General features: G+C 42.5%; 2 long non-coding RNA genes across 2 annotated transcripts; both read right to left on the bottom strand.

Annotated features, from left to right (window-relative positions):
- Window positions 1-2,243: 2,243 nt before the first annotated feature.
- On the bottom strand, window positions 2,244-2,956 carry LOC112847095 (uncharacterized). The gene is made up of 2 exons (XR_003220422.1): window positions 2,491-2,956; window positions 2,244-2,359 (listed from the first exon to the last, which is right to left on the bottom strand). It is a non-coding gene; the product is annotated as an uncharacterized LOC112847095 (long non-coding RNA).
- Window positions 2,957-6,059: 3,103 nt separating this feature from the next.
- LOC106097385 (uncharacterized) lies at window positions 6,060-21,010 on the bottom strand. Its single transcript, XR_002062570.2, has 3 exons — window positions 20,973-21,010; window positions 6,691-6,864; window positions 6,060-6,116 (listed from the first exon to the last, which is right to left on the bottom strand). It is a non-coding gene; the product is annotated as an uncharacterized LOC106097385 (long non-coding RNA).
- Window positions 21,011-60,595: the final 39,585 nt, after the last annotated feature.

Raw genomic sequence — 60,595 nt, 5'->3', positions numbered from 1 at the left:
GCTGGGGTGAAGCATTTTGAGTTTTTTGCCACATGAGATGTGTCAAAAAAGAGAGGGATTTAAGGTTTACTTTGTTTAATTTGAAATGGGTTTTAGGATCATTGAATAACTATCGGGGTGGTTTGATAATTTAGATATGGTAAAACTGGGGCAGAGATTGTTATTTTTAAAGAAAGGATTAAAATGAACTGAATTCGGTTTAGAAGATAAAATGCTGTGTTGATAAGAAGTTGTACACCAAACTTAAAGGGAAACTGTGGGAATAATAATAATGGGGAAGATTAGGGAAGATTTTATGAGTAGAAAATGTGTGATCTCTTTTTGACTTTTAGAATAAGTTGTTATAATGTAGGCTTTAGAAACAGATTTATTTCTAGGGTAGAGGAGAGCTTTTTATGAGGATGATTTCATACACATTGCATTCTGTGCCTTTAACGGAGTTGTGGCTCAGAGAGTCGTCTCTTGAGGGTCACAAACTTTTGGTTAACGTTAGGATTAGCCAATCTACTGTGAGAATGACCTGAGTTATTGAAGGATTGCACACGCTTACAGACATATAGAGTTCAGCAACACACATGACAGTATTGATTCCAGGCAAAAGGCCTGAAATCCATTTAGCATTTAACTGAATAGGAGTTTCGCTTGTAACTAAACTGGGTGACATGGAACATATTGAGATAACACATGCAGCTCTAAATTAGTCTTATTATATTAAATGCAGTTACAGAATAACAAATGCTTGTTGAAGGGACCAAGTTTTTGTTTAAAACAGAAGCAAAGGGAGAAGCTTATATATATATTGGTCGAGTCTGATAAAGTATAAATTAGAATGTATCATAACATTAAGAGCAGCAAAAATGAAATAAAATGATATATTAAAACAGGTTATAACACAGGAAATGTGAGTTCTAAAATATAGTTAGAGTTCAGCTTTTAGCTATGATGAAATTTATCTAGAAGCAATTAACTATGTGCTTACACTTAGTGATTAAAGTGTTTTTTTTTTCTTTGATCCTTTAGTAGAATAAGTGTTTATGATGATTTTTATTGTGAAAGGTGACGTTAAGGGAGAGCTCCGTGCAGCAGCGACAGTTTTGTGCACAGGAGCAACAGGAAGCACATGCAGAGACGTGCTTCCTTTGATCCTCTTAAAGACAGCGCTTTCAGAGGTTTACAAATGCTGAGTACGGTTGAATAAGATATAAAAATAAAAGTCAAAAACCAAATACGAAATTAGGTTCATGTTTTGAGTAATATTAGGTTGAATCAGGTTTGAATAAAGAGAACAACTGAGGAACAGAGTAAGTTAGAGCCGTAGGAGGGGAAGCTGTTTTGTTTCCTTTGCAGGCGGCCTGATTTCCACTAGAGAGGGACCCATTAAAGGGACAGACCACTGGAGATTCACAAGTGTAGGGGGTCTCTCACCGGGTATGATTGGGTTCAGGGGTGAGGGAGGAGTGCTGATTGAGCTCTGCTCGCACTCTTATTCTCTCCTGCCGTTGATAAACTTTAGGCTCACTGATACTTTGGTGTGATTAACCTCAAGCATGAGTGTTCTCAAGTGGGAGCGGGCCTTTCATTATTAAGACCACCTAGATGACATGGGGTTGTCTGGTTCGCTAAGTCACAGGATGCCTAGAGAGGGTCAGTGATCCTAATGTCCATGACGTCAGGGGTGGACAGGGAGGCAGCTGAATGGGCCAAGGAGTGACCCAACATAATGTATGGCGACCTCTGGTGTGCCAGAGGTCGAGAGAGGGAGTGTCAAGAGGAGAAATATTTACTGCTATTACTTGCTATTTTTTATAATCATCATTACCATTTCATTATTAATAGTGATGTTGCATTCAGTTGCATTCAGATGTTCAAATATATTGGTATTATATAAGTCTTTATTACAAGTCCAGAAGAACCACTTTAAATTGTTGAGTTGAATCTATAATTTTAAAGGCTTTTGAATGTTTTTATATTCTTATACTGAAGTCTTCAGTGGGTGAAGCACTCAAAGAGCAGGGACAGGAAACACTTCTGCAAGGCATGCTCTTGCAGAAGTGAAACCGAAAGCAGAGCCTGCGTGTATGTACAGACATGCACCCTGTAAGGAAGAGGACTCCCTTACTATATTTATTTATATTATATTCTCTGTATAGTACTTTAGAGCACACTTTTCACTTTATTAAAAGCACCTTATCAAGCACTTTATTTAGCATTGCACTTTAGGCATGGATTTGCACAGTAAAACATTTGCACACAAGAAGTTTAAATATTTATTGATTATTTATTGGGAATTTTAAAATCAGTTGGTAGCCTTGTTTCAGATCCTGCACAGCTGCTCCTCATCAAGGAATGTGGTGGTTGTCTGTCAGGAGAGAAGAATGGTGATTGAGATTATGATTAAGGTTTACCAGTAAGGAAAACTAATGCAAGTGTGTGTGAAATCTAGGAAGAAAAGTGGCGCAAATAAGTGTTTGTAAGATAATGATTACTCACCTTTCTTGCCTGTGTCCTCTTCAGGGTGTTTGGGCAAATGTTTCCCCGGGGTCCAGACACCATTTAAAGGTTCCGGGAGAGACCATTGGTAAAGAGAGTGTGGTGAATCTTTTTGTGCTTGGGTTTCTGGGTTTTTATAATATTGGGTTTGGTGTAACATTAAAGTGTGAACTATTTATTAATATGAAAATGTGAAATGTATTTATGTATTTATTTATTCTAATTGATATATTGTATACTGTGGTGGAAGGTTGGGATTTAAGAATTTACCTAAGAGTGGAATAATGGTTTGGTCTGTGACAGCTGAACATATTTAAGGCTGCTGGTTGTCATTAGAGGAGGATATTTTGTGCTGTGAAGAAGCTCAAGGAGTTAATTGTTGTGAGGAGAGCTGTATAGCAAATAAATACTTTGTTCCACTGCACTTGCCTTCGTCCAACTCACTGTGTTTCCAGCCGCTAAGGGCTGCCCTACTACACACCCATACACACACATACAGACACATATAGTGAGAGAGGTTATGACACGTACGCAGTACACAGCATGCACGCGCCCCAGCACATGCACGCACACACATATTAGAGAGACTCAGTTAGGTAGGTAAGAGTTTAAGTATGTTTTGCTATGGCTGCAAAGTCGGGGCGTACGTGGTAGTCTGTTCCAGGAAGTACACCAGATGTCCCAGAGATAAGCGACAGCGAAGACGAGCTGGGGGAAGCACCTGGCTTCGACGCGAAGATGATGTTCGTTTTAAACTATGTTAAAAGTCATTGTGGTTTTGAGTTGACGTATGCTGTATTAAATCTGCCTAGCAACAGAAGAGGGGGCGGTACAATTCTCGCCTCTATAAAACCGTTGTCTGACTATTGTAAGACAGTTCAATACTGATTGGGCTGTTGAACTCACACATGTGTTCATTAAAATGTCGTCTAATTTGCACCCGGCTGGATCTGTGGTTATTTTTGGATTTCCCCTCAATATTTGAACCTTAACACTAGGCAGCGCCTGCACCACCTAAGACAACTGAGGAAGTTCAGGGTCTCTCCAAAGATCCTCAGGATTTTCTATACAGGCGCTGTGGGGAGCATTCTCACACAGAACATGACATCGTGGTTTGGGAACAGCTGTGTTAAGGACCAAAAAGCTCTCCAGAGAGTGATCCGTACAGCAGAACGCTGCTGCAGGATTGCTCTCCCCCCGCTTCAGGACACCTACACCAGGAGATGCCAGACTAGAGCAGCGCAGATAATGAAGGACCCGTCCCATCCTGGCAACAAACTGTTCCAACTTCTACAATCCGGTAGAAAGTTCCGCATCATCCGGGCAAGGACAGAGAGACTCAAGAGGAGCTTCTATCCCCAAGCCATCCGGGCCCTAACCCCCCCCACACACACACACCCGCCCTCTCACATCATCTATAATTGACTGAGACAGGACTCTCTTCCAGACACTCTAAACCCACTGGCACAATGTACATTTCAAATTCCTTTAATTTTAAATATGTTTATATTGTCTATTCTGTAAAATAGTCAGATTGTCTATTCTTATTTAATTCACTTAGTGTACAGAATTCACCTGCTTGCTGCTACTACTGCACATTCACTATATACTATATATATATAATGTTCTTCCTCTACACCCCCCCCCAATTTTGCACATGTCGAGGAGCGTGTCAGGCTACATTTCACTGTGTGTTATACTTGTATAACTATGCATGTGACAAATAAAGAACCTTGAACCTTGAACCTTGAGGAAGGATGAAATGAAGTAAAGTGCTATACTAATACAGACCATTTACCATTCCTCTTCTTCCTCCCTTTGTGTGTTTCTGTGCTACTTTTACTGTGTTGGTCGTGCTCAGTCATCTGTATTCCCTAAATGCAGTAAAAAGTCTTGTTCTGTACTCTAAGTACGTTAAAGCTGCTGTGCTGGGTGACTAATGTGAGGCGGACGGCAGAAGCTGGAGGTCTGGATCGGATCGACATGAGAGAAAAGCAGGAACAGATTCAGTCCAAGTCATTCCTTTGATTCCAATCAGCACATTTATTGATCATTAGTATCCACATTAAACATTAAGCACTGATTGATCCACTGAGGCTCAAAGTGCACACATACATGAAAACTAGGGGTGCAAAGATACACAAAATTCACGGTTCGGTTCGGTTCGATACTTTGGTGTCACGGTTTGATATTTTTTCAACACAAAAAAATGTCCATGTCTTTTTAATTTGTCATTTATTAAAATTATAAATATATATTTTAACTCAAAAGTACAGTTTTTAAAAGTAATGTTGCTGAAACAAAAAAACAATTAAAAAATGAAATAAATCTATTTGATCGAGAGATCACTCATCTTTGGAAAAGAGAGTTTATTACAGAGAAATGGCTCTTTCCAAAATAAAAGCTATACTATACACTTCTTCTGGGCTATATTCTCAGCAGCATATTAAACATATCAGGTCCCCATAAGGAGAATCATGTGCTAACGTCTGTCTAAATGACTCGGGTAAAGTTTGTAGCATGCGTGCTTGTTGTTTTTGTCTGCTTCCACTTGTCTTTGCACTAGGATGATGTCGGGATAAATGTGCAGTCATATTCATTGTGTTCCCACTAGTGCTGTCAGCGTTAATCTCGTTAAAATGACATTAACGCCATAACGCGGCAAATCTCCGTTAATGAGTTACCGCGGATCGCCCCGTGCGTGGGGCTGGACGGCGTCAACACGTTAACAAGCTAACTGCGCTAACGCGCTAGTTCCCACCAATTGAGCATTTCGTGGCACATCTGACATACTGTTTTACTTTTGTCCATGACGCGCTTACCATCAGGGTCATACTTCACATGAAAACCAAGATAGTTCCAAAGGCCAGATCTGAATGAGGGTGGGGGAGGTTCAGTTTCGGGTAGCATTGAGGCAGTTGCCATGTTGCAATGAGCTTAGCTTCTGTCTTGCTAGCTTGCGCTAAGCTCAGTGGATCTGCACTCGACAGTGCAGCGTAAGAGGAGTGGTCAAACGCAGATCCACTGAGCGCTCAACACAGACAGCATCGTCAGACAAAAAGTTGATAAAATAAATAAAAAAATTTGTATTGTTCGATACATATGCGTACCGAACCGAAAGCAGTGTATCGAACGGTTCACTATTGATACGAGTATTGTTGCACCCCTAATGAAAACATGATATTTATCTTATAAAAACATGATGTTTATTATTCAAAGGTGTTTGAAAGCCTTTCCAGGTGAGTTTGATCCAGGAGGGTCTGAAGCCAGTGTTAGACAGAGACTGTGCAGAGACTGTAGAAGGACAGAGCAGCAGCAGAGCAGTCCAGATACACTGATGATCCTCTGTCAGATCCAGAGGGACACACAGGGATGATGCTGGACTCTACATTGTGTCTGACAGTGGAGATGTTCTCAGAGCAGTTCACTCTGCAGCACTGACAGTCATCTGCACTTCATTCCTCTGTCAGTCACTGCTGGATGAAGCTCTCCTCTCCACCTCCCAGTAACATGGCCCAGTCAGAGCGTCTCTACACACAAGCTGCTGCTGCTTCAACCTCTCTGAATCATCAGGACACAGCTCCTCCTCTCTCAGCACACACCGTCCTGTTTACCACCATCTCCACCTGCAGAGAGAAGAAGGAAGAGCAGAGGAGATAAACGAGTGTTTCCAGAGACTCTTCATCAGCTGTCAGTCAGTGATGCAGCACATCCAGTATAAAGAGCAGCAGGGACTTCAGTGCTGGGACTGTACTAGGACTCATTGTTGGTTCACTTTTTCTAATCTTTGGATTTTTATTGAAGTTGATGAAAATGTTTTTCCCTCCTAGTTTGAGTTTGGACTTTCATTCATTAGAATAACATTGGTCTGTCCACTCTGAGCTCTGTAGGAACCCCAACAACGACCCCAACAATCCAGATGGTTCCAGCTGTTAACTGGAGGAATTCCATCCAAACATCTGCTCTCACTAAATTCTTCCTCACCTACAGACTGTGTTCTTCACTGCTTTAAACTTGGAAATGAATGCAGTCATTGGTCTGTGTGCTGCATTGTTCAGAGAGCTGATTGGCTGTTCTCCTCTCACAGCTTCACTGAGAAGCTGCAGCTTTACAGGAAACACTGGATCTTTGTTTCATACTGACTGTGTTTAGTACAATACTGCTGACAGCACCACCCACTCACTCCATCACTCTACTGACCTCAGAGTCTCCAGTCTGCAGTCTGGACTCTCCTTAAGATCAGACAGCTGCTTCACATCTGGATCCTGCAGGTTGTTTCCCCACAGGTACAGCTCTCTCAGATGGGAGGGGTTGGACTTCAGCGCTGCTGCCAGATAATCACAGCTGATCTTTGACAAATCACAGGTCTCCAATCTGTATAAATAATGAAAGATGGAAGTTTATTAGACAAAGTGTGAGCTTGAAATCATTCAGTGTTTCATAATCTGTTCAGAGCTGAAGAAGGTTCAGAAGTTTAGAAAATGGAAACTCCAAACAGCTGAAGCCAACATGAAGCAGCTTCAAACAGGAAACTGTGCAGAGTTTTCAGACTATATGCTCTGATGCAGCCAGTTGGATTTTGGAGATTTGAATCTCAATTCTGTCCTTGAATCATTTCTTCCAGTTTGTCCAACAAGACAGACTAAGTATTGGACATGTGTTGTGGCTCCATTAGGGAAGCTTGTAAATGTGATGTGATGGCCCCTCTGGGTCTGTCAGGTCACAGCACTGAAGAGAGCTCAAACTGGGCACACAGTTGTTCCAGTCTGGACCAAAGACTCTATACAGGAACTGGGGGACAGCTTTGACTGCACCCACTGAGCACCCACCCCTAGATTAGTAAATCACTCGAAGAGGCACGTGCAGAGGAGGGGAGGTGGGAGGGGCTTGAGCACCCGCCCCTTTCCTGATGGGTGCCCAAAGTGCCCTTTTGTTCAGGCTTGTTTTTTTTTTTTATTTTAATTTTATTTTATTTTTTTAAATGTGTATGTACTTGCAGAGTCCTGTCTTTGCCCCTCAAAAATAATATTTAACTATTAATCACAGTTTTGCTAAATAAAAGGATCTGGCTTGCATCAGTCACATGATCACCATTGATCAATGATCACCCTTGACGGCAGAACGCGCTGGTTATGTGCCGGGAATGAGTTCACAAAGAGCACGCGCATTTTTTGGAGCTGTCGGACAAGCACAATTAACTCCAAGACTAGCTTATTATGTACACTTTGGTAAGTTGTCTTGTGGCAAGTGACGAACGGAAACAAATGAGCGTGCTGTGTGTGTAACAGCGCGACAAACATTACCTGAGTTTTTATTGACTGCACAAGTGTGCTGGTCATTTCTGCTGGCTACCTGTGTGAGGCTATCATGGGTCTGTAGCTCTGTCCACCGTTTTAGGGAACATATTTAGTTTTAAAGTAAGTTACAGGGCTTTTCCTGCCTTTCTGGAGGGATTATATTTCACTAAAAACTATCTAATATGCATGTCCACATGGATTATTATAATTATAATATTTAAAAAATACATTTTGTATTTTAAAGATCATACATTAAGAAACAGATTATATATTTATAGTTTTAAAAAGACAAAATGCTGATTTTACAGCAGTAAAATTGTATCTCTGCAGTTTAAAAAAGTAATAAGCTTTCTCCCTGCACAGAGTGGATAGTGAAACAAATGAAATCATCATAAATTATTTTGATGATTATAATTGATTGAATGATTTCATATTTATTACTTTTTTCCTTCATTGCTTTATTATTGTAGCTTTAGTAATAAATAATAAGGGAAGGATTCTGGATCAGCACCATGATGCCCATAGTATATACAGTATTCTGAGAAAGGTCTAAAATGTCACTGTCTGTGTGCGTGCATGTGTGTGTTTTATGTATATGGATTTTTTAAATTATTACTCATAATATAACATTGTCCAGACATGGCTGGTAAGGACATCTCCACATCTCCTCAGACCTGACATGGTCTGCCCACATTCAGGTCCAGACCAAAAAGGCTAGACAGCGCCTGTACCACCTAAGACAACTGAGGAAGTTCAGGGTCTCTCCAAAGATCCTCAGGATTTTCTATACAGGCGCTGTGGAGAGCATTCTCACACAGAACATGACATCGTGGTTTGGGAACAGCTGTGTTAAGGACCAAAAAGCTCTCCAGAGAGTGATCCGTACAGCAGAACGCTGCTGCAGGATTGCTCTCCCCCCGCTTCAGGACACCTACACCAGGAGATGCCAGACTAGAGCAGCGCAGATAATGAAGGACCCGTCCCATCCTGGCAACAAACTGTTCCAACTTCTACAATCCGGTAGAAAGTTCCGCATCATCCGGGCAAGGACAGAGAGACTCAAGAGGAGCTTCTATCCCCAAGCCATCCGGGCCCTAACCCCCCCCCCCCCCCCACACACACACACACACACACACACCCGCCCTCTCACATCATCTATAATTGACTGAGACAGGACTCTCTTCCAGACACTCTAAACCCACCGGCACAATGTACATTTCAAGTTCCTTTAATTTTAAATGTGTTTACATTGTCTATTCTGTAAAATAGTCAGATTGTCTATTCTTATTTAATTCATTTAACGTACACAATTCACCTGCTTGCTGCTACTACTGCACATTCACCTAATGTATATACTATATATATATATATTGTTCTACCCCCCCCCATTTTTGCACATGTCGAGGAGCGTGTCAGGCTACATTTCACTGTGTGTTATACTTGTATAACTATGCATGTGACAAATAAAGAACCTTGAACCTTGAACCTTGACATAAGGAGGAAACAGTAGGAGCTGTGTGAGGCTGCTAAAGGCAGTGAATCTCTCAGCAGCTGGATTACAAAGAGCACAGGTAACATTAATGTTATCTCAATCTGTATAAAGAATGAAAGATGTAAGTTTATTAGACGAAGTGTGTGCTTGAAATCATTCAGTGTTTCATAATGTGTTCAGAGCTGAAGAAGGTTCAGAATGTAGAAGTTTAGAAAATGGAAACTCCGTACAGCTGTAGCCAACAGGAAGCAGCTTCAAACAAACACAACAAGAGAAAAAACTCTGAATGTTTCACATCAAGGTCGTACATTTCTAACAAGAGTATTTTAAAGACAGGGTCATCTTCTGCTCAGTAAAACTTTGAGTCTGCACGTGTGAATGTTAATGATGCTCATCACCAGTTTTGGGAAGATTACTTTTCAAATGTATTCCACTACAGATTACAGATTACATGCCCCAAAATGTATTTTGTAACATATTCCGTTACGTTACTCAATGAGCGCAACGTATTCTGAATACTTTGGATTACTTAATATATTATCATGCTTTTCACAAATACATGAATGTACTATTGCTGTGTGATTTATTACTATTACTGAAAGTTACTCGCCATACAAATACCGACTAGATTTTTAAATCTTAATATAAAATGAGTAACAGTAGGATGGACATTAGGTAAGGCTGCACTTTTTGCAGCGATCTCGTATAGAAAACTATTTCGCGAGTATACAAAACAGGTCGGCGGCTCCGAACCGTAGTAAAAGGACCTCTGGCTAATACGTCGGGTTCTGTGTCGGGCTCGTAGCTGAAAACTAGCTTTACTTTGCTGTCTGGGTCAACCTTGCTAGTGAGAGACAGAGAGAGGCGTTGAAAGGCTTCTCCAACGGAACTTATTTTTTCAGAGGAAAACACGAAAACAGCATACAGTCGAGTCTTAATAGCTTACTTACAGCTGGGCTCGTCAGGCACTCTTCTTGGCTGCTGTGGTTATTATTATATTTACATGCTTCCAGCTCCCGTTTCTGCTCGATGACAACTTGTACTTTTCCTTTTTCTCCCTCCCTCACTCACAGACACATAACTGGTATGGCAGTCCATTCTCCCTGCAGCACGGACTACACTGAATCAGGATGAAAGTCTCAGCCACCCTCTCCAGTGCTAAAGTCCCTCCGTCTAACCTCACATGACAAGAAAAGAAGGCCGTCGCTAGCCTGAGCAAAGACCACAACATAACTATATTACCAGCTGATAAGGGAAGGTGCACCGTGGTCCTAAACACAACAGATTACCACACAAAGATCACTACTCTCCTCAGTGACAACAACACCTACGAAGCTTTAAAGCGAGACCCCACAAGCAGCTACAAAAAGAAAATTATAGCTTGTCTTTAAGACCTTGAAAGGGACAAAATCATTGACCGCCTTACATATCACCGCCTTTACCCAGGGGATGGATACATCTTCTTGCTCTTGCTCTTGACGAAGGCGGTCGCACTTTTCTCCTCTCCTCTCCTCCCCTCCCTTAGCTTCCCTGCTTAGCCTCTTGTGTCCTTGTCTAGTCTCGTGTTTTTTGTATTACTTTTCCCTGGAACACTCTCTCACAGTCTGTTTTCTAAAACCTAAAAGAGAATTATGGATTTGATCAACTGGTCCCTGAATGCAATTGACACCCCTTTCTTAACAAGAAGTTTGGGCTTGGGTGAGCCTGAGTGCTGAAGATATCTACCTATTCGGAACCATGATAACAGGGTTCTTGCTGATCGGACCTGGCTTGGCCCTGGCTTATCGAAGAATTAAGGAAGTGGAACCGGCTGTTCATACCCCCACAAGGCTGCCCGCTGGGATTGAAACGATGGGACGAGGCGTGAGTTTCTCAAAATGGGCTCATTGAGTGCAGCATGGATAAGATCTTGGAGAAGCTTACGGCTGCCGTGAATACTCAGAATAAGACCTCTGAGTGCAAACTGAATTACATCTGGAGGGGCTCGCTCGGAATAACACCTCTGAGCGCAAATTGGATCACATCTTGGAGAAGCTCACTGTGGTCGTGAGTTCTCAGAATCGGCTCTTTGTGCACAAGAATGACGACATCACGGAGCGTAAGGTTGATAACATCATGGAGAAGCTCACGGCTCTCCAACAGGAGATTGAACCAGTGTCAAACTGTTAGAACAGCTTGAAATTCTCATGAGTTGTTCGCACTAAAGTAAAAATCCACCATCACTTATGCGGCTATCCCTTCGGCTCCAGCTGCGGTCTCAAGGCTGGAGCTGAACAACAACACCCTGATAACGACTGTGTTTAGACTGTTCTTCCCATTCTATGCAAGGCCACCTGGGTTGGCTGGAAGACTGTTTACTTAGCCTGGCAGGGCGAAGGACACTGTCTCAGCTGAACTCTGGACATACACACACACAGGCACACAGACATATATATACACACATGCAGATATACACTCATCCCCCCTCTCCCTCCAAACGCCTTCGACGCTTATTCCCCTCCGATGCTGACGGTGGATCAAGGAGACCAGCACATAGGCTGCAGGCCCGGATGTACTGTCTACATTGGCTGTCTCTCACCCTTTACCCACCCCTGTTACTTGTCATGTGTTTCTTTGGTGTAATAAGAGTTTTTTTCATGTGCTATGTGCAGAGGTGTTTTTTTTCTGTTCTCAAACTGATCTCCCTGTTGGAGCTCAGTCTGGGGGGAGTTATTTTTTTCTCCTTATCTTTCCTCATGTGGTGCATTTTCCATTGTTATACCTCCCTGACCTGTCTTCCCCATGTGATGTTTTTGTGTAATGTATGTATGGTCGGAGGGTAAGATGGCACCGCCATTGCGTGCAATAGGTCGGCAGCATTAACATGAAATTTACCCTTGTGGGACTAATAAAGGCATATCATTTACGGACTTCCTAAGATCCACAAAGAAGGTGTCCCACTCAGACCCATTGTCAGTAGAATAAACTCAGCCACTTACAACATTTCGAAACACCTTTCTACCATCCTAGCACCTCTTGTGGGGAACACCTCACATCACATCAAAAACTCCACCGACTTCACCGACAAGGTCCAGAAACTTACCCTGGATCCAGATGAAACCATGGTGTCCTTTGATGTAGTCTCTCTCTTCACTTGCATACCCACCACGGAAGCAGTGGAGACTGTCAGAAAACGACTACAAGAAGACAGCTCCTTGAAAGACAGGACCAACTTCACACCCGATCAGATTTGCACACTGTTAGACTTCTGCCTCACCACTACATATTTCAAATACAACGAGGGTTTCTACAGACAAAAACATGGCTGCGCCATGGGCTCCCCCGTGTCACCTATTATAGCCAACCTTTACATGGAGGAAGTGGAAAGAAAGGCTCTTGGCTCTTTTAAAGGAAGAGTACCCAGCCACTGGTACAGATATGTAGACGACACCTGGGTCAAAATCAAGACACAAGAAGTGGAATCCTTCACTGCGCACATTAACGCTGTGGATAAAAACATCAAGTTCACCAGGGAAGAGACAAAGCATAACTGTTTGCCTTTCCTGGACTGTGCTGTGCACATTGAAGAGAATGGCAACCTCAACACTGAGGTTTACCGGACGCCCACACACATGGACCAGTACCTCCTCTTTGACTCCCATCACCCTCTGGAACACAAACTTGGAGTAATTAGGACCCTACACCACCGGGCAGAACATGTTCCCTCTAAGCTTGAAGGGAAAAAGAAGGAACACACACATGTAAAGGAAGCACTCAAAATATGCGGTTATCCTCACTGGGCGTTTATAAAGTCAGCAAAGATGCACAGAAAAGAAGATCAGACACCAGCGAGGGAGGATAAGAAAGACAGACGCAACAACGTTGTCATCCCCTATGTAGCCGGTGTATCAGAGAAACTCAGGAGGGTTTTCTCCAAGCACGACAGTAGTAATACAATGGCACTAATTCAAAATGGCGGCCAACCAAGCCGGTTTGACAACCTGTTTGACCGGTTTCGTGCGTGTGCGCATGCGCGTTCAGGTGTGCTTGGGAGTATGCAAGTTCATGTGTGGAAACACACAGGGCGGCAGTGGGGTTATATGAGTTCATGTCTTCTTAACTGGTTTTTAATTTAATCAAACCATAGGGTTTCTTAATTAAACTATTTTTATCGCTTTGGCGTGTCTCAACATTCAGTTATGCAGACATATGTGTTCTTAAAAGCAATTCTTTATTTTAGCGTGGAGGGGTGGAAGCCGTTTTCGTTCACAGTGGTTCAAACCACTAGTTTTAATTTAACTAGTTTTTACGCATCTACTGGGGTTTCTTTCGCGGGTTGATGCGATCATTTTATTTAAAAATCGGGATTTCAGAATGTTGAACTAAGAGGGAGAGCCAGCTAGTTTTTTTTTAACACAGTAAATGGTCACAAATAACATTCAGCCCTTTAGAAAATAAAAGCTATTGGGCTACTTCTAAAACATGTTGCACACGATGTCACCTTTTCCCCCAAAGCAGCCAGTATCGCTCTTTCAAACTAATTGTGTTTTAATCACACTCATTTTGTGATTCTGATGTCACAGCATGCAGCGATGCAAGCATTTTATTTATTTAAAAACGGATCAAATGGCAATTTCTTCCGTAAGGGGTTTCATGGTTTCAGAGTAGTTTTTAACACAACAGATGGTCGCAAATAACATTCAGCCCTTTAGAAAATAAACGCTGCAGTGATAGTTCTAAAACCAGTCGCCCAGACCCGCTCCGTCATTTCAACAGCCGGTTAATTGTTCCGTATTGCAAAAGCCCACTGCGGGTATCATTTAATTGTTGTGACTCCTTAGGAAAAGGTAAAGGATAAGTGTATCACTTAGTTGTTGAGAGTACCGTGTGAACAAGGGCCCAACCTATTGTTTAAAGTGACCGGTATCGTTTCTTTTGAAATTCCTTAGGAAAAGGTAAAAGGGGCAGGTGTAGCAGTCGGGCGGGGACCCCGGCTATTGTCTGAAGTGTCGGCTCATTTGTAATTCCTTGAGAAGACAAAAGCCCCGAAAGGTCTCATTTAAATTGGTTGGAGACATACCTTCTTTTTGGAAACACCCATCCTATATAAAACACGCTCAGAGCCCCAAACCCTTAGCCATCTACGCATCAAGATCTGCTGCGGAGCACACCATTTCCTTTGCGATCATCAACACTAACATTGTTCTTTATAACATAGACATCGTAAACGGTAAGTAAAACAAAACCTATTATTATATTTTTAAAGGTGTTATGTTAACATATTATAGGATATTCAAACTATTTTTTTTCCTAAAACAAAAGCTTAATTTTTAGGAGTTCGGGAGAAGGGCCCAGGACCTGTTTCTTTAGAAACTGCCGCTTTTACAGCTGGAACGAGTTCTCTACCAGGCACAAGGTGTGTACAGAATTACGGGATTTTTAAACGTATGTATGTTTTAAACACACGATTGTTTTACATTATGTAATAACAGCGTTTTTCTTTGATTTGTTCCAGGCTTAACAAACTGAGCAGCTGAATTTAGACACCGCGACCACAGATCCCAACCTTACAACAGGTGTGTATACAACGGGTTTATAGTTGTTTATTTAAAAAACAAAAGGGTTTAAACAATTACAAATGTTCTAAAACCGACCGTTTACACATACACAGCCACGCTAGAGAACCGTGTGTGTGGAGAAGCAGGACCGTCCTGAATAACTACAAGGTAAGCATAGGCATATATAAGTTAGATATAAGTTAGATAAAAAGAGAGAGGGAGACACGCTTATTCTGTTTGATACGGGTAGAGACATGTATAAAATGTTTCAACACATGTCTGTCTTCACAGACTGCAGCACAGTACCCCTCCTCATAATGATCAGGACACCGAACGATCCCTGACGTTTTTGAAATGTTTAAGCAGTATCGACCTCCCACAACAACAAAAACCTGGAGCTTTGTGCAACAGTGGAGATTCAGAACCGATCTTCATCACCGGACCTGCAACACCCCCAAGTGAGTGGCTGCCTCGTGATTTCAGTGATGTTTTTGAGTACTGTATATCAGATTTCGATCTAGTTCATATACCCACCACGCCAGAATGTGTCACAAATAGCATTGATTCACACATAGATTTTGAAGAAGACGGCATAACAGACTCTCAAATATCAGCGGCGTATGATCCTTACATGAACGTTGCAGACGCTCAGCCTGCTGAACAGAGTCATACAGCTTCAATAGTTGATAAATTATGTTTGCTTGAAGCTAAACTCAATCAATACCACCAAGCCCCACAGGAACAAAGGTAAGAGTTTACCGAATTCATAAACAAAACATATAATACATTAGACATCAGCAGCACCAGAATTTTAAATCTTTGACTTTTAAAATCCAGACCATGGACCTTTGAAATAAATTATTTAAACATAATAACGGAACCTCCACTCCTGTTAGATGTTTTGACTTAGAGACTTTTAAGCGGTGGTCTGAACAAACAAAAGACAAATTAGACGTTATTATCGCTAGACTTAATAGTGTGCCTGCATCATCCTCATCTGATACACATCCTTGTCAGACTGTTCCTACGCCTGCTATTGCTGCTGGGGCTATTGTTGTTAATAATGCTGATTGTACACCCGCTGTTGCTCGGGCCGCTGTTGTTACTGATGCTAACTGTATTGCTGCTGCTGCTGGTGATTTTGCATCTGATGCACAACCTAGCTGCGTTACCTCTGCTGCTGCTGTTGCTATTGAGCCTGTTACCGCTTCTACTAATACTTCTGCCACACATGCGTGTCCGGGTGCCGCTGCTGATGCTGATGATGCTCCTCAATCATTGCAAATTTCTCACAAACAGATACTGCAGTAATCGAGCCCGTTGTGCAGTCAGGGTCTGGCAGTCGCGCTCAGCCAGCCATTAGAGAGATACCTAATTTTAATGCTCGCGAATTGCGTGAGCGCCTTGATTTTAGGGGTATATGTCTCGATCATCCAGAACAAGTGTCTGCATGAGTGCGCGAGTTCTTAGCCAATGTGATAGATAGAGCTGTGGTTGGATCTCAAGATGGCAGCGTTCTAAACGTGGTCCTGCGTGGCCCCTCGCTGGTTTCTGATGTTCAGGCTGTTTTAAACACTGATGATCGGTATGATCCGGATCTGTTTCTCGATCAAATTGCACAAGTTATGCAGAGTAATGATGAATCTATCGGTGATGATGAATTAGAGTTTATTGTCACGGTAGCTCAGAACAGTAGTGGCGGGGCTCGCTTGAGACTGGCACACATCCCTTATGATGACATTCTGTCAAAGAAAGGTAGACATTTATACACACCAAACAACACAGACAGCAATTTGTGCTTCTCCCTATGCATGGCACATTCATTAAACTCATCATCCTCTGAGCATGAAAAACTTGCTACAGCTAAACAGATGGATGCTAAAGTAGGTCTATGCGACACACAGCAAGTGTCATTCTCTGATGTCAGCAAATTTGAGAAGCACTTCAACATTAAGATTGTAATCTATTACCACACAGAAGGGCGTAAACGCCTGGAATGTTTTTTCACACATGAAGAGCCAAACACAAACACGTTGATGATGTAGCTCCATAATCAACATTACCACCTGATTTTAAATCTGACCGCTTTTCTCGGGGCATCCTATGTGTGTAATTTCTGTTACATTACATATAATACCCCATTACAGCACAGCTGTAAACATAGATGTAACACATGTTACACACTCTGTCAACACCACAGGGGTCCCACAGTGAAATGCAGCGACTGTAACCACATCTGCAAATCACAACACTGTTACCAGCAACACAGATTACCAGAATTAAAACACAACATGATCCCCTGTGATAATATGAACCATTGCATGCACTGCGGCACCACATATAGAGAATCCAAGAAATTGCCACACAAATGTGCGTAGCCTAGATGCGAGCACTGCCGCGAACCTAAATTAGCAGGAGACTCCAACCATCAGTGTTTCATACAGCCTAGCGATAAATACATTTTATATGATTTTGAGACGCGGTACCACACGAGGCTAATTTTGTGTGTGCGTCTGATCTGAAGGGCAATAAGTTCACATTTAATACATTAAAATGTGTGGAAGCGTTTGTGCAGCATTACAGACGCCCGAGGTTTCGTGGGTACACTTTCATGGCACATAATGCATCTGGGTTTGATAATTACATACTTCTGGAGTACTTTGTCAGACAGAGCATAACACCTAGTGTCATAATGAACGGCAGCCGTGTGATTTTGATGCATGACCGGGACTATGACCAGCGGTGGATTGATTTGTTCAGCTTTTTGCCCATGGGCCTTGCCAAAATAGCCTCTGCTTTAGGTTTTCAAGACCTGCAGAAGGGTCATTTCCCACACAGGTTTAATATGAGGGATAATAAGCATTATGTGGGCCCGTACCCAGACCCCTCCTTCTACGGCTATGAGCACATGTCTGAAAGCGATAAGGTGCGATTCATGGAATGGTACCAGTTTGCCTCACAGAATCTCTTTGATTTTCAGGCTGAACTCAGGCGCTACTGTGTCAGGGATCTGTCTGCTTCAAGGCTGCCCATTCACATTCCCACATCACTATTACGCTCAAACTGTGTTGTGATCTCAGTGCATCCACTTTGTCACAAAACATGCGATGCAGCAGTCCATAGGATGCTTTGCTGACAGGATTAACTTCACTCTTGGGGTAGTATTTAACACAGCCGTGGTGAAAACATCCTGCAAATTCATAAGCTGTATTACTTGTGGGGTCAAAACCGTCCACAAAATACGGCGCGACCCACTGTTCGCCACCTCTTAGAGCATGATTTACTACTGTGTTGGTGGTGTGGGACACGTATTGAAGCCATTCGATAGAGACGTTAGAAAATGTCTTATTCTGCTCAACGTATGCCCCGTCATACGTGAGAGCGAGCGTGTCTCTAGGCAGAAACAGCGTTTTATACACATCCATACTAAATACAGCCAAGGTGGTATACGTGAATGGATCAACTTGTGTACAACCCAGTAGAGTGTCACGATATATGCTGCATGCTTTACGCAGGACATCAACATCGTTAACACAGTAGCGCCTGAGTTCAGCCTGAAAATCAAAGGGATTCTGTGAGGCAACCTGGTACCATTCCATGAATCGCACCTTATCGCTTTCGGACATGTGCTCATAGCCATAGAAGGAGGGGTCTGGGTACGGGCCCACATAATGCTCATTATCCCTCATATTAAACCTGTGTGGGAAATGTCCCTTCTGCAGGTCTTGAAAACCTAAAGCAGAGGGTATTTTGGCAAGGCCCATGGGCAAAAAGCTGAACGAATCAATCCACCGCTGGTCATAGTCCCGGTCATGCATCAAGATCACACGGCTACCGCTCATTATGACACTAGGTGTTATGCTCTGTCTGACAAAGTACTCCAGAAGTATGTAATTATCAAACCCAGATGCATTATGTGCCATGAAAGTGTACCCACGAAACCTCGGGCGTCTGTAATGCTGCACAAACGCTTCCACACATTTTAATGTATTAAATGTGAACTTATTGCCCTTCAGATCAGACGCACACACAAAATTAGCCTTGTGTTTACCGTTGTGGTAAATAGAGAAAACATAGCCTAATTTATGAAAAAGGAAAAGACCACTGTATAATCCCTTTATTTCCACAAAGTAACTCTAAAGATGTTACATTGGATTCAACGTTCCAGCATTTCCTGTCTTGTTGGAGTTGTTCTACAGCAGCCTAGCAGCACATGTTTCATCCTCATCAGCCATTGGACATGTTTTTAACGTAGCATGTGATGAACCACAGCCCTGACAAAAAACAAGACAAACTGTCTCATTTATGTCTTTTGTCGGGGCGCTCTGCACTGTTGGTGGATTTGTATTCAGGGTGTTTTTGCTGATCTAGTTTATACTGAAATGTTTCTACAATCAAATCTCCAAAGAAGAGTTTATAGTGAGGGACAGTGGATTCAGCTCCACCTTTGAACTTTAGCATTTAGTTTTTATTCCCACTAATCCAGAACGTTCCTCTGTTCATTGCATCACATTTATTTTAGTGAGAGGGATTTTTAGCAGGTGCTGAGGTCAGAGGCTCCTAAACCAGCGATTATGGGACTTTTCTGCATTAAAGATCTTTGTGTTGGATCACAGTTTGTCCCCCAGATTAGTTTGGACCTCACTTTATTCAGTCATGATGAATTTTTGAGGAAGTGCAAAAAGCTGATAAGAATGTAATCTGGACACAGTGTGGCTTTGAACAGTCTTCACAGCAGCTTCATGATCAGGGTTTTTGTTCTCCCCCTTTTCCAGGCAACTTTTTTTCCTTCACGTTCATTCTTGGTCCAGTTTGACTGACAGCATCCTTTCCTGCTAAACCAGAGACCCAAAACGTTGATTTCAGCTGAACTCTTAAGCGTACCATGTTTTTAATTTTACTGTTGAATCCATTCAGCAGATCCAGATCACTGAAACTCCACCTCTCCCATGTTACTCAGGCTCCATCCAAGCCTCCATCTTCATTACCAACGTCTAGACTTCGGGGGTCCTGCCTAATCCCTCTCACTGCTGGGAATCCATTCAGCCGTCATTGGCCATCAGAGTCCAATCACCAAACAGCTTGACAGAATTCTGTTCATCAATGAATTCTGTTCAGTTCATCATACTGATCTCTCCTTATTTGTTAGGCTGGATATCTCTGGAATGGTTTGATGGCTCCTTTAAGCACAGGGACTTCGCTCAGAGAGTAGGCACAAAGAGTTAATTCCAGATCTACTTTAATGAGTCTTAATCCGGTGAACCAGAGGTAAGTATCATGGGAAATAACAAACCAGCTGAAGGTACTGTACAATGATCACACAATTACCCGGAGACATGCTGAACCAACTGCTGAAGTTTGATCTGCTGATGTAGAAGAAACTGGGATCCAATGACAATTTTATTTATTTCACAGAGCAGTGGTGGCTGCTGTCTCAACACACTGAGCAGGACAGAAGGAAAACCCACACATATTTGATTTCACATTATTTGACTCCTTTTCTCCCCTTTCTAATGATCAACACAAACTTTAGCAGAGACACGAACACTGACTGTGGCACAATGGCTATTACTGTGGCATCACAGCAGAGGGTCCTGGGTTTGAGTCCAGCTGACTGAATGAGTCATTTCCTCATTCATAACGTCAAAGCTCAGAGCAGAGACTTTATCTCCAGAAGTTTACGCTTATGCAAAAATTAAAATCAGTTTAACATTGGTGAGCATTACCCAGCATGCCGTGCAGCAGTGTCAGTTTGTAAATGTGCAATAGTTCCTTCTCCAAACTGTTTCACAGATTGCTCTGTGCCGTGACCTTTGACCTGCTAAAGAGAGTCAGCTGTGGATTATTCATTGTTGTGTCTGATACTTAGAACTGTGAGGAAGAACACTACACATTGAATCAGGGTCCCCTTTCTCTGAATTAGGAAAGGTTGGCAGGCCGCGTGTGGGCCGCGGGCCATACGTTGAGTATCACTGTTTGAAATGTGAACAGTGTTCTGCTACAGTCAATGGACTAAACCAGAGAAGAAGAAAACAGACTTCACCATGAAGATCCTCAGTGTGGATCAGTATAATATCAGCCTGATGTCTGCAGTTTAGTGTCAGCACAACTTTCACATCATATTCATCTCAGCACAACTAAAACATGCTGACTGACCTCAGAGTTTCAAGTTTACATCCTGGACTCTCCAGGAAACCACACAGATGCTTCACTCCTGGATCCTGCAGCTTGTTGTTGGAGCTCAGGTCCAGCTCTCTCAGATGGGAAGGGTTGGACTTCAGCGCTGCTGCCAGATAATCACAGCTGATCTTTGACAAACCACAGTCCTTCAATCTGTATAAAGAATGAAAGATTTAAGTTTATTAGACAAAGTGTGAGCTTGAAAACATTCAGTGTTTCATAATGTGTTCGGAGCTGAAGAAGGTTCAGAATGTAAAAGTTTAGAAAATGGAAACTCCAAACAGCTGAAGCCAACAGGAAGCAGCTTCAAACAAACACAACAAGAGAAAAAACTTCACATTAAAGTCATACATTTATCATAAAAACAGTAAAAAGTCTAGAACAAGTTGCGGTTTTCATCCAAGGAACCACATGGCTTCACTTTTAAAGGTGAAGTTCAATTCAATTCAATTCAATTTTATTTATATAGTGCCAAATCACAACAAAAGTCGCCTCAAGGCGAAGTGTGAAAGAAATGGACATATTTGAAGTCCAACACCTTTTTCCAGTCACATTATTAAAGCAGACAAACTACAAGCTCATTTTCACTCCAACAAGTCATCTTCTGACCTGGACTAACAACACTGGTCTCTATGTGCAGCTGGCTGTGAGACCAGTGCTCAGGGAGCGTCTACAAAGTGCAACACTGAAAGAGCATCACACACTAATTTGCGTTCAGCACTTTCACGCAAACATCTACTGTCATTATTGTCACCCAACTCTGTGGATCCTTTATTGGAAATTCAAATGGGATTCAAATGGTCAGACAGAAGAGGGTTATGAGGAAATATGATGAAATGTTGTGTATTAGCAGCAAGTTATTGAATCTGTCAAAGCTGTTAGGATGAGGATGAGCTGCTGGCTAATCTGGAGGCTGTAGCAGCAGCTCACAATCACAGTGGATTTCCACTCATTAAAAAGTTCTGGCTGCCTCATTTCTCATTTTATATCAGAGACTTTAAAGCTTCAGTGAAGCTGTACTGTGATGCTTCCTTTCCATATTCCAGTGAGGCCTCCATAATGATTCCAGCTGTTCTGTACACACACTGTGTGCCCTGTATGTCTAATTATTGAAGAAGGAAAAAAAGCTGAGCATCCAAATCCAGCTGGCGAGGGTCCATCACACATTTGTGCCCAGGGCTCTGTAAGCTGAACATTCAGCCGTGGCCACATGGAGTGTCCGAGGTCACAGCTTTTAAAGAAAATGTCAAAACTGATATTGTGACCCTGCAGTCCAGTGGTCATATTGAGGACCACACATTTGCATTGGTTCTTCTCAGGGATGCCACTCGCAGCTTTGCCTGTGTAAATCTGTAGATTCCAGGTATAGTTGGTTTTTGCATCACAGGCTTCCCAGATTTTTCTGCCATATTTCCCTGGCTTACTGGGTATGTATTGCCAGAAGGGGCATTTTCCTCGAAAAGTGGATAAGACGTTCATCCACTGTCACCTCTGGTCCTGGGATGAACATCAGCGGACGAAGCTGCACCCATCTCTCCCAGACATCCCTGATGGGAGCAAGGTTGTCAGATCTCACTCTGGTCTCTCTGTTGTCAAATCTGAGGACTCTTGATATCATTTGAAATGTCTGAAGTGACATTGTTGCCCGGAAAATATTTCTGCCTGTCGATGTGTCACATAGACTATCAGTGGGCTCATTGCAGCATCTGCACACTCCAGCAAGAAGAACACCAATGAAAGCATCCAGGTATTCCTCATCAGTGTCTTTCCACATGTCGCCATGGACTTTTTTCCTTCAAGCTTTATCATAGTAATGATAATTCTTTTTAGTGACAATGGCATAAATAGCTCAAAATCTCTCTTGATGTCACTGACTCTGGTCAGAGCAAATCTTGTGATTCCAGGGATCATTTTGATGACATTTGCAGTAGCTGCCCTGCTATGTACATCATGAGGTACTGAGCTCCAAAAGATATTACCATTTTTGGACTTGAATCTTTCAGCAGGAGCAGCTTCAGCACCAGCGACCTCCACCTCTGATCAGATGTGTCTGTGTCTTCTGGATGATACTACAGGGAGTGCAGAATTATTAGGCAAATGAGTATTTTGTCCACATCATCCTCTTCATGCATGTTGTCTTACTCCAAGCTGTATAGGCTCGAAAGCCTACTACCAATTAAGCATATTAGGTGATGTGCATCTCTGTAATGAGAAGGGGTGTGGTCTAATGACATCAACACCCTATATCAGGTGTGCATAATTATTTGGCAACTTCCTTTCCTTTGGCAAAATGGGTCAAAAGAAGGACTTGACAGGCTCAGAAAAGTCAAAAATAGTGAGATATCTTGCAGAGGGATGCAGCAGTCTTAAAACTGCAAAGCTTCTGAAGCATGATCATCGAACAATCAAGCGTTTCATTCAAAATAGTCAACAGGGTCGCAAGAAACGTGTGGAAAAACCAAGGCGCAAAATAACTGCCCATGAACTGAGAAAAGTCAAGCGTGCAGCCTAAAAATTATGCACAGTAATAGTCACCTGCACACACAGATATCCCCCTGAAATAGCTAAAACTAATAACAAACTAAAAACTACTTCCAAAAACATTCAGCTTTGATATTAATGAGTTTTTTGGGTTCATTGAGAACATGGTTGTTGTTCAATAATAAAATTATTCCTCAAAAATACAACTTGCCTAATAATTCTGCACTCCCTGTACACATTGTCTTCATCCTTGGAAACCTGCCCATCTGAATCGCTATGCTGCTCTGTGTCCTCGCCTTCATTTTCACCAAAAATATGATCCAGAACTTGGCTCACTGTAAATCTTCTCATTTTTGTTCGCTGCAAATTGTAAATGTGCACTCTGGAAGTCATATGGCCACTCAAATGAATAAATACACCTTACATGTCTTGACATGCCTGTCCTTGTTTTGTTTTTGTGCAGGTATACTGGAAAAACACACAAAATGAGAATCCCCTAAAACTCACATGGATAGGAAAGGAGCTGGCTCTCAGTGTGTCAGCTGACAGTGCACCAATGATTTCAGTTTTGGCTTTATACTCATAATATTATAACTGGGTCAAAACCGACCCTAACAACACAAAGGTCACAATTTCAACTAGAGCATTTTATAATTTAGTGAAAAGGGTTCTGTTTTATTTTGTAGAAATAGAGGTTCCTGACAAAGTCAAAAAGCCTTGATACAATAAACAAATTTATGTGATTTTTTTATGTATTTAAAATTTAAAATGGGTCGGTGCCGACCCTAACACGAGAGGAAGGGTAAATGTAATGAATGAGTCATTACATCTACACCTGAATCACAACACTCCAGCAGGCGCAGCCATCGGCCATCAGGTGTGCAACACTCACACAAATATATCAACTGGGTTTAATATTTAGGCACGTAGATCATTGATGTGCTTCAGCTCTTCTTACATTTTAACACCAACACGTTTCAGAAGGAGCAGCTTTTACTTTGAAGGCCAGCTGTGTCTGTTTCCTGTTTTCATTGTTGGATAATGGAACAAGTTGATGCTTCAGTGCGCTGAATTGTGTTCCACAAAAATAAGAAAAGTTTTCACGTTGTTCAGGCAGAATTGAGCGCTGAAGAATGAATTCACGCGTCAAAACATTTTCATCAGCACAAACAGGACAATGAAAGCAGGAAATACCCGAAAACTGCCATTTCTCATTCAACAACTTCAACAATTGCACATGAATTATACTTCACACACAGACCCACAGTCTCTGATTGCTCTGAAATCTCACTGACAGCCAATAGAAATCAAGAAAAGTCCAGACTGACAGTCTCTGTGGGGTTAGGCAGTGAACTGCTCACGCTGCGTTCAAGTGAATCATAAACTATTGGAATTGGATCCAACTTTGTGAAGCAGATTTCTTCAAAGCTGCTGTTTTGAACATTTCTCATTTCCTCATGAACAGCATTAAACTCTGTAAATGAACTGAGAACTATTTCTACATTAGAAACTATGGATTCATTTTCCCATTCACTTCTGTACGTTAGTGTATAAATGAATGTTAGAATGGGCTCCATGGAAACACTTGGACTGGTCTCAGCTGCCTTCTTTCTGTAGTCACTCCAACAGAGTCCTTTCTCTTCTCCAGCTTCTGTTTGAAATCCTCTCACAGAGCCTGAATCCTGCTTTGTTGTCATGTTTGGGCCTGTCTTAGGCTGCTCTGTGTTCCTCTGCTTTAACACACACCTCACCACAGCAGCTGTGTGGGTCGTCTCTGTAGCAGCCATATCAGCTTCTGATACCATGAACATCATCACAGCTCCTAACTTCGCCTTTATTAGCTTTGACATTCATGTCTTTCTTTTCTCTCTCTCTGTTTTCACAGAAGCTCAAAGTCTCTGCAGCCTGTTTTCATCTGCTATCATCAGCTCATCAACAGCCTCATTCGCATCCCTCACACACTCTACAGCCTCATCAGTACTGACTTCATCTTCTCTGACTGATGGAGCACAACATCAACCTGTGGAGGCTGAAAAACTGTCCTGTCAAACATCTTATACCTATCTCCATTGAGACTGTGTCAGCTCCCAAAAAGACATCTTAGCAATTTAATTACAAACTTTTAAATACATTCTTTTTTCATATTATAATCTTCATGTGCTTCATCCGAAGCACACTTTCTGTGTACTCACTACCTAATTTATAGCCAAAGTATTCACTTACTGCGTCTGTACTGTTTCGCTAGCTTAGCTCGTAGCTGACTCGCTAGCAGCATGGCCTCTTCACCTGTCCCTCCTGCACTTTCCTGCTCATTGTGTCAGATGTTTAGTTACTCCTCGGCCTCCTTTAGCAGTAATGATACTTGTAACAAATGTAGCATATTTGCAGCTCTGGAGGCCAGGACTACTGAATTGGAGACTCGGCTTCGCACCCTTCATTCACTTGTAGCTAGCCAGGCCCCTGTAGCTGGTGCAGCTGAAAATAGTGTAGGCCCCACTAGCTGTTCCACGGCAGACCCCAAGCAGCTGGGGAAAGAGGGCGGCTGGGTGACGGTGAGGAGGAAGCATAGTCCTAAACAGAAGCCCCAGGTACACCACCAACCTGTTCATGTGTCTAACCGTTTTTCCCTGCTGGGGGTCAAACTCAGGTAATTGGTGATGCTGTTCTCAGACATGTGAAGCTAGAGACACCGGCAACCATAGTCAATTGTCTTCCAGGGGCCAGAGCAGGCGACATTGAGCGAAATTTAAAACTGCTGGCTAAGGCTAAGGGTAAACGTAAATTCAGTAAAATCATAATTCACGTCAGCAGTAATGACACATGATTGAATCGGTGTGTAACTTTTCCAAAACAATGTGGGACTCTGTAGTTTTCTCTGGTCCCCTCCCCAATCAGACCAGGAGTGACATGTTTAGCCGCATGTTCTCCTTAAATTGCTGGCTGTCTGAGTGGTGTCCCAGAAATGATGTGGGCTTCATAGATAATTGGCAAACCTTCTGGAGGAAACCTGGTCTTGTTAGGAGAGACGGCATCCATCCCACTTTGGATGGAGCAGCTCTCATTTCTAGAAATATGGACAAATTTATTTAACCCCCCAAAATATGACTATCCAGAGTTGGGACCAGGAAGCAGAGTTGCAGTCTTACACGCCTCTCTGCAGCTTCTCTCCTCCTGCTACCCCCCCAAAAACCCATCTCCATTGAGACTGTGTCAGCTCCCAAAAAGACAAAAAACAGACTAAAAACCAGCAATAAACAACTTAAACATAAACAATCACAAAGAAAGAACAATACAGTATCCACATCTGAACCAAAGAGTAAAACAGTGAAATGTGGATTATTAAATATTAGGTCTCTCTCCTCCAAGTCTCTGTTAGTACATGACTTAATAATTGATCAACAAATCGATTTACTCTGCCTTACAGAAACCTGGTTGCAGCTGGATGATTATGTTAGTTTCAATGAATCAACACCCCCGAGTCATTCTAACTACCAGAAACCTCAAAGCACAGGCCGAGGAGGCGGTGTGGCAGCAATTTTTCACACCAGTTTATTAATTAACGAAAGACCAAGACAGACTTTTAATTCATTTGAAAGCCTGATGCTTAGCCTTGTCCAACCCAGCTGTAAAACTCAGAAACCAGTCTTACTTGTTATCATCTATCGTCCACCTGGGCCTTACACAGAGTTTCTCTCTGATTTCTCAGACTTTTTATCTGATTTAGTGCTCAGCTCAGATAAAATAATTATTGTGGGTGATTTTAACATCCATGTAGATGCTAAAAATGACAGCCTCAACATCGCATTTAATCTGTTATTAGACTCAATTGGCTTCTCTCAAAATGTAAAAGAACCCACCCACCACTTTAATCACACTCTAGATCTTGTTTTAACATATGGCATAGAAACTGAACATTTAACAGTGTTTCCTGAAAACCCTCTGCTGTCTGATCATTTCCTGATAACATTTACATTTACAATAATTGATTACAAAGCAGTGGAGAGTAGACTTTATCAAAGTAGATGTCTTTCTGAAAGTGCTGTAACTAAGTTTAAGAATATAATCCACCCACTGTTATCATCTTCAATGCCCTGTACCAACATAGAGCAGAGCAGCTATCTGAACGCTACTCCAACAGAGGTCGATTATCTTGTTAATAATTTTACCTCCTCACTATGTACAACTCTGGATACTGTATCTCCTGTGAAAACTAAGGCCTTAAATCAGAAGTACCTGACTCCGTGGTATAATTCTTAAACACGTAGCCTAAAGCAGATAACTCGTAAGCTGGAGAGGAAATGGTGTGTCACAAATTTAGAGGATCACCATTTAGCCTGCTTTATAAGAAAGCCCTTCGCAAAGCCAGAACATCTTACTATTCGTCACTGATTGAAGAAAATAAGAACAACCCCAGGTTTCTCTTCAGCACTGTAGCCAGGCTGACAAAAAGTCAGAGCTCTACTGAGCCAACAATCCCTTTAACGTTAACTAGTAATGACTTCATGAACTTCTTCACAAATAACATTTTTATCATTAGAGAAAAAAATTACCAATAATCATCCCACAGATGTAATATTATCTACAGCTACTTTCAGTACCATTGATATTCATTTAGACTCTTTTTCTCCAATTGATCTTGAACTTCAATAATTACTTCCTCCAAATCATCAACGTGTCTTTTAGACCCAGTTCCTACCAAACTTCTCAAAGAAGTCCTGCCATTAATTAATTCTTCGATCTTAAATATGATCAACCTATCTCTAATAATCGGCTATGTACCACAGGCCTTCAAGCTGGCTGTAGTTAAATCTTTACTCAAAAAGCCATCTCTAGACCCAGCAGTCTTAGCTAATTATAGGCCAATCTCCAACCTTCCTTTCATATCAAAAGTCCTTGAAAGAGTAGTTGTCAAACAGCTAACAGCTCATCTGCAGAGGAATGGCTTATTTGAAGAGTTTCAGTCAGGTTTCAGAGCTCATCACAGCACAGAAACAGCTTTAGTAAAGGTTACAAACAGTGTTGGGCAATTTACTTGAAAAAAGTAATCAGTAACTAATTACTGATTACTTCCCCCCAAAAGTAATCCCATTACTTTACTGATTACTTATTTTCAAAAGTAATTAATTACTTAGTTACTTAGTTACTTTTTAAAAAGACAATTTACAACCTGAATAGGTGATAAAGCGATAGATCTTTCAGCCCAATTCTACTTTTTCTGCATAATCCATCATACAAAATGTAATCAAATGAAAAAGTCTCTTTTTAAAACTTGTTTTATTAGTTTTAACCTTTTAACTTTATGCATCAAGCAACAATTAAATTATATGCAACATTGTCTGACTGGAAGAAATTTGTTTAACATTTAAACCTATTTTCTGCACATTCCAGCACATAAAATAAAATATTTTTTTTGTGTTTACACTCACTCTTTCAAATAGATGCAAGTAAAACACAGCAGAAAATAAATAAAATCAAAGACTAGCGGTCCTGTTGCTCTATTTTCACCTGTAAAGCAGGACTGGGGTAGGCGGAGGTCTGCCCTGGTGCAGGTGTGCCGCAGCGGTCAGTTGAAGACTCCGCGAGTTTCTCTGTGAATTTCCCATTACAGTCATAGCGCACTCGGTACTTGCTTGGACGTTTAGGGGGGTTTTTGCTGTAAAAAGAAGTTTTCTTCCCACGCACAACGGACACTAATGTTTTTGTCACTTTTTATGGAATCAAAGTCAAAATAAGGTCAGTACTTCCACGCTTTAAACGCTGCACGCTCATACTCTCTCCCGCACTCGATATATTATCCATTGTTGATCTGCAGACAGCTGTTGTCACGAACGTCGCACTCGCTTACGTCACTGTCATGAGACACTCTCGCAAAAAACTCACTGTTTTAGTAACGCAGTAACGCAGCGTTCCTACGGGAAAGTAACAGTAATCTAATTACCGTTTTTGCAATGGTAATCCCTTACATTACTCGTTACTTGAAAAAAGTAATCAGATTACATTAACGCGTTACAAGTAACGCGTTACTGCCCATCTCTGGTTACAAATGATCTTCTTATGGCCTCTGACAGTGGACTCATCTCTGTGCTTGTCCTGCTAGACCTTAGTGCTGCGTTCGATACTGTTGACCATAATATCCTATTAGAGTGATTAGAACATTCTGTAGGTATTACAGGTACTGCACTGCAGTGGTTTGTATCATATCTATCTAATAGACTCCAATTTGTACATGTAAATGGAGAGTCCTCTTCACCCACTAAGGTCAATTATGGTGTTCCACAGGGTTCAGTGCTAGGACCAATTCTATTTACATTATACATGCTTCCCCTAGGCAGTATCATTTGAAGACATAGTATACATTTTCACTGCTATGCAGATGACACCCAGCTCTATCTATCCATTAAGCCAGATAACACACACCAATTAGTTAAACTGCAGGAATTTCTTAAAGAGATAAAGACCTGGATGGCCGCTAACTTTCTGCTTCTTAATTCAGATCAAACTGAGGCTATTGTACTCGGCCCTGAAAATCTTAGAAATATGGTATCGAACCAGGTTCTTACTCTAGTTCTTACTCTAGCCTCACAGTGTTACTGGTCCCTCCAGTAACACTGTGAGGGACCTTGGAGTCATTTTTGACCAGGACATGTCCTTCAACGCACATTTTAAAAAAAATATGTAAGACTGCTTTCTTCCATTTGTGCAACATCTCTAAAATTAGAAATATCCTGTCTCAGAGTGACGCTGAAAAACTAGTTCATGCCTTCATTACTTCCAGGCTGGACTACTGTAATTCATTATTATCAGGATGTCCTAAAAACTTCCTAAAAAGCCTTCAGTAAATCCAAATTGCTGCAGCAAGAGTACTGACAGGGACTAGAAAGAGAGAGCATATTTCTCCCGTTTTGGCTTCCCTTCATTGGCTTCCTGCTAAATCCAGAATTTAATTCAAAATCCTCCTCCTCACATACAAGGTCTTAAATAATCAGGCCCCATCTTATCTTAATGATCTTGTAGTACCATATCACCCTATTAGAGCACTTCGCTCTCGCTCTGCAGGCCTACTTGTTGTCCCTAGAGTATTTAAAAGTAGAATGCGAGGGAGAGCCTTCAGTTTTCAGGTCCCTCTTTTGTGGAACCAGCTTCCAGTTTGTATTCGGGAGACAGACACTATCTCTACTTTCAGGATTAGGCTTAAAACTTTCCTTTTTGCGAAAGCATATAGTTAGGGCTGGACCAGGTGACCCTGAATCATCCCTTAGTTATGCTGCAATAGACGTAGGCTGCCGGGGATTCCCATGATGCATTGAGTTTTTCCCTTCCAGTCACCTTTCTCACTCACTATGTGTTAATAGACCTCTCTGCATCGAATCATATCTGTTATTAATCTCTGTCTCTCTTCCACAGCATGTCTTTCATCCTATTTTCCTTCTTTCACCCCAACCGGTCGCAGCATATGGCCCCGCCCCTCCCTGAGCCTGGTTCTGCCAGAGGTTTCTTTCTGTTAAAAGGGAGTTTTTCCTTCCCACTGTTGCCAAAGTGCTTGCTCATAGGGGGTCATATGATTGTTGGGTTTTTCTCTGTATCTATTATTATAGGATATACTGTACAATATAAAGTGCCTTGAGGCGACTTTTGTTGTGATTTGGCGCTATATAAATAAAATTGAATTGATTCCAATTCACAGGGTCCCAATTTGATTCGATTCAATTTTGCCTCAGACAGTCAGAAATATTATATTTCTGATCATTTATTAGTACTGATACATGTGAGACTTCATCAGAGGTGTGAGCATCACAGCAGATGCCTTTGTGTCAAAACAACTGAGAATAAAACACAGAAAAACTTAAAGGAGATTTTCCTGGCCTGGCTTTTTATAGCAGATAACCTTAAAGATATTCTGCAATTTTGCATAATTTTAAAAAGTTTACATTTCTTCAGTATTGAACAGCAGAAATTAGGCTCTCTTGTCCGGGGACATTTAAGTGAAAAAAAAAAAACAAAACACCGTGGCCGACAGCGCTGTAAACAACGGTAGACTAATGGGTAATAAGTCAATGAATAAGCAGAAAACAGATTTGAGATGGGAAACTGTTCTTGAAGTACACAGAGAGAGAGAGAGCTGTGCATGAAGTGTGATTTTATCATGGTGGAAGGAAAACAGCAAAAGTCAGAGTGAATTCATGACGACATTTATCAAATGTGAAGTGTAGTTTGGATCTTGTTTTGCTGCTGGTTCAGTGAATTTTGGTCGGAGAGACACAAAACCAGCAGCTCAGAATCTAGCGCAAAAAAGACGTAAACACAGGACCTGACGCATCAGAATCAGTGAGCTGTCGGCTTTCAACCTTGATGGTGTGTCCGTGTACGTGCCGTCGGGTGAGAAAGCCGAAAAGAGAAAGCTTATTCTAATGCGTCGGGTTTGCGGTGTGTTTACGTCTTTGTGTGGAATCCATTTACCTGCTCTCATTTGCTGTTTGGTGGTTGTTGAAATATTTCTAAGAGCTTTAACCTGAGATTCTGGTGTTTCCAGCAAAATACATTTATATTTATATTTAGAAGTCAATTCAGGATTTACTGAATCGATATTGCTTTACTCAAGGTGTTCACCTCCCTCTTCCACCTGTACTTTCAACGACAACTACAGAAATCAGAGAGGACTATCTCTGATTGGGACACACAATAGGGGCATGATGTCAGTTGTTGACCACACGGAGACTTTCAGAGTCGCAGAGACTTTTTTTTTTTTTTTTTTACTGGAACATTTGGTCTCACCGGTGCGACCAAGTGTTTTTTTAGGCGCACCATTGAAAAATTTGGTCGCATTTGTGACCGAATTGGTCACACACTAGAGCCCTGGTATAGGAGGACACCTACTCTGTATCTGTTTAAGTATAAGTGCCTTTATTTTAGGTGAACTGCTGGACTTACAAATCCAGCAGATCATTCACAGGGTCACAATTTAACAGACATACACACACACATGTATACCTACACGGTACTCTTTGTTCACATGTATGCCTGTGTGAGATGACATTTGTTAATGAACCTATGCATATTCATGTAACCACAATAAAGGGCAGTGCTACGGGGGAGCTGACTGAGAGAGACTGGGGTTCGAGCGGCAGGAACAGTGCTCGTCTCAGGGATCTCCCTCATGTACGAGATTACACAAGGAGTTCTGCCTGGTGCTCCATGCTTTGATAGCTGCAGTAGAATTTTCTCTGATTGTTCCAGCAATAGGTCTGTGCTAGACAAACCTATCACAGTCGTTTGGAAAGACAGCATTTTTGAAAGCACTCAAACTTCTTCACATTTGCCTTCAGACACATCCTGAACATTTAGGAACGAAAGAAAGTTTCAAACATCAAAGATCTGAAATATAGAAAACAACAACAGTTGCAGTCAGTGAACTCACGTCAGTGTCTGCAGTTGACAGTTTGGACTCTCCAGTCCAGCACACAAAAGCTTCACTCTTGAATCCCACAGGTTGTTCTGACTCATGTCCAGCTCTGTCAGATGGGAGGGGTTGGACTTCAGCGCTGAGGCCACAACTTCACAGTGAGTCTCTGAGAGTCGACACTTAATCAGTCTGTGATTATAGAAAATATAAAATGTATTATTATAAAAGCAGAAAATCTGCATTATAAACAGACTGAATGTATATGAAGATAAAACAGAGTGATGTCATAATCTGATAAACATCTGCTCTTCACATCTGCTCTTCAGCTCCTCTTACTGTGTTTGACATGACACAACGATTGAGTCTCTCTCAGACCTGCAGACTTTTAATGAGAATCTTTGTTTGGCTTTAATCTGCAGATGAAGGAGGAAGATGGTGTCACGTTTAGGCTTCCACATTGTCCACAGTCTGTCAGTGAGATCTGATCCAGAGTCAGAGTGAAGACACACATCTGGGCTGTTTCCTGTTTTTAATCTGACTCCAGAACATTTTGAATGAGTTCAGCTCAGTGAAGAGTTCCAGCTGGAAAGATGATCTCTGTTTGCTACCTGCTGCTGTCAGATACGACTGTTCACGTCCACACGCAGGAGAAACCTGCTGACTGTTACCAAACGGAGCAGAAATCTCATCACTGGACAATAATGATGAATGAACTCAGAGCTGCTGATATCAGATCTGATTTCAGGGGAACTAAACACAGAAATGATTGGCTCATTTTAGCTTTCTGAGCCATTATCTGCTGGTGTGTCGCTAGTTGGCAGAAAAAGATTTGTATTCCTGTTCTGGGCTTCAGTGTTTATGAGTCCAGATCCACGTGACAGCAAGTCAAAATGATGTTACCTGTCTGTATCCAGCAGCAGCCTGTATTCACTTTGAATATTGTTCTAACCTGACATGGATCAGTTTGTCTTTGATTGGTTTGTAAATGTCACTGTTTCCATTGGACCTGAGTGACGGTACAAAGACAGAGAGGGAGAGAAAGGAGAGAGAGGATGGAGACAGCAAAGAGAGAGCAAACACAAACAGGTGAGAGTGGACAGGTGACCAAGGTCAGCAACCAATCAGAGAGCTTCTGTTTGACCCACAGTCACTGATGATGACTGCACATAACCAAGCAGTGTGTTACTCTGATATCAAATATGGATCCTGCTCTTATAATAATGATCATCAGATGATATTATTGTGTTATTTTGTAGCTGAATACGATGTTTGTGTGATTATCAGTGAAAGAAGCAGTGAGGAGGATGGAGAGAGAGAGAGGACAGAGGGTGAAGTTAGAAACACTAAAAGGATTTTTCATGGATTTCATGGATGATTTGAGTGATTTCCAGCAGGACACTTAAACATGTCAGTGGACGTTCTAAAGAACATATTCACTGATATAAAATGTGTCATTGAAGATTAATATCAGGCTGTGTCCACACGTACCCAGGTATTTTTGAAAACGGCATTTTTGGTCACTGAAAACGGAGATTTTTAAAAACGCCTGCCAGGGTGGATATTTTCGAAAACTCTGTTTTTGCATTTACCTGTGGACGAGGAAAACAGAGAAAACGCAGCGTCAAAGGTGTGCGCCTTTTCTGACGTCACACTGTGCGCCACGTTTTGTTTCGGTGAAATGAATTTCTACAATACTGTTACTGTTAATTGTACTCTCAGCAGTGTTTAAATGCTTGCATATACACACACAGTTACTATCCCTTCACAAGTAGACCTCGGTTCTGCTTCTATGTCCCATCTTTGTTTACTATTTCCCGCCCAGGCTTCTAGACTTCTGATTGGCCAACATTTCTACACGGTTAGGAATATATCGCCACCTGTTGCTTTGGCATGTTCCTAGCAGCGTTCACCTTCATTTCTGCCTGTACGTGTGGACGGGATTATTTTTTAAAACGAAAACGGAAAATCTCCGTTTTCAAAAATACCCGTGTACGTGTGGACGTAGCCTCAGTGGAAACATGGTGGAAACAGCTGTGACTACATGGATGTGACACACTTCAAATCTGTTCTTCACTCTTGGATTTAGTGAATCCATGTGCTGCTGTGACATCAGCATTAGCTCACATATTTGACACATGTTCAGTCCAGATGTCAGCAGTGTCTTCTCACTCAGTTTGTCACACTGTTGGAGGTAAGAGAGCACAGCTGGTTCACCTCTGAGCCCTCACTCTGAACCACAGCTCTGTCACTCATCAGTACATCACACTTTAATCACACTAAACTAGAGTCTTCCTCAGGATCTTCATCCTCACTCACCATGTTTATGCCACTCAACTCTGTGTCTGCAGTTCTGTCTGTAGTCAGAAGAGAAGCTCAGATGGTGACTGCTCTGGATATTTGTCTCTGTTTTTAACATTAGAGTTCACTTCACTACAAAGAAGCTCTTCATAGATTCTTATTTCTGTCTCTCTAACAGCAGCGTCTGAATGACCAACAACAACAGCAGCAGATTTAAAATGCTGCCCCCTAATGACACAACACAGGTACTACATGTAGATGTGAGTCTACAACACACAGCGTACGACTACCAATGCAGGATCATACTAAGTACACACACACATTTCCTGATCAACACAAAATATAATTTTATCTGAGAAATTCAAACTAATGAGAGTTGTTTAGTAGTGTGTATATCTGAAGAACTAAACTACCAATCTACACTAATAATGATGTTAATGATCACATCTGGACTAACCGAGCCTTTCTGCAGTTCCTCACAGCTGGAATCAGTCTATGTTGTCCCTCCGTTGAGTAAGCGTTGCACTTCTGCAGGTCCAACTCATCCAGAACCTTCTCTGACATCTGCAGCATGAAGGCCAGAGCTGAGCAGTGAATCTCAAAGAGAAACATTGATCTGTTCTCTGACTTCAGGAACTCTTGGATCTCCTGATGTACTGAGAGGTCGTTCATCTCCATCAGACAGTGGAAGATGTTGATGCTTCTGTCAGGAGAGATTTCATCACTGTTCATCTTCTTCAGGTTGTTGATGATTCTCTGGATGGTTTCTGGACTGATCTCTGTCTGACCCAGCAGACCTCCTAAGAGTCTCTGGTTGGACTCCAGACAGAGGCCATGAAGGAAGCGAACAAACAGGTCCAGGTGGCCATTTTTACTCTTGAGGGATTTCTCCATGACTCTGCTCAGAAATACATCGGGTGATTGGAGATCTCTGTTATCAATAAGACTGGAAATCTTTTCAATCAAGGATTTTGGTTTTAGAAAGTTCTCCACTACTTCTGTCTTCCTGTTGGTAAAACAGTGGAACATGTAGACTGCAGCCAGAAACTCCTGAATGCTCAGATGAACAAAGCAGTAGACTGGTTTCTGGAAGATCACACACTCTCTTTTGAAGATCTCTGTACAAACTCCTGAGTACACCGAGGCCTCTGTCACATCCAGACCACACTGCTCCAGGTCTTCTTGGTAGAACATGATGTTTCCTTTCTCCAGATGTTCAAACGCCAGCCTCCCCAGCTTCAGAAGAACTTCCCTGTCAGCCTCCGTCAGCTCCTGTGGACTCGTCTCATGTCCCTCATGGTACTTGTTCTTCTTCCTCTTTGTCTGAACCAGCAGGAAGTGTGAGTACATGTCAGTCAGGGTCTTGGGCAGCTCTCCTCTCTGCTCTGTAGTCAACATGTGCTCCAGAACTGTAGCAGTGATCCAGCAGAAGACTGGGATACTACACATGATGTGGAGGCTCCTGGATGTCTTCATGTGGGAGATGATTCTGCTGGACAGCTCTTCATCACTGAATCTCCTCCTGAAGTACTCCTCCTTCTGGGCGTCAGTGAAGCCTCGTATTTCTGTTACCCTGTCAACACATGTAGGATGGATCTGATTGGCTGCTGCAGGTCGGGAAGTGATCCAGACGAGAGCCGAGGGAAGCAGATTGCCCTGGATGAGGTTTGTCAGCAGCTCGCTGACTGATGACTTCTGTGTGACATCAGACACCAGCTTCCTGTTGGTGAAATCCAATGAAAGTCTGCTTTCATCCAGGCCGTCAAAGATGAACAAAAGTTTACAGACAGCCAGCTTCTCTGCTGTGACCTTCTGTAATGTTGGATGGAAAACATGGAGCAGCTCCAGAAGACTGTACTGCTCATCTCTGATCAGGTTCAGCTCCCTGAATGAAAGCAGAACCACCACACTGACATGTTGGTTCTCCAAGCCCTCTGCCCAGTCCAGAGTGAACTTCTGCACTGAGAAGGTTTTTCCAACACCAGCCACGCCGTTGGTCAGAACCACTCTGATGGGTCTCTGTTGGTCAGGTAAGGCTTTAAAGATGTCCTGGCACCTGATTGGAGCGTCATGGAGGGCGTCCATCTTGGAAGCTGTCTCCAGCTGCCTCACCTCATGTTGGGTATGAACCTCTTCACTCTGTCCCTCTGTGATGTAGAGCTCAGTGTAGATCCTGTTGAGGAGGGTTCTACTTCCTGTCTCATCACTTCCTTCAGTCACATGTTCACATCTCCTCCTCAGACTGATCTTATGTTCATCTAAAACCTCCTGCAGAACAACATCTGTTGAAAGAAAGAAAAACAATGAGACTAAAGAGAAAAAAAAAAACTCTTCAATGTCTGAACAACACAACAAGAAGTCCAGTTTTCAGAAATGAGTCCATCAGCAGACAGATGTTCAGTCTTACTTTGTACACAGCTGCTCTGACTGGCTGTCTGCAGTCCAGCTCTGGTTCTGGATCTTTCTCCACACTGGGGACAGGGGGAGTCTCCTGATGAAGCAGACTGGTCCCAGTATGAGCAGATGCACTGTCTGCAGAACCAGTGTCCACAGCTGGTAGAGACTGGATCCTTCAGGACATCCTGACACAAAGCACAGCTCCTCTTCCTCTCTCTGTAAACACATTTCTTTATCACTAAAATCATTTACTGTTAGTGAAAAACATCCAGATTTGACCAAACTGCAGTTCCTCACAGTTCCTTTGATTTCATCAACACTAATGAGCTGATTTTCCTGTGTGCCTGTTTTATCATACACTGAGTGATGAATACAAACTCAACACTTCCTGCAGAGACTTCACAATAAAAGCTTTCCATCAGAGAGAGACAGTTATGACTTTCACTGTTTTATAGCAACTGTGTGCAACTGATCTGGGTCAGTTCACTCTAAAGCAGCTTTGAAATCTTAGAAATCATAGAGACTTCTTATTTTCTCTACTTAAACAAACATGATGAAGATGAGGAGGTTTCTCTTCTAACATAAAAGTCTGTGTCTCTCATGATGGCTTTTCAGGTTTTGTTACCATTTAACACTGCAGCATGGAGCAGTTCGTCACTGGGGCATTAAACCTCCTGTGTTCATGATCTCAGCTCCTTGTTACGAAATCACTCTCTAAACTCACCAGTTTGGTTAACTTTGTGTATATATTTCCCTGGACCTGGTTACAGACCATTCCCTGTGATTCCTGTGAGAGTGGCTGAAGAGGAGTGAGTGTGTGGACTCCCTTCCCTCTTTTGCCTGGAGCCCTGGACCCCCTCGCCAACTCACTGTACACATATATAGTGCTGTGGTTCACCCCTTTGGTAAATAAACTGTCACCCATTTGTTTGTCAGAACTCAGTCTGTGCTTGAGTCCCTCTGTTAGTCGTGGTATTTTGTTGGGTTCTCTCTCTTCAGGTCCCTTTGATTGTTTTGTCTGCTGAGGGTCATTGTTGCATGAGCCACTTTTTCTTATCACTCAATTATCCTGATATTTCCTTTCAGAAAGTTGTAGAGCTCTCCTGGCTTTGATCCGCACTGCAGTACTTGCATTTGTTCCACTTAACAAGTCTTCATATGAACCTACGATTGATCCTGCATTGTGACTCAAATACAGTAAACAAACACTACGGGCATATTGTTTCACTTTCAGTGGATTTCTTCTCATCATTTCACTGAACACTATAAGAAAATCTGAAGCATCCTTCCAGCCCTACGACAAAAAGACCAACTCACATCTTCACAACACCAAGAATTTTTCCCCTTTTCTTTGGAGAAACTGAAAAGCCAATAGGATTGTAGCTCAAACTTGCCCACACTCCTGCTTCATCACTGCTCACTCCTCCCTGTGTTGTTGCTGAGTGAACAGTATAGGAATAAAATAAAATATATCATTGCTAACATGGCTTTTATTAGTGGCATTTTATTAAAACTTTTATTAAATGTGTAGTCGTAGTTATTTTATACACACATTGCAAAATGTGCTCATGAAGAGTTGGCGCTCAGTCCTTAAAAGTTCATAAGCTTCGTCTGGCGTGAATGTCCAGGCAATATATTGTGTAAAGTGACTCAGAGCACAGGAAGGCCAAATGCAAACACGCTTACAGACACAAATAACAGTAGATGAAGTTTTAGGCTAGAGGTGTGAGATACATTTTGCTTGTAACAGCATTTGTGCCTGCATAGCAACAGTTGGGACAGGATGTGCTAAAGATAAGTATAAGAAGTGCAAATCAACAGGAAACATCTGGAGGGTAAGATGGTTGAAACAGCCATGTATGGTAAAATGTTGCTGATAACGGAAACTTGTCTAACTGTCATTAACTGTAACTGATGCATGTTATATTATTTGCTGTCACGAGAAGGGGCTGAACCCTGACATAACAAAACCATTTTGAAGTGTGCTTTCTAGCGGAGATCTATGCGGATGATGCCACTGTGTACATCTCCACACGCGTGTGTTCAATAAAATCATTGTATGACTGAACTCATCTGGACCAGGGTTTGCTTGTACTCATCCTCAATATAAAAGAATCAGGAGAACAGTCATAGCCTAGGATGCTAGGATGAATGCTAAATGTACTGATGTGGATGATCAGCAGAAAAACATGTCAGTTTGTTTGTTTGCTGTATTTAAAGTGTTTTTCCTCAGTTTATCTGTGCAAACAAACTAAACTCTCTTAGTTTAAGCCATCAGACTTTAACAAAGCCTGCTGCTGCCTCCATGGGTTACCTTGTGTGACTGGTGTATTGCACCAATGAAATCTAAACACACTAACGTGTCCTCCAGGGTGTTTGGTGGGAGCACTGAGTGAAACATAAGAGCTCTGGTAAAATAACAAACAGGGCTGTGAGAGAGAAACTAAAGTGATAAAAATACTGTTTAAAGATTAAAAAAAAACAAAAAAAAAACACTTTGATGTTCTAACAAAGTCCAAACCCTGTGAACTATTTTAGCTTTAATAATTGTGGATTCAGGTATCCTGAACCCATCTGTGGACATTTGTAAGTAAATATTTTAAACTCCATCAAAGACTCCTGATGTGGATGTTTGGAGAAGGAAAACAGGGACAGAGTGGAGCGTCGAGCTGAGGCTTCGTTCACTGCAAACCTACAGTTATGTTTTCTTATTTCTAGTGTTTGCATGTTCACAGCTGAAATAAAGCTGCCTCTGTGTTTGGGTCCAATCCGGCCTGCCACACAGCGCTACAGGACAAAGTCTAAAATTTTTTATCTTTTTAATGAATCTTTGGTCATATTTGTCCAGGAAAACACAAACATGTAAAGGAGCTCATCACAGTTCTCTGACCTCATTGGTTCAGGTTCATCACTGAAGTCTGGAGGTTTCTCATTGGACGAGAGACTCCTCACAGATGGACAGCTGGATCCTGCAGACTGTGACCTCTGACCTCTGCAGACACAAATATGTTTTATTCAATGATAAATTCTCTGATAAAGTCATTGAAGCAGCTCTGATCACACAGACTGCAGATAATGCAGCTGTTTCCTGTCAGTAACAGTCCTCTTAGATTAGAGTTCAGCATTAACCAGGAAAACAAATGTCCCTGAATGCAACAGTGAGAAACAGTCTGTGGCTGTGATAGCTGCCGGCAGGAGCATTCATGTGTTTGCAGTTAGACGAGGAGATGTTACCATCCTGGAGATTGTGGCGGTGGTGTGGTCCCGGGCGCGGCTGCAGGGGAGGAGTGGTGCAGTGAGCTCAGCGGGGCGGTGCTGGAGAACCAGGTGAGAACACAGCTGATGGAGTTTGGGCTGATAACGGTTTCCTTCCCTTTTTAGTAAGACAGGAGATGAGCGGAGGGAAGCTGGGATCAGCTGAGACGGGAGCTGTCCCGACGACGGCGGACTGTCACAACTCATAAATCTCGAAATAAACGTGGCATCTGGCCATAACAAACTGTGTGTGTGTGGGGGGGGGTATGTGGGGACAGAGCATCTCACAGAGATGTTAACAAATCCTGCAGCATCACGTGGCACAAACACTTTGTGTTCCTGTCATCTGCAAGCAACAGGAAGTTCATTAATTAAGACGGGATGGAGATGTGACTGTGATGGTTCTCCTTCATCCAGCTGTTACACACATCTGGGCTCCCACGACGAGCCTTTGTCTAATAAAGCAGCTGCTCTCTGAACACTTTTCTGAAGAGGAGCTGCACAAACATTTGTTTGCTTTCTAGTGCAGCGTATCACCCTCACAGAGCACAGCTGGCACGTTTCTGTTAGCTTAGCCACCAGGCTAAAGTCAAACTACCGACAGCAGCTGTTTCTATCATAGTTTAGGATCCAGATGTGTGATGTGATTAAAATAAATAGTTAAAAACAGCCAATTCTGTCCAAATGTCTCTTAAAACCAGATAAAATGACAGTTACAGCTGAGCCTGTGTGTCCTTTGAGACACTGTTCTCCTACAGAGATGCATTTTAGGGACGAGGAAATATCAAAATCATTTAAATCAGACACCAAACTGACATCAGCTCATCTTACTAAGAGCTCACCTCTCTGCAGCAGAGACTTTAAAATCAATGAGGAAACCTCTAGGCCCATCACTCTGTAAGGACACAGAGCTGGGTGGAGGTCCAGGTGGGTTCCTGTGAATAATGATGGAGCAGTGATGTGAGTGCTGAGCTGTGTCATGGAGAAGAGTCATGGACAGTTAGAGATGGTCATCTCACCTCTGAGCTTTGGTCTGGCTCTCATGTTCCCCACACAGAGTGGTTTTAGAGGGAGGGACTCCCTCCTCTCTGTCCTCACACTGATCCATGCTGCTCAATTCACATCAGCTCACACACACTTTCTACCTTCACCTGCAGAGGAAACACAAATCATTCATGTGCACATCAACTGAAATCCTCCTTTCCATCATGTGTGCTGTCCAAATATCAGCTGCTTCATTCCTGCTTCATCTCAGTGTCAGCTGAATGCAGTCAGACAGCAGTGTGAGGCAGAGGAAGCTGCCATCAGCTCCTCTAATTCTAATTTGAAGAGGATCAGCAGAGTGAAAAACTTTACAGTAATTATTCCTGCTGAGTTTGCATGTCAAACACAAATTTAAGTAAAAAAAAGTTGCATTTCTTGCGAAAATGCTGTGTGAATGCCTTGTAGTGGAATCTGCTGAAAACAACTTAAAAAGTAGAATTATCTGCTGAAAAAGGGTGTAGAAGCAGAAGTGCTTGCTGAAGATGGCTGTATGTGAAAGGATACACTGAAGAGTGTCAAGAAAGCAGAGTGCAAGCAAGCAGTGAAGATGTGTGGCAACCACCACAGGTAGGATTTGAACCTTTGCCACCAGGTCTCAAGCACTTCAAAAACTGAAAATTCTGCTGAGAAGAGGTTAAGAAGGTGAAATATGTGTTGAAAAGAGTTTAAAAAGTTAAAGTTCTCACTGAAAAAAAAACTGTTGCCGTAAGGGGGATTTGAACCCCGGTCTCCTGCTTTGAAAACAGCTGCTCATCTCACTGAGTTGATATAGCAGACATCAACTGAAGGACCTGAAACATTAGCTGACAAGAGCTGACAAAGTTGAACTTTCTGCAGCAAAGAGGTGAATAAACTTAAATTTGTGCTCGAAACAGGCGAAGAAGCAGACCTTTGTGCTGAAAAGAAGTGAAGACACTCAACCTTCTGGGTCAAATACTATGATTGAGCAAAAATACTACGGTTTGGAACACACACTATGATTTGGCAGAAATACTATGTTTCATCAGAAATACTATGATTTGGAACAAATACTATGATTTTGCAGAAATACTATGATTTAGCAAAAATAATATACTTTGGCACAAATTCTATGATTTGATACAAATAGTGTGATTTACCAGAAATACTGTGACTTAGCAGAAACACTATGATTTTCAAGAAATACTGTGACTTAGCAGAAACACTATGATTGAAGAAGATGGTGCGGCCCACGTCCAGACACCTTCCTGACCACTCCGCTCCGACTATCCAGCTTTCTCGTTTTTTACTTATTTTTTGCTCTGTTTTACATTCCAAAATCCTCTAGTTTTATAGTATATGACAGCAGATCACTTGTAAACATCGGTGACAAGGTTGCACATCTAATCTCGGACACTTTTAAACCCGACCCATCCTGGCCGCCAGAGATACTACGGGGAGCGGAGAACAACAAAGGACGGGCCGCTCATCCGAGTCATAGAACAAAGAAGCGCCGGGGGAAACGCGCTGGCGTTAGGAACAGACTGAGACAGCAGGCACATTGCGCACCACTGCCCAGCATCCTACTGGCCAACGTACAATCCATGGAGAACAAGCTCGATGACCTAAGAGCAAGAGTCACCTTCCAAAGTGACATGAGGGACTGCAACATTCTGTGCTTCACGGAGACATGGCTGACCCCACCGTGCCGGACCAGGCCATAACTCCGTCGGATTCATTCTTTGTGCTCCCGCGCGGACAGAACGGCAGAGTCGAACAAAACCAAGGAGTGTGTTTCATGGTAAACAGAAAGTGGTGTGATGCCAGGAGCATTTCTACTCTTTCCAGCGGCTGCTCGCCACATCTGGAATTCCTGAGCATTAAGTGCCGCCCTTTCTATCTGCCCCGTGAGTTCACCTCGGTCATCGCCACGGTGGTCTACATCCCACCCTAAGCGGACACAGGTATGGCTTTGTCCGAACTACATGATGTGCTGAGTTCGCTTCAAAACAAGGACCCGGGCGCAGCCCTCATTGTAGCAGGAGACTTTTATAAAGCAAACCTCGGACAAGTCATGCAGAACTTTCACCAGCATGTCTCGTGTCCGACGAGGATCGAATTTTGGATCACTGCTACACGCCATACAAGCAGGGCTACAAAGCTGTCTCACACCCAGCTTTTGGGAAGTCTGACCACAACGCCATCTTCCTCATTCCCCAGTATAAACAAAACATACAGAGGGAAGAAGTAACCACGAGGGAGGTGAAACGGTGGTCTGCCCAATCAGAAGCTACGCTACAGGACACCCTCAACGACGTCGACTGGGACATGTTCAGAGCATGCACAGTCGACATCAACGAGTTTACGGAAGTAGCAGTATGATTCGTCAATATGCTAGCGGAGGAGATTAACCCCACTGCGAGAGTCACCACAGTCCCAAACCAGAAACCGCGGGTGGACAGATTGATCCGTGCTGCAGTGAACGCCAGGACCGCCACCTACAACGTGGGTCTCGGCACTGGCGATATGAGCGTCTACAAAGCGACCTCATACGGTGTGCAGCGCGCGGTGAGAGATGCCAAACGCCGGTACCGGGAGTGCGTGGAGTCTCGCACTAATACAGACTACAAAGCCAGGGACACTGCGCCGATCAACGCTGACTCTGCATTCACCAACAGTTCTACGCCCGTTTCGAGGTTAGCCAGGTGGCTAATGCTATCTACCGCCTGACTACCGAAACAGTGATGTCATCAGCGAGAGACCGGTGACCAGCATCATGGAGCATGACGTCCGAGCGGCATTGAGGAGAGTGAACACAAGGAAAGCGGCGGGGCCAGACGGCATCACCGGCCGTCTGCTGCTCTGCTGTGCTGACCAGCTAGCAGGTGTGTTCACTTCCATCTTCAACGAGTCCCTGGCGAAGTCTGTGGTCCCCACATGCTTCAAAAGATCCACCATCATCCCTGTGCCCAAGAACAGCAAACCCTCATCCCTGAACAATTACCGGCCAGTTGCACTGACCTCGGTAGTAATGAAAGTGTTTGAGAGGCTGCTGAAGAACATCATCTCCTCCTCCATCCGAGACACCACAGATTCGCTCCAGTTCGCCTACCGACCCAACAGATCCACTGAGGACGCCATCACCCACGTCCTGCACACCACCCTCAGCCACGGGGACAAGAAACAGGGTAACTATGTGAGAATGCTGTTTGTTGATTACAGTTCAGCATTTAACACAATAGTGCCCAGCAGACTGTTCACAAAGCTCAGGGATCTGGGACTCAACAGCCGTCTGTGTGCATGGGTGTTGGACTTCCTCACTGGCAAAACTCAGGTGGTGAGGGTGGGTAGATGCGTCTCTAACAGCATCACCATCAACACAGGAGCACCACAGGGATGTGTCCTCTCGCCACTGCTCTACTCCCTCTACACTTCAGACTGTGTGGCCACCCACGGCTCCAACACCATTGTGAAGTTTGCTGATGACACAGTGGTGTTGGGTGCCATCTCCAACAACGATGAGGCGGCCTACATGGACGAAGTGAAGAATCTGGCATCATGATGTCAGGACAACCATCTCCAGCTGAACGTTGGCAAGACCAAGGAGCTGGTGGTGGACTTCAGAAGGAGTAAGCACAGAGACTACAAGCCCATTATCATCAATGGGGCTCCAGTGGAGAGGATGCAGTCCTTCAAGTATCTTGGTGTCCACATCTCCTCAGACCTGACATGGTCTGCCCACATTCAGGTCCAGCCCAAAAAGGCTAGGCAGCACCTGTACCACCTACGAAAACTGGGAAAGTTGTCATAGGTAGAGAGCATCCTCACACAGAACATGACATCGTGGTTTGGGAACAGCTGTGTTAAGGACCAAAAAGCTCTCCAGAGAGTGATCTGTACAGCAGAACGCTGCTGCAGGATTGCTCTCTCCCTGCTTCAGGACACCTACACCAGGAGATGCCGGACTAGAGCAGCGCAGATACTGAAGGACCCGTCCCATCCTGGCAACAAACTGTTCCAACTTCTGCAATCCGGCAGAAGGTTCCGCATCATCCGGGCAAGGATAGAGAGACTCAAGAGGAGCTTCTATCCCCAAGCCATCCGGGCCCTAAACCACATCATCTATAATTGACTGAGACAGGACTCTCTTCCAGACTCTCTAAACTCATCGGCACAATGTACATTTCAAATTCCTTTAATTTTAAATATGTTTATATTGTCTATTCTGTAAAATAGTCAGATTGTCTATTCCTATTTAATTCACTTTATGTACAGAATTCACCTGCTTGCTGCATACTGGCTACTACTGCACATTCAGCTAATGTATATATTATATATAATGTCCTTCCTCCACCCCCCCCCACAATTTTTGCACAAGCCAAGGAGCTTGTCAGGTTACATTTCACTGTGTGTTATACTTGTATAACTATGCATGTGACAAATAAAGAACCTTGAAACTTGAACCTTGATTTAGCAGAAATACTATATGATAGAAGAAATGTGTGCTTGTATGTTTCCAAATCAGTCAACTGTATTTCTGCTAAATCACAGTGTTTCTGCCAAATCATAGTATTTGTGCTGAAACTGTATTTCTACTAATTCATAGTATTTCTGCTATATCTTAGTTTTTCTTCAAAATCATAGTATTTGTGCTGAAACGTAGTATTTCTGTAAAATCATAGTATTTCTGCTAAATCATAGTATTCGTGCTAAAACATATAGTTTGTGCTAAAACACAGTATTTCTGCTAAATCAAAGTATTTGTGCTTAAAAAAAGAACAACCTGGAATTCTTTGCAGTGTCAAATACTATGAATTGTGAGAAATACTATGATTTAGCAGAAACACTGTGACTTGGTAGCAATACTATAATGTAGCACAAATATTATAACATAGCAGAAATACCATGATTTGGCACAGATACTATGATTTGGCTGAAATACTATGATTTAGCAGTAATCATAATATTTATCACAAATACTATGCTTTGGCACAAATACGATGATTTAGCAGATATACTGTGTTTTAGCCCATATAATATGATTTGGCTCAAATACTATGATTTAGCAGTAATACTATGATTTGGCATAAATAGCATGCCTTGGCATAAATACTATTAAACTATGCAGAAATGTTAATATTTAGCAGAAACATAACAACTTGGAAGAAATGGTGTAAGACTACAACTTAACATAAATTAGTATAATACTATAACTTAGTAGATATGCAACATAGTATCAGAAATAGTATAATTTAGCAGAAAAGTAACAACTTACACATACACAGAGTTAAAGTGAACAACGGCTGATAAGAGTGTGGTCTGTGTTTATCTAGGTCAGTCAAACAGCCTGGAGCATAGTAAAGGTAAAGGAGCTGAACTGTGAACTTAAAAAAGGTGAAGAAGCAAAAATTTGGAGCATGGAGCATTAAGAAAAAGTTGAGGTCCACATTAGAAAAGCTGCTAAAATCATAAAACTTTGCAGAATTGTAATAAATTAGCACTATAGATCACTGATCTGTGATAGTGTATTAATTTGTAATGGAAGAAAAATGTTTCATCACCAATCGCGCCACTAGCAGGGGGGAGCGGTGCCTGGCAAGCAGGCTGATGAGCAGTCAGAATTAGATTGCGTTGAGAGGCGAAAAACGCCGTTTTTTGGAGTTACAAAACGTTGTGTAACTCAAAAAGTAGGTGGGATACAAGCACAATTCTTGTACTGGGTGAATCAGCGGACTTTGTTGAACTTTCACTGTGATTTTCAGAGTTCTCTGGAACCCCATCGCGGAGATATGACGCAAGAAGAAACGGCTTCATTTTCAGAGTTTGAAAACTGAGAGAAGGACAGATTTCCGCCCCTCAAACAAACGTAATTTATGGCTCAACGGTAAGATAATTATAAAAACTGCTTCCACCGTGAGTGTCAGCAGTGTCTAAAGATGAATTGGCACAAGCCTCGTGCTTCTTCATTGCAAGGTTTAGGTGATATGACGATTTGAAAATGCCTCCCGTTACAGAATTTCAGCTCTGAGTTTCACAAACTCCCCACAGACTTTGAATGGGGAGTTTTCAGACCTTGTGTCACTTCGAGGCAAATTGCGAAAAAACTGTAAATCGCACAATAATGATAGTGACATTATTTTAAAGCCAACAAAAATACCTACGTTTTGATGTATAATTTGTGTGGGTTCACAGAAAATTGAGCAAGTAACAGGAGTTTGTTCGTACATGAAGAAGGGTTAAGAGCTTAGAGAGCACGCACTCTAACACTCAGTCCATAGCAACGATAGAAACCCATGCAAATCCTCATAATTCATGCAAAAGTTAAAAATTAATTTAGGGGAAATGGTAGAACTTATGGAAAATCTGAATTAGACCGTAGTAGCAGAAGGACAGGAGAATAGTTTAAAGGTGGAATGGTGGTTCTAGGTGAAAGTATGTGGAAGTAGTTAAAGTTTGAATGGAGTTTCTAGGTGAAAGTATGAGGAAGCAGTTAGGTTTCAAAACCAAGCAAGTTTTAGCAGAATTGTGGAAGTTTTCCATTCATTTCAATGGGAAACAAAAAGTGTAATATTTTAAAAAGTATAATAGTAATAAACACCAAAAGATATAGCCGGAATTAGCAGAAATAGCAGAACAGTTTAGAGTTTGAACGGAGAAAATCGGCTGAAAACTGAGGGAGTAGTTAAGCGGCAAAAAACGGGGGAGCAACTTGAAGAATAAAGTTTAACTAGAAAATTTGCATTTCCTGCGAAAATGCTGTGTGGATGCCTTAACGCTGAAGCTGTCTGCTGAAAAGCTGAAAAGTTGCAAAAAGTTGCATGGTGGTGGAAAAAAAAAGTCACCCTAAGCAGGATTTGAACCTGGCCCTCCTAGTCCAAAGGCAGCTACTTATCTAACTGAGCCAAACGCATTCACACAAAGAAGAGGTGGAGAGACTGATAATGCTGCTGAAATTAGCAGAAGCTGCTGAGAATTGTGCTGATGAAAGGTGAAAAGGCTGACAATTTTGCAGAAATGAGGTGAATCAGCAGAGTTTCTGCTGAAAATAATTTTTTTTTCTGAAAACAGCCCAAAAAACCTGGAATTTGTGCTGAAAATGGGTGAAAAAAATGAAAATTTTGCTAAAAAGTGGTGAGGAAGCTAAAGTTTACCAAATCAAAGTATTTGTGCCAAAACATAGTATTTCTGCCATATTGTGTTAATTGTGCCACAAAAGTTATTACATTAAAACATGAATACGGATTAAAGATGAAAGAAACTGGCAACAAATTCCTCCACTACAAACCAGTCTGATACTACTACTTTGCAGTGTCCATGTTTACTAAGGCACTACCCAAAAGGTGCCACAAGAGGGCACTCCAACACAAGAGATGACCTATGTACACTGATGCACTTAGTAACAGTCAGCCTCCTACTTTGCCACTACGTAATACAGCGGAAATACAGTAGCAGAAATACAATGTTTTTGCAGAAACACTGTAATTTCACTCAAATACTATGAAATAGCAGTAATACTATGATTTGGCAGAAATACTATGTTTCAGTACAAATACTATGACAAAGCAGAAATACTATGACTTAGAAGTAATACTATAACAAAAGGGATTCCTCAAAATACTATGAAATTGCAGTAATTCTATGATTTGGCAGAAATACTATACTCCGTACAAATACAATGCTTTGGTAAAAATACTATATTTTGATTTTAACTATATGATTTGAAAAAGATGAAAGCATTGAAAAAGGTGAAAAGGCTGAAATGAGCAGAAAAGAGATGAATGAGCAGAATTTCTGCAGAAAAGAGGCAAAGACGCAGAACGTTACGCTGAAAAGAGGTGAATGAGCAGAGTTTCTGCTGAAAAGAGGCAGAATTTCTGCTGAAAAGAGGCAGAAGGTTCTGTATGTAGAAAAAGAAACACGATGAACCATGTGTGAAATAAATAAAGAAATGAAATGAAAGAACAACCTGATTCTGCTCAAATTCACCAATCAGAGCTACTGCCTCTGTCTGCTTCATTAGGCTGGGTACTTGTATGTATTTCGGCCTATATTAGAAAAGCTGCTAAAATGATAAAACTTTGCAGAATTGTAATAAATGATCAATATAAATGACAGGTCTGTGATAGTGTTTAAAATTGTAACGAAAACAAATGTTGACCAAGGTGGGATTGAACCCACGACCTTTGAGGTGCAGAGCCGTGTCATTACTGATTGCGCCACCTGGCAAGGGGGCGGGCGGCTGAAAGACAGACATTTGGGCAGTCAGAAAATAGATCGCGGTGAGCGGCGAAAAGCGCCGTTTTTTGGAGTTACAAAACGTGGTGTAACTCAAAAACTAGGAGGGCTAGCAGCATACTTCTTGTACTAGGTGAATCAGCGGACTTTGGTGTATTTTGACTGCGATTTCCATAGCTCTTTGTACCTCCTTCGCGGAGATATGACGAGAGAAGAAACGGCTTCATTTCCAGAGTTTGAAAACTGAGAGAAGGACAGATTTCTGCTAACAAAAGAGGTGCAGACGCGCTTGATGGAAATGGCTTCATGTGTAAGGGTACACTGAAGAGTGTCAAGAAAGAAGAGTGCATGCAAGTAGGGAAGATGTGTAACAACTGTCACAGGCAGGACTCGAACCTCTGCCACCGGGTCCCACAGCAGCGGCTCAACCTTCTGAGCCAAATGAGGTCTGGTCACAAAGGGGGCGGGTGTCTAAGACACAGAGACTTGAGCAGTCAGAATTAGATCGCGGTGAGAGGCGAAAAACGCCGGTTTTTGGAGTTACAAAACGTCGTGTAACTCAAAAACTAGGAGGGCTAGAAGCATAATTCTTGGACTGGGTGAATCAGCGGACTTTGGTGTATTGTGACTGCAATTTTCATAGCTCTTTGTACCTCCGTCGCGGAGATATGACGAGAGAAGAAACGGCTTCATTTTCAGAGTTTGAGAACTGAGAGGAGGACAGATTTCCACCCCTCAAACAAACGTAATTTATGGCTCAACGGTAAGATGAATGTAAAAACTGATTCCACTGTGAGTGTCAGCAGTGTCTGAAGATATATTGGCACAAGCCTCATGTCCTAACTTTGCTTTGTTCAAGAGATATGGCGATTTTAAAATGCCTCCTGTTACAGAATTTCAGCTCTGAATTTCAAAACCTCCCTATACACTTTGAATGGGGAGTAATAATACCATGTGTCACTTCGAGGCAAATTGCGAAAAAACGGTAAATCTCACAATAAAGACAGTAACATTGTCTGAAAGCCAGCAAAAATACCTACGTTTTGATGTATAATTTGTGGGGGTTGAGTGGAAATTGAGCGAGTAGCAAGAAGTTGTTCGGACATGAAGAGAAGTTTCAGAAAGGACCAGTGCTCACTGTGAGTTAATTGCATAGCAACCATAACAACGCATGTATTTTCTGAAAAATCACAAAGCTGCAACTGAAAACTTAAAGAGGTATAAAATTAAAACGATAGAAGATCTGAAAAAGCTGAATCACACAGGAATAGCCCAATAATCTGAGAACATTTTAAAGTTTGAATGGAGTTTCTAGGTGAAAGTATGAGGAAGCAGTTAGGTTTCAAAACCAAGCAAGTTTTAGCAGAATTGTGGAAGTTTTCCATTCATTTCAATGGGAAACAAAAAGTGTAATATTTTAAAAAGTATAATAGTAATAAACACCAAAAGATATAGCCGGAATTAGCAGAAATAGCAGAACAGTTTAGAGTTTGAACGGAGAAAATCGGCTGAAAACTGAGGGAGTAGTTAAGCGGCAAAAAACGGGGGAGCAACTTGAAGAATAAAGTTTAAAGAGAAACAGGATCTCAATAGTGTGGATGCCTCAGGCATCCACACAAAGAGAAACAGGATCTCAATAGTGTGGATGCCTCAGGCATCCACACAATAAAGAGAAACAGGAACTCAATAGTGTGGATGCATAAAGCATCCACACAATAACTAGAAAATTTGCATTTCCTGCGAAAATGCTGTGTGGATGCCTTAACGCTGAAGCTGTCTGCTGAAAAGCTGAAAAAGATGAAAAGTTGCAAAAAGTTGTATGGTGGTGAGTAAAAAGATGTCACCCTGAGCAGGATTCGAACCTGGCCCTCCTGGAGTCAACGCAGCAACTCATCTCACTGACCCAAACTGATACTCACAAAGAAGAGGTGGACAGACTGACAATTCTATTGAAATGAGCAGAACCTGCTGAGAATTGTGCTGATAAGAGGTGAAAAGGCTGAAAATTATGCAGAAAATAGGTGACTCAGCAGAATTTCTGCAGAAAAGAGGCAAAGAAGCAGAACGTTGCGCTGAAAAGAGGTGAATGAGCAGAATTTCTGCTAAAATGAGGCAGAGCAACCTGGTTCTGCTTAGATTCACCAATCAGAGGTACTGCCTCTATCTGCTTCATCAGGCTGTGTACTTGTATGTATTTCTGCCATGGAGCGTTAACAAGAATCTGAGGTCCATATTAGAAAAGCTGCTAAAATCATAAAACTTGGCAGAATTGTAATTATTAGCAATATAATTTACAGGTCTGTGAGAGTGTACAATTTTGAAGTGAAAAAAAAAATAAAACATGTGGACCAAGGTGGGATTGAACCCACGACCTTTGAGCTGCAGAGCCGTGTCATTACTGATTGCGCCACCTGGAAAGGGGGCGGCGGCCTGGAAGACAGAGACTTCAGCAGTCAGAATTAGATCGCGGTGAGAGGGCGAAAAACGCCGTTTTTTGCTGTTACAAAACGTCGTGTAACTCAAAAGCTAGGAGGGCTAGAAGCATAATTCTTGTACTGGGTGAATCAGCGGACTTTGGTGAACTTTCACTGCGATTTTCATAGCTCTTTGTACCTCCGTCGCGGAGATATGACGAGAGAAGAAACGGCTTCATTTTCAGAGTTTGAGAACTGAGAGGAGGACAGATTTCCACCCCTCAAACAAACGTAATTTATGGCTCAACGGTAAGATGAATGTAAAAACTGATTCCACTGTGAGTGTCAGCAGTGTCTGAAGATATATTGGCACAAGCCTCATGTCCTAACTTTGCTTTGTTCAAGAGATATGGCGATTTTAAAATGCCTCCTGTTACAGAATTTCAGCTCTGAATTTCAAAACCTCCCTATACACTTTGAATGGGGAGTAATAATACCATGTGTCACTTCGAGGCAAATTGCGAAAAAACGGTAAATCTCACAATAAAGACAGTAACATTGTCTGAAAGCCAGCAAAAATACCTACGTTTTGATGTATAATTTGTGGGGGTTGAGTGGAAATTGAGCGAGTAGCAAGAAGTTGTTCGGACATGAAGAGAAGTTTCAGAAAGGACCAGTGCTCACTGTGAGTTAATTGCATAGCAACCATAACAACGCATGTATTTTCTGAAAAATCACAAAGCTGCAACTGAAAACTTAAAGAGGTATAAAATTAAAACGATAGAAGATCTGAAAAAGCTGAATCACACAGGAATAGCCCAATAATCTGAGAACATTTTAAAGTTTGAATGGAGTTTCTAGGTGAAAGTATGAGGAAGCAGTTAGGTTTCAAAACCAAGCAAGTTTTAGCAGAATTGTGGAAGTTTTCCATTCATTTCAATGGGAAACAAAAAGTGTAATATTTTAAAAAGTATAATAGTAATAAACACCAAAAGATATAGCCGGAATTAGCAGAAATAGCAGAACAGTTTAGAGTTTGAACGGAGAAAATCGGCTGAAAACTGAGGGAGTAGTTAAGCGGCAAAAAACGGGGGAGCAACTTGAAGAATAAAGTTTAAAGAGAAACAGGATCTCAATAGTGTGGATGCCTCAGGCATCCACACAAAGAGAAACAGGATCTCAATAGTGTGGATGCCTCAGGCATCCACACAATAAAGAGAAACAGGAACTCAATAGTGTGGATGCATAAAGCATCCACACAATAACTAGAAAATTTGCATTTCCTGCGAAAATGCTGTGTGGATGCCTTAACGCTGAAGCTGTCTGCTGAAAAGCTGAAAAAGATGAAAAGTTGCAAAAAGTTGTATGGTGGTGAGTAAAAAGATGTCACCCTGAGCAGGATTCGAACCTGGCCCTCCTGGAGTCAACGCAGCAACTCATCTCACTGACCCAAACTGATACTCACAAAGAAGAGGTGGACAGACTGACAATTCTATTGAAATGAGCAGAACCTGCTGAGAATTGTGCTGATAAGAGGTGAAAAGGCTGAAAATTATGCAGAAAATAGGTGACTCAGCAGAATTTCTGCAGAAAAGAGGCAAAGAAGCAGAACGTTGCGCTGAAAAGAGGTGAATGAGCAGAATTTCTGCTAAAATGAGGCAGAGCAACCTGGTTCTGCTTAGATTCACCAATCAGAGGTACTGCCTCTATCTGCTTCATCAGGCTGTGTACTTGTATGTATTTCTGCCATGGAGCGTTAACAAGAATCTGAGGTCCATATTAGAAAAGCTGCTAAAATCATAAAACTTGGCAGAATTGTAATTATTAGCAATATAATTTACAGGTCTGTGAGAGTGTACAATTTTGAAGTGAAAAAAAAAATAAAACATGTGGACCAAGGTGGGATTGAACCCACGACCTTTGAGCTGCAGAGCCGTGTCATTACTGATTGCGCCACCTGGAAAGGGGGCGGCGGCCTGGAAGACAGAGACTTCAGCAGTCAGAATTAGATCGCGGTGAGAGGGCGAAAAACGCCGTTTTTTGCTGTTACAAAACGTCGTGTAACTCAAAAGCTAGGAGGGCTAGAAGCATAATTCTTGTACTGGGTGAATCAGCGGACTTTGGTGAACTTTCACTGCGATTTTCATAGCTCTTTGTACCTCCATCACGGAGATATGACGAGAGAAGAAACGGCTTCATTTCCAGAGTTTGAAGACTGAGAGGAGGACAGATTTCCACCCCTCAAACAAACGTAATTCATTGCTCAACGGTAAGATAATTGTAAAAACTGCTTCCACTGTGAGTGTCAGCAGTGTCTGAAGATATATTGGCACAAGCCTCATGTCCTAACTTTGCTTTGTTCAAGAGATATGGTGATTTAAAAATGCCTCCCGTTACAGAATTTCAGCTCTGAATTTCAAAACCTCCCCATAGACTTTGAATGGGAAGTTGTCACACCTTGTGTCACTTCGAGGCAAATTGCGAAAAAACGGTAAATCTCACAATAAAGATAGTAACATTGTCTGAAAGCCAGCAAAAATACCTACGTTTTGATGTATAATCTGTGGGGGTTGAGTGGAAATTGAGCGAGTAGCAAGAAGTTGTTCGGACATGAAGAGAAAATTCAGAACAGACCAGCGCACACTCTGAGTTAATTGCATAGCAACCATAGCAACGCATGTATTTTCTGAAAAATCACAATTTTGCAACTGAAAACTTAAAGAGGTATAAGATTAAAACGGTAGAAGATCTGAAAACTCTAAATCATACAGGAATAGCCCAATAATCTGAGAACATTTTAAAGTTTGAATGGAGTTTCTAGGTGAAAGTATGAGGAAGTAGTTAAGTTTCAAAAACAAGCAAGTTTTAGCAGAATTTCTGAAGATTTCCATTCATTTCAATAGGACAAAAAAAAAAGGAAAAAAGTGTAATATTTTAAAAAGTATAATAGTAATAAACACCAAAAGTCATAGTCTACGTCAGCAGAAAGAGCAGAACAGTATAGAGTTTGAACGGTGAAAATCGGCTGAAAACTGAGGGAGTAGTTAAGCAGCAAAAAACGTACGGAAGCAACATGAATAAAGTATAATAAAGTATAAAGAGAAACAGGAACTCAATAGTGTGGATGCCTTTGAGGGCATCCACACAAAAAGTTGCATTTCCTGCAAAAATGCAGTGTGAATGCTGTGTACTGGAATCTGCTGAAAACAGCTGAAAAGCAGAATTATCTGCTGAAAAGTGGCGTAGAAGCAGAAGTGCTTGCTGGAGATGGCTGTATGTGAAAGGGTACAGAAAGGATAACAAGCATTAAATTCAGGTTAAGTGCATGATCAGCATTTGGAGGATCTCTTTGTCTTTACTGCTCACCTCTTTCAGTGTTCACACAGTTTGCTAGCTTCTTTCAGCCTGCTAGCTATGCTAACAAGTATACTGCCTGCACACACTTGACTTGGTCACATGACAGCCAGCAGAGATGGTGACTGCTCTGCTAGCTGAGCTAACTCATGTTAAAGGTCAAAGAATTGAGGTGATGCTGCTGGGAGTGACGTCACAGACTAGCAGCATTTAGTTATTCAGCATATATTTAATCAATTCAATTCAAGTATTTATTGTCATTGTCAAGAACAATGAAATTATGTTTGGAGCTTTCTACAACAAATAATAATAAATACTAAATTCCCCTTAGACCCAAGTGTGACTATTTAACCCAGTGTGACTTCAGTGCAATGAGACGATCCTTAGCAAAAACATGAGAATATGACAGGTAATGTTCATGGGACATTCAGACAAAGACCTGAGAAATATGACAAAGTGCAACAGTGCAACCCGTTCAATTATTGTACTGTGAGATATGATAATTGTCTATTTTTCAGACCAGTTCACTGCTATTAATAAGTTGGATATGGTTATTGTCCGTGAGAGGGGGGGGCAGAGAGGGGGGGGCAGAGAGGGGGGGGGGCAGAGTTCAGGAGCCTCACAGCCTGTGGATACAGGCTGTTGGCCAATCTGGACGTTCTGGCCTGTATGGACCTGTACCTTCTCCCTGAGGGCAGCAGGTGGAAAAGGTGGTGCGCAGGGTGATGTTGGTCCCGCAGGATACTGTGCACCCTCCTCAGACAGCGAGTGGGGAAGATGTTGCTAATCTCTGGCAGAATCGTTCCAATAATTCTGCCAGCTTCTTTCACCACCCGCTGGAGTGCTTGCTGGTCGGCCTTGGTGCAGCTGGGGAACCACACTAGAAATCCGTACGTCAGAACGCTGCTGATGGCACAGTTGTAGAAGTTCAACATCAGAGGTCTGGGAATGTGTGCGCTCCGCAGTCTCCTCAGGTAGTAGAGGCGCTGTTGGGCCTTCCGTACAGCTGAGGTGATGTGGTTGCCCCAGGACAAGTCCTCAGTCACAGTTACCCCCAAGAATTTAAAACTGCTCACCCTCTCCACCGCCTCACTGCCAATGAAGAGAGGCAGGTGGTTGTTGTGACCTTTCCTCCGGAAATCTACAATAATCTCCTTGGTCTTTTTGGTGTTTAAGACCAAGTTATTGTCGCGGCACCATGACTCTAGTTGTTGCACCTCTGTCCTGTAGTTTGTCTCATCGTTGTTGGATATGAGTCCGAGCACTGTGGTGTCGATGGCAAACTTAACAATGAGATTGGACGCGCAGGAGGAAATACAGTCATGAGTGAAGAGAGTGTATAGCAGAGGGCTCAGAACACACCCCTGAGGGGCACCGGTGTTGACCACAAGGGTGGAAGAGGTGTTCTTACCCACTCTGACGCTCTGTCTACGGTTAGTGAGGAAGTCCACAATCCAGTTGCACAGGGAGGAGTTGAGTCCCAGTTGATGGAGTTTGGGACGGAGTTTGTATGGCCGGATGGTATTATAAGCCGAGCTGTAGTCTACAAAGAGGAGCCGTGCATAGGTGTTCTTGTGCTCCAGGTGCTCCAGTAGTGTGTGCAGCACTGTGGCGATCGCGTCCTCAGTTGACCGGTTCTCCCTGTATGCAAACTGGTGCGGGTCCAGAGATGGTGGAAGGGCAGCTCTGATGTGTTTAATGACCAGTCTCTCCAGGCATTTGGCGGGAATGGGGGTGAGTGCCACAGGTCTGAAATCGTTCAGACATGTGACATTTGACTGTTTGGGGATGGGAACGATGGTTGCTGCTTTGAAACAGGATGGTACCAGTGAACAGGACAGCGAGGTGTTATATATAGAGGTGAAGACGTCCGCCAGGTCCGCAGCACAGTCTTTTAGCACCCGGCCCAGCACTCCATCTGGTCCGGCCGCCTTCCTGGTGTTAATGCTGCGGAACACACGCCTCAGCTCATGAGTGCTCAGGACTGGAGCAGGGTCAGTTGAGGGGAGTGGGGACAGGACAGGGTCGGTGTTATCCCTATCAAAACGGGCATAAAAGAGGTTTAGGTCCTCAGCCAGAGTAGGACTGTCGGCTGAGGGTGGTGGTGTTCTCCTCTGGTAGTCCGTGATAGCCCTGATGCCCTCCCAGACCTGTCTTGGGTTTGTGATGTTCTCAAACCTGGCCTCGATGCGCCTCCTGTGCTGCTGCTTGGCAGTCTTGATGCCTCTTCTCAGGTTAGCCCTGGCAGCACTGTATGCCTCCAGGTCCCCGGAATGGAAAGCGTTGTTCCTCGTTCGGATAAGTTGTTGAACTCCGTGTGTCATCCAGGGTGGATTATTAGGGAACACACGGAGTCGTTTCCAGGTTGTTACATTGTCCACACAGAAACAGATGTAGTCCAAGACAGTGGAGGTGTAACCGTCCAATGCGACACGATTGTCAGTGTCCTGCTCCTTGAATACCTCCCAGTCTGTGCGGTGGAAACAGTCCTGGAGCATCGGAATAGCATCCTGCGGCCATGTTCTCACGGTTTTGGTTGTAATCCCAGTGCTCTTGATCTTTGGTGTGTATATTGGGTGTAGCAGAAGAGAGAGATGGTCTGACAGACCCAGGTGGGGATAGGCCTGGGCTCTGTATGCGTTCGCCATGTTGGTGTACACCTGGTCCAAAGTTCTATCTCCTCTGGTAGCACACTTCACATTTCGGTGGAAATTGTGAAGTACAGATTTCAGGTCCGTGTGGTTAAAATCCCCAGCCACAATGAAGACACTGTCCGGGTGTGCTACCAGGCTGTTATTGATGCTGCTGCTCAGTTGTGCTAACGCTAGCTTAGCATTAGCATCTGGTGGAATGTAAACAGTGCAGATGTAAACGGCAGAAAATTCCCGAGGGAGATAGAATGGACGGCACTTTAACACCAACAGTTCTGCCTCTGTACTGCACAGTCTGTCCGTTACCGTGACGTTCATGCACCAAAAGTTGTTGATATAGATGCAAAGCCCCCCGCCGGTCTTCTTACCAGAGTCCGCAGACCTGTCGGCTCAGTAGGCGGTGCGGCCTGCTAGCTCAATAGCCGCGTCGGGAATGGCGCTGTCCAGCCAGGTTTCAGTGAAAATCATACACGAACAGTTGTTGAAAGTCCGTCGAGTGGCGATCTGCAGTCGTATTTCATCCAGTTTGTAACGGATTGAACGAGCATTGGAGAGGAATATGGTCGGGAGTGGTGGTTTGAACGGACTAGCCTTTAGCCGTGCCCACAGGCCTCCCCGCCTGCCTCTCTTCTGCCTCCGCTCGCAGCGTCTCCTCCTGCGGCTCGCTGTTGCGGGTAGCCCCGGGGGTTGCTTGACGATCTCCGGGGGGATGAGATACTCGGATGTTAGTTGAAGCTCTCCACGGCTTAGTTGTAATAGTTGTAGTAGATCATCTCTGTTGTACTGAAGTAAACCCAGACTGTGTGAAATGATACACAGTGCCACCAAAAGTGCAAAAATGTAGGAGCTCCGGGCCGCTGCGTCTGTGCGCGCCGCCATCTTTGGTCTGACCAATCCTTATTATCTGTTCCTCTCACCTCTATTTACCTCTGACAACAAGAACAGGCAACAATTTATTCGCTTCAGTGAAATTATGAACAGGCATCAGCGCGGTCACCAGTTAATCTGAAATCTCTTTTTCTCTCTAAAACACAGTGACAACAGACTGAGTCAAAGACATAAACCTTATTTAAACCAAATATTCACCAGCTTTACTTCCTGATCCAGGATTCAAAGAGGGCGTTGCACTTACTCAGCTTCTTCCCATGAACGTGTTCACTCTGCAGCTCTCTGTTGTCTGGACCAGGTCTGTATAGAAACAGAGAAAATCCTCTGCTTCTTCTTCGTCATCAGTCCTCTGTGTCTGCAGGCTGCGACACATTAAACACTTCACATCAGCAAAGAGTCTGAAGCTCACTGGTCAAAGATAAGCTGCTGCACCTTGTGTGATATTATTTGATCAATAATTAACCTGCAGCAGGTTTCTGCTCCGACTCCAACACACCGAACAACCCTGAGAACAAATCAGATAATGTGGGTGTGTCTGCAAGCTTCAACAGATAAGCAAACACTTCACACCAGCAAAAAGTCTCAAGTTCCAGCTCACAGGACAAAGGTCAGCTACCACACTGTATATAACATTTCAACAGTAGATAGCCTGACTGTGGGCGTCTCTGCAACCATAAACAGTTTAAACAATAATCCATAAAAGAGTCTTAATCTGCAGCTCACAGGTTAAAGCTCAGCTGCTGCACCCTGTTATGAGTTTAAATAAATCATTAATCATTATATTTTCCCTCTCAGCACATTCACTTGGCCTTGGGGTGTTCTGACTGATCTACACTGTATGTTTCAAATGTTGAAGTCTTGAACTGGGAGTGATTTGGTTGTACTATTGGCTTGGTTGTTGGTTATATATTTCCATTCCATACAGGTTATATATTTCCATGTAAATGAATGAAGATATATTCATTGTTACATTTTAAAAATGACTAGGAGGTGCACCACGTCTATGTTTTTCTGCCTCTTCCTGAGATAACCCCAATGATTTTCACTTGGTCTGAAATCTCACCTGATCTTGTGATATTGAGAGTAACCTGCCTTTAAGGTAGCTAACCTCTCTTACTAGATTGTATCACATCAACTCAACAAGAACTGAGAAGTGTTAAGTAGTTAAATTTCATGCAGATCATATATGATTTGATTATGTTCATGTTAGAAACATTATTGTTC

This window comes from Oreochromis niloticus, linkage group LG6 (genome assembly GCF_001858045.2).
Source record: "Oreochromis niloticus isolate F11D_XX linkage group LG6, O_niloticus_UMD_NMBU, whole genome shotgun sequence".
Classification (NCBI taxonomy): Eukaryota; Metazoa; Chordata; class Actinopteri; order Cichliformes; family Cichlidae; genus Oreochromis; species Oreochromis niloticus.
The sequence above is the reverse complement of the archived record's forward strand: the minus strand, read 5'-3'. Positions and strand labels throughout refer to the sequence as shown.